Genomic DNA, 72089 nt, shown 5'->3' with positions numbered 1-72089 from the left:
GTAGCTCATATACTAACTTCTAAGTAACTTAAGGAACCTTTTGAGTTCAAAGATGTGGGGTGTAACATCTTTCCCCCTTGTAATATGGAGATGGGTACTCATAAATGCGCCTTCCATAATAATCACTATGTTCACATAGAAGCACTTCCATAGTATGTGGAAACGGTATTTTGTCAAGATGAAAAACTCTATAGGGGCAAGATTTGCATTGCAATTCAACCGTTGCAACTATATTGTGACCGTAGACAATGTACTTAAAGTTGGCAGTTTGATGACCCAATAGCTTGTTCCCCAAATTGGAATATTTTGCAATTTTTTGTTCTATCTTAGGAACAAAAATGGCTAATGTATTGATGAACATGTTCCACCTCTTATAAAACTTTTCTCCATATCTCCGATTTATTTCATCAAAAAGAGCAATAATGTGATATTCTCTTTCATCAAGAAACATTGCATTAATCAACTCAGCAATGTTTGATGTCATAATTTTGTACCAATAACAATAACAATCAAAATTGTTAATTAAATTAAAATTACTAAAATATATTATACAAAGCAGCATTTCAGCAATTGTCGTATTTGTTTCATAATTATAGCAATTGTTTAATGCATCTGATGTAGCTGTTGCTGTAATTATTACAAATTCAATAGTTTCAGTAGTTTACCTATTTCTCAAAAATATTGCTCTGCACCATCTTTGATATCCAACATGTTCCAAATGTGCGGCGGCCCCCGAAATCATGTCCCTTATTTGATTAAGCGATCATTGAATTCATCTACGCTATACACTTTTGCCGCTTTATAAAAGTAGTAGAAGACTTTTTCATTGTGAAAGTTATTACGGATGTTTTCTCCAAGGTGCCTCATGCAACAACGAGACAAAGGAAACACAATTTCGACCGTCTTTTTAATACTGGAAAGTTTGTTAGAAATTATGCACAATTCAAGGATATCATCTCCAAATCTGCTCATTTCCTCAAAAAAGTATTGATAGGATGCATCACACTCAGTGTCCGCTACACAAAATATCACCAAAAAAATATGATCCTCTACATCTTGCGCTAAGACAGACAATAACACTGCTCTATACTTACTTACTATTCAAGAATTACCCATCCACAGTGATGACTTTTCAAAAATGTTGAAAACCACAAATTGAAGCTCCATAAGCAATCAAAAAAATATTTGAACCAACCATTTTCATCAAGCTTCAAATAAGTCTTACTTTCTGGATTTAACATTGTAAGCTTATAATGGTAAGCATCAAGCACTGCATAACTGTGCTCATATTTCCACCTTACCAAAGCCTTTGCAATCTCAGTTCCCCTCCAAACCTTCTAATAACTAACCTTGTAGCCCAATTCAGTACGGATTGAATTCTGAATATCCTTTGTAGAAGGACCTTTACCTTTGGGAAACCTATCCTTGAAGTATTAACCAATGTATCTTTATGTGGCATGTGGGTTATCACTCGTGAGATGTTGCAAACCTCATGTATGCATTTTTTAATACTTTCTAGTACAAAATCTAACAGAACATTCAAGATTTAAAGAACTCAGCGACCACTTACATTCGGGATGTGCATATTTGATACAATACACGATATGCGAGTTGATCACCTTTTTCATTCTAATTTGTTTTTCACAAAAGCAATTTTCAAGACAATGTCTAGCTCTTGCGTATTCTGGAATGACATACTGACGTAAAAACCAGTTTTATCAAATTAATCATGATTGGATGACAGTGCAGTTCTCAGTATATTATGGTCAAATTTAGGAGCACGAGCAGGAGTAGGAATACGAATAGAACGAGTATGTTCATCAATACTTTCTTTTTCTTGAAGATCATTTAACATTTCTTGATCTTGACGGTTCTCAATCAATGTTTCACGCACATATACCCTTAGAATGGTTCTACCTTCATACTCTAAATAAGTATGCAAACTAGATTGATTTTTTATCCTAAAAGGAGCTACCTTTTTTATCCTAAAAGGAGCTACCTTTTCCCCTTCACCACTACAATGCATGTAAGTGATAACAAGATCTTTCAACTCATAATTTAGATCACAACAGGAAATGATTTTGTTTGCAAAATCATCATACGTGATATCTTGATCCACAATCATTGCCATCTTCTCTATCATTTCTTTATTTTTCCAATGCCAAATATAAAGATTGTTGGACTCAACCCATTCCCCAATGCAATCCATTCTGATATATATCTTGTTCTCCATTGATAGAGTTAAATATAGGTACCTATATTATGATTCAAAAAATTTGGTTATAATTTTATTCTGATTCTATCTGCAGTTTATTCATCAATTGCTGAAAAATCTCAGAAATTATTGTATCTGTTTCAATAATTATTGCATCAATTACTAAATACATATAACAATTGTTGAATTTTAGCAAAGTTGAAAAAGTTTCAGCAATTACTGAAAAGTTTCAGAAATTGCTACATTAATTGCTGCAGCATCTTAACCATCTAAAATAATTGTTGCCTAGCATATTTCATTTTGCAATATTTGTTTCAGTACTTGATGCAGCAATTGCTGAAATATATTCAGCAACTTCTGCAGCACCTACAACAACAATTATTGAATGTGTTTTAGCAACTGATTAAAAATATAAGTAGCAAAAAATGCACTAACTGCTAAAATAGATGAATCAATTTTTGTAACATATACAATAGTTATATTTGTTTCATCATTTACTACATTGAATTCAGTTGCCGATGAAGCAGTTGCTGAAATATATCCAATAGTTGCTGAAATTAATTTAGTAGTGATCAAAAAAATCAAATAACTAAAGAAACAAAACAACAATATTTACTTCCTAAACTATTCGAAAAGCACCTTTAAGGCAACGCCCAATGCCACACCAACGCAATTTAATTCCAAATCGAAGAAATTTTAATATTTGTTTTTTTTGCGTAATACCTCTCTTTGCTATCGCTCATGACTTCTTTCTTGTACGATATCGGTCATTGGCCAAACTTAGGATATTCCCTACATTTTTCATCATTCGTATTTTCTCCTCTTCTCTCCCAAATTTAGGCTTTTAGCTTATATTACAGTCTTTATCACATAAGGAGACATGATGGTATGTCATTTGGAAGGAAAATTGTAATAACCCTCCATATCATTTTTGAATTTAAGAATTCATTCCATCATTTAGAGCATTCCTGTAGAAATCCCAAGTCATTTATAACTAGCTAGCACTGACTATTCAGTCGCCTGGTCATTTGTTTGGTTTTAGGCCCGTTTTCCTATTTTGGATCTTTTATAACTTGCTTAGTTAACTTCGGTCATAACTTCAGAAAAATGACCTCAAAATGAAATTATGACAGTTTCATCAGCTACAAAATGGCCAAATAAGGCTACTAGCATGGTCGGCGCGAGTACCGAGGCAATCTTGGCCGTGTTCGCGAAGGTCCATGAATTTGGCCTTGGCTTCGTTCGCGGAGGCTTAAGTACACTGCCTCCATGATTGTAGGCCTCTAGCCTTGTTCGTAATGTCAAGTTACTTGACCTCCGCGTTCGTAGTGCACTATATTCGTGCCAATGATCTGGTCTTTTAATAAAGACCAAGGACGATTTTCGGCTCATTCTCCAAACTTTAAGCATCGATATTTCCTCCATTTCAAGCTAAAATTAGGTAATTCAAAGGTTCAAATTTAAGATATTTTCATAGGGAATCTATGGTGAGCTTGAAAACACAAGGGGAAGCTTCATGTGGGGTAAGAATTCTTAACTAGCCACAGGTTTAGTTATTTTTGGAGTGATGATTTGTTGAACTTTGGAGAATTGTAACTTGGTCAATTTAACCCCATTTTTAGTAATTTTTGAGGCTAGATTGTGGGGGAGGGGGGTTTGTTAGGATCATTGTGGTATATTTGATTTGGGTCTTTATAGTGTCGTTAGTGAGAAGTATCCGCGTAAAGAAGTTTCCATTTTCATCTTTTAGTAAGAATTTTGTGAAATTTTGTTGCATGCTCATGTTACGTAGTTTCATCTTCGGCAGATGTTTAGAACCTATTTTTAGGGTCAATTCTAAAATTCCAAACGCGGGTCCCGTATTTCCCAATTTAGACCCCAAAATTTGTCTATCTCTGAATTTGATAATTTTTGCATCATAACGACTATATTAACGTTTTGATTCTATTATTTATGGCGTGGAAGCATTTGGAGGCCGCTTGGAAGGGAAAAGTTCAATTTTCGTGAGTTGGAGCTGTCTTGATTGGCTTACAGGTAGGCTACAAATTTTCCCTCATGAGACTGAGCATGTTTAGGCAATTGTTTATTTATTTGCATAAGTTTGGAGGGTTTTGGATGTCGAGCATGCTAAATTCCTAGAATCCGTGTCCTAGGCATTACTTCATGTAATTTTTGGACCATTTAAGCATGAATTTGTGGTTGTTCCTCTCCTGTAATGAATATTGTGCTTGTGGTTATACGTTGGGAAGCATGTTTGGCCTTAGTCTAGGCTTAAACTAGTGTTGCCTTAGACTTGCATAATTTTAGTATCGTTTGGCCTAAGAACTTCTCCGATGATGTTTCGTACGATTAGCTCCCTGTATACTAATATAGAAGACTTGAGTCAGAAAATTTGGGCCTTAGCTAGGCAGTAACTCAGCTTGTGACCTTAACTCCATAATGCCATATTCTCCTATCGGTCCTATATATCTCGATTCTTGATTTTTGGATGTTTTCTTGGTGATTCGAGTTATATTTGGTTCTGGCTAGATCAATGCATTGATGACACTCAGTTTGGGGGTACTCCCCATGACACACGGTTTGTCACTGTTTCTAATTCAGTTTGATCCCTTAGTTATAGATACCTGATCAAAGTCTGTGGCCTAGATTACTTGTTCTCGACTCCTTAGCTACAGATACCCAGTTAAAGTTTGTGATTCAGCTTACCTGTGTCCAGGCTTCCTAGCTACAGATACCCAGTTAAAGTTTGCAATCTAGCTTACTCGTGCTCGACCTTTGGTTACAGTTACCCAGTTAAATTATGTGTTTTAGCCTACACATGCATTTGCTCCAGTTACTCGGTTATAGTCTGTGGTCCAGGTTGTAGGTGGTTAAATTCCTGATTCCCTGATGATTTTTTGATTAAGTCTTCATCTACTCTTAGCTGTGATTTGAGGTGTTAGATTTGGAAATGGTTCAGTTCAAGTCCGAGAAATAGTGATATTATTGAAATCTTTTTGGTGTCGCTTTTTTCCTTCAGCTATTCTTGCGTTTGTCGAGTTTAAGGAGGGTCCATGCAGGTGGTTACTCTTTATTTGTGCACAAGCATACCCATCGGGTTTGTGGAAGCCCAACGGAATTAGTTAGATTCTTTCTCTTTGTTTGCTAGTATGCTTGTGTACAAACCAATACTTACTTCTTATCCTTTCTTTGATTGTGTTCTTTTACTCGCATTTCAGTTTTCTTTTTCTTAGCTTGTTCAGTTGGCCAATCATGCCTATTGAGTACCTGTTATTTTGGTACTCATTCTTAATTCTGCATCTGTTTTCGTGATGCAAGTCCGAGTACAAGCTATCGGCATTGATTCGAGCCAGCTGCACTTGTGATCGGAGGCGAGGGTGAGGATACTGCATTCTGGAATTACCCTTCTCTTTTTGTACATATATTCTTCCTTTCTTTTGCTTTTTGAGATAGCTCTGTTTCCATGGTCTATTTTTGGGACTTGTACTCTTTTATTAGCAACTCTATACATGTGACTTTTAGGTTTTGGGAGGGATTCTTTTTGTTTGTATATATATTTAGTTGCTTCTGCCCGTTCGTTGTATGCTCCTATCAGTACTTTATTGTTTTAGATTAGATTGCTGGTCTTCTACCCTGACATCCCATTACTTGCAGTTTTGGGAGATAGGTCGACTTGCCTACTAATGGGTAATAGTAGGCACCATCATGACCTGAGAAAATGGTTCATGACAAAAATTTGGATAGAGTGGCTATTCAAAAAGGGCCTCAGTTCTATTTCAAGTCGTATGAAATATAGAATTTCTCCTTGAAATACAATTTGGGGCAACGTGTAGACAACATGTATACACAAGAATGAATCAAATCTTTTCCGTACAAGGCATTTCAATCTAACAAATTCACAAGCTATACTAAAAACAATTTAATCAAATAATTGTTGAAAACTACAACAAGGATGTCCTCACTTGTAAGTCATAAATACAAATAAAAAAATGTACAAATCATGACAAGATATTGCCCTTCAATTTATTTTCCCATTTGGAATCAATTGAAAATTTTACCTTTGCTAATCACAAAATTATTTGGTGGTTCCTCTTGTAACAAGTGCAACAAAAGACTCAATTAAACACTAAAACATAGTATTTCCCATAAGAAAGTGGCCTCACAATCTATAATTGGAAAACACCAACCCGATTCGACATAAAAGACTCAAGAAGACAAATGGAAATAAAAATAAAATATTTTGCTCCTTTAGAAAGAACAGCGGTATAGAAAATAACTCTTGGATTTTATTCGACCCACAAATATTTATCGAGATAATTTTGAATCATGCACCATAAAATTATTATCACGACCCAACCCCGTGGGCCGCGACTGGGGTCCGACCTAGACCCCCGTATATATATTTGTCAACTGTAGTCAAATTGAACTATGAGCAAAGCGATACTACTAACAAAAAACCCCAATGAGTTAAAACTTTTTCGTGTACGTGTGGCCTCTTTCATTCATAGCGTATCATGAAAGAGAATGCAAGCCGACAAGACTTCCATAACGTAAAAACATTTACAACGTGCCGTATAGGCACAGCTGAAATAAACTCATGAACAACCCACACGTACATGTCTACAGACCTCTAAGAATAGGAACGACAACATATGGTGGGACAGGGCCCCCGCCGTACCCCTATGTAACCAAATATATACATCGGTGGTTTGGTATCAAAATTTGGCTCCGAATTAATGGAGCTTCTTCTAAATTTGTTGAGTGGAATCCTGAGCTGGTGGACTCCCAAAATCTGCATTGTACCTGCGGGCATGAAAAGCAGCCCCCCCGAAGAAAGGGGGTCAGTACGATATATGTACTGAGTATATCAGCATAACATAACTGAGATAACAACTGAACCAAGGATGCAGGAAACCAAGTATATCATTTAATAGGGTACTGTACCTGCACCTTACAAAATAAAGTCATGTATACCACTATCACATACCGTATCTGGCCCGCTCGGGGACTTGGTGTTACAAATTTATCTTTATGTCATCATAAGCGTAAATATACCATAACCGGCCCATTAATGAGACTAGGTCTGCAATCATGTCGTCTTATCATTGCATTCACATAGCATACCCGGCCCTTGGTGGGGCTCGGTCATACCCGGCCCTTTTTGGGACTCGGTGAATATTTATAATACCTTATATCATACCCGTTCCCTTTTTGGGACTTCGGTCATACCCGGCCCTCTATGGGACTCGGTAAGGATATGTAAACCATATGCACAAGCAGAGTAGTGAGTAACCATATGGAAGCTAGATCATTACCTCAGAGATCGTATCATGTTTAACTTATAGCTGAGATATGCCAAAAGAAGAAAGAGAATAAGCTCTATATAGTCTGTACTTTCCTTCAGGTGATCTTCATATACATATTTCGTACCCGGCCCTTCATGGGGCTCGTTGAACCACTATGGAATCGTAATCTCATTTTTGTATCAAATACATCTCACTGGGAATGAAAGATACCTTCCCATACATTATATTCTGACACATAGAAGCCCTACTAGGCAATACTTAATCTTCACAGAAACTCTAATATTGAAAGTGGATAGGGGTTATGAGGCATACTCGGAATTCTGGGAATGGAATTATCCCCGCACTTCATATACAATTTACTTAAGGCTAAACATTGCCAAAAGGAAAGAAAGATAGCTGTACGAACTTATACCAAAACATGCCAAGAGAAAGCTTTACATACCTTGTCTGAGTTATTCCTTATCTTGTTCGCCTCGTCATCCTTTGAACCTATCCAATATAAAGGTAATATGAATATCAACCCTTCTTAACTTTCCAGCATCTTAGGTTACACCTTAGCATCAATAGAATCTATTTCCTTAGTCGTTTCCTCGACTAGTTCTTTAGTTTGTTAAGGCATTAACGAAAATTGGGCAGCACCTCCCCTATAATGTACCCTATCTGAATTTCCAATTAGGTCCCTAAGACCTACAGCCAACCAACAACAAAAACCTGCAGCAATTCATACCAACAATATACAACATAAACTCCAAACGACTTATTCAAGAATACGGTATCACAATAGGGCGTCTAGCCTTTATTTTGTAACGCCTTTAACTGTACGAAATGAGGGGTCGTGTGGCTTCAACCAGAAGCATCAACAACCCTTTTAGAATGTATTTAGTCCCTGCAACAATACATTACACTCCTGCAGAAACAACTGACAAGAACGACACTTTATTTCGACGACAATTTACTTCTAGCGACTCCAATTTAGTTTAGTTCGGATGTCAACCATATTTATCATATTTTCACATTTCCAGCCACCTACACAATGTATAATACCCTCTATAACTACACAATAAACTCCAATTTAAAATTAAAGTCCTCACCTTACGTTAAACTTGTCCAACTCGCTAAAACTATCCAAAACGTGAAATCTGCACAGCCCACTGTCTTATATTGTCGCTTAATTTCGGAGGGTTAATTGAGGGAAACAGGATTTGTGGCCTCAATGAAAGTTATATACATGTGTATCAAGGTCGCAAAATTTTTGTAATTAACCCTACAGCAATTTTGTACGAAAAGATATGCCCAAAATACTTACAGCTGTCCGTGTAGGATTTTCGAAGCAAAACCTGGGCAGCAGCTCCCCCATGCTTCACCACCAATTTTCTAGCAGAGAAAAGAAAAACTCGGTTGTAGAGTCTAAAGTAAAGTTGTATCCATATGAAATATCTTTCCAAAACATCTTGAATCACTCAAAAAGAAGCCTTACACAAGGAGTTATACTCATATTACCAACTCAGTGTTTCTCCAAACAATGGCTGCCTTTGCTTTCTTCTCCACGTTTTTCTCTCTATTTTGTTCAAGTTTTTGGCTAAAAAATGACTTAGTAGTCATCCATAAATAGATATATATCTTTTTGGAGAGTGACACATGTCATCCCCTAAGGGTGACACGTATCACACCCTTAGGCAGCCACCTCAATCATGCAACCAATCCATGGTTGCCACGTGGCAGGTGGGGGTCCACCCCATGGTGTTCACCTGCTGCCACGTGTGACTTTCATGTGATGCCATGTGTACCTATCACGTGCTGCCATGTGTCAACTAGGTGAGTCACCTACTTGCTTCAAGTAGGTGCGTCGTTTCCTTATTTCTCTTCCGTGGATTCGTAATTTCGTCGCACTTTAAGAGCCTATGTATTCCTTGATACTTAGTCTCAACACGCACTAGAGTAGCTTAAGTACGTAAGACCTCCAATTTGGTAGTTTATGCTAGTCAATCGAGTCCCACGACTCATTTCTCGGCCTCCAACTCCTTTCGAATTTTTATAACCCTATTTCCAATCTTCCTTATTATGAAGCATTTCGTTCTCCTTTCCTTGGAGTTATTTGATAGCATTATTAACTATCCGACTCACATAACGACTTTTAAGAAACTTAAGAGCCTTCCCAGAAACTTGAGAAGCTTAGGAAGCATTCTAAGGTACCAAAGTATGGGGTGTAACATCCTTCCCCCCTTTAGAACATTCGTCCCCGAATGTTAACTAGCCTCATAAGGTCTTACGAGTGCTTCAGGATTCTTCTGTACTGGCCGCCGTTGATAGGCCTTGTCTTAATACCTTTTCATCATACTATACTTTCAATTCATAGCTGTCTTCTTAACACTTCATATCCATCATAATTCTTTATCCCTCGTATTCTTGTCTTAGACATATCATTACTTCCTTCAACCATAACTTGTCATAGTTTATCCCTATGTATCAATTCAGGCGTTGCCTTACTATATCGTTTTATCCTTATCTATCAGTCCTCTCTGAGTCATTCTCTTTGGCTTATAGCTTTTTTCCAACTTCGTTCGACTATATCCGTATCGACCTCCTAATTTCTATTGCAATCACTTCAGTAATTAACTTATTCCTCGAGGTCAGCCATACTTGTTTAGTCAAATTTCCTCAATTTTGCTTTAATAACGGTCTTGTCTTTTCCTTTTTTTTGTAGGAAAATTTGGGCAGAGTTTCCTCTGTATTTCTTACTACCTCAACACCTGCACGCAGAAAATGCCAACAATGCCTCACAGGGCCAACATATAAATATTTGTATCGTATTATATCGCAGCCACACAGGGCACACATATATATTCATACATTTCAGATCGCAGCCACACAGGGCGCCCACAATTAACAATATGGAAATGGACTTACCTATTATGTCCACTCGAGCTGCACCCGTTACACTTTCCTGTTTACCTTTCCTTTCACTTTTCAATTATATATGTCAATCGTATTGCAATGCCTTACCTAACATAGGTCCTTCGTGCCTTTGCTTACCTGCGTGCTTTGTAACTTTCAATATCGTCAGTTACTTTCTTCTATCGGCATTGTCCTCCTGCTAAAATAGCATGTTAGTATAAAGAATTTCATTTCCTATGGCTCGGCTCTATCCCACGATCTTAGATATGAAATAAAGTAACATACTAAATGTCTTGTAGCCTCTTGTCTATAGATGTGGTGCGCAACACACCGATAAACAAGACTCTATTAGACACGGTCTGTAGACACTCCAAGGACGAACTGCTCTGATACCACTTCTGTCACGACCCAAACTCATGGGCCGCGACTGGGGTCCGACCTGGACCCCCGTATACATATTTGTCAACTGTAGTCAAATTGAAATATGAGCAAAGCGATACTACTCACAAAAACCCCAATGAGTTAAAACTTTTTCGTGTACGTGTGGCCTCTTTCATTCATATCGTATCATGAAAGAGAATGCAAGCCGACAAGACTGTCATAACGTAAAAACATTTACAAGGTGCCGTATAGGCACAACTGAAATAAACTCTTGAACAACCCACACATACATGTCTAAAAACCTCTAAGAATAGGAACGACAACATATGGTGGGACAGGGCCCCCGCCGTACCCCTGTGTAATCAAATATATACATCAGTGATTTGGTACCAGAACTTGGCTGCGAATTAATTGAGCTTCTTCTAAACTTGTTGAGTGGAATCCTGAGCTGGTGGACTCCCAAAATCTGTATTGTACCTGCGGGCATGAAATGCAGCCCCCCGAAGAAAGGGGGGTCAGTACGATATATGTACTGAGTATATCAGCATAACATAACTGAGATAACGACTGAACCAAGGATGCAGGAAACCAAGTATAACATTTAATAGGGTACTGTACCTGCACCTTACAAAATAAAGTCATGTATACCACTATCACATACCGTATCTGGCCCGCTCGGGGACTTGGTGTTACAAATTTATCTTTATGTGATCATAAGCGTAAATATACCATAACCGGCCCATTAATGAGACTCGGTCTGCAATCATGTCGTCTTATCATTGCATTCACATAGCATACCCGACCCTTGGTGGGGCTCGGTCATACCCGGCCCTTTTTGGGACTCGGTGAATATTTATAATACCTTATATCATACCCGTTCCCTTTTTGGGACTTCGGTCATACCCGGCCCTCTATGGGACTCGGTAAGGATATGTAAACCATATGCACAAGCAGAGTAGTGAGTAACCATATGGAAGCTAGATCATTACCTCAGAGATCGTATCATGTTTAACTTATAGCTGAGATATGCCAAAAGAAGAAAGAGAATAAGCTCTATATAGTCTGTACTTTCCTTCAGGTGATCTTTATATACATATTTCGTACCCGGCCCTTCATGAGTCTCGGTGAACCACTATGGAATCGTAATCTCATTTTCGTATCAAATACATCTCACTGGGAATGAAAGATAGCTTCTCATACATTATATTCTGACACATAGAAGCCCTATTAGGAAATAGTTAATCTTTACAGAAACTCTAATACTGAACAATGGATAGGGGTTATGAGGCGTACTCAGAATTCTGGGAATGGAATTATCCCCGCACTTCATTTACAATTTACTTAAGGCTAAACATTGCCAAAAGGAAAGAAAGATAGCTGTACGAACTTATACCAAAACATGCCAAGACAAAGCTTTACATACTTTATCTGAGTTATTCCTTATCCTGTTCGCCTCGTCGTCCTTTGAACCTATCCAACATAAAGGTAATATGAATATCAACCCTTCTTAACTTTCCAGCATCTTAGGTTACACCTTAGCATCAATAGAATCTATTACCTTAGTCGTTTCCTCGACTAGTTCTTTAGTTTGTTAAGGCATTAACGAAAATTGGGCAGCACCTCCCCTATAATGTGCCCTATCCGAATTTCTAATTAGGTCCCTAAGACCTACAGCCAACCAACAACAAAAACCTGCAGCAATTCATACCAACAATATACAACATAAACTCCAAACGACTTATTCAAGAATACGGTATCACAATAGGGCGTCTAGCCTTTATTTTGTAACGCCTTTAACTGTACGAAATGAGGGGTCGTGTGGCTTCAACCAGAAGCATCAACAACCCTTTTAGAATGTATTTAGTCCCTGCAACAATACATTACACTCCTGCAGAAACAACTGACAAGAACGACATTTTATTTCGACGACAATTTACTTCTAGCGACTCCAATTTAGTTTAGTTCGGATGTCAACCATATTTATCATATTTTCACATTTCCAGCCACCTACACAATGTATAATACCCTCTATAACTACACCATAAACTCCAATTTAAAATTAAAGTCCTCACCTTACGTTAAACTTGTCCAACTCGCTAAAACTATCCAAAACGTGAAATCTGCACAGCCCACTGTCTTATATTGTCGCTTAATTTCGGAGGGTTAATTGAGGGAAACAGGATTTGTGGCCTCAATGAAAGTTATATACATGTGTATCAAGGTCGCAAAATTTTTGTAATTAACCCTACAGCAATTTTGTACGAAAAGATATGCCCAAAATACTCACAGCTGTCCGTGTAGGATTTCTGAAGCAAAACCTGGGCAGCAGCTCCCCAATGCTTCACCACCAATTTTCTAGCAGAGAAAAGAAAAACTGGGTTGTAGAGTCTAAATTAAAGTTGTATCCATATGAAATATCTTTCCAAAACATCTTGAATCACTCAAAAAGAAGCCTTACACAAGGAGTTATACTCATATTACCAATTCAGTGTTTCTCCAAACAATGGTTGCCTTTGCTTTCTTCTCCACGTTTTTCTCTCTATTTTGTTCAAGTTTTTGTCTAAAAAATGACTTAGTAGTCATCCATAAATAGATATATATCTTTTTGGAGAGTGACACATGTCATCCCCTAAGGGTGACACGTATCACACCCTTAGGCAGCCACCTCAATCATGCAACCAATCCATGGTTGCCACGTGGCAGGTGGGGGTCCACCCCATGGTGTTCACCTGCTGCCACGTGTGACTTTCATGTGATGCCATGTGTACATATCACGTGCTGCCATGTGTCAACTAGGTGAGTCACCTACTTGATTCAAGTAGGTGCGTCGTTTCCTTATTTCTCTTCCGTGGATTCATAATTTCGTCGCACTTTAAGAGCTTATGTCTTCCTTGCTACTTAGTCTCAACACGCAATCGAGTAGATTAAGTACGTAAGACCTCCAATTTGGTAGTTTATGCTAGTCAATCGAGTCCCACGACTCATTTCTTGGCCTCCAACTCCTTTCGAATTTTTATAACCCTATTTTCAATCTTACTTATTATGAAGCATTTCGGTCTCCTTTCCTTGGAGTTATTTGATAGCATTATTAACTATCCGACTCACATAACGACTTTTAAGAAACTTAAGAGCCTTCCCAGAAACATGAGAAGCTTAGGAAGTATTCTAAGGTACCAAAGTACGGGGTGTAACAATTATTGGAGAAAAAGGCCTTAAAGGAACTAAGCGAGAATATCAACCATGGATAGTAAGACAATAGGAAAATATGGAATCAATCCGGATAATGGATAAAAAACAACTAGATTATGCCTCACAAGGTATATTTTTCTTTGGGAATAGTCACAAAATAGTCAAATCACCCAACATATTATCGCAAGAATTAGCAAACTACAAATCATGTGTTCGTCCCCCAAAAGTAGAGGTAGCATCGCCCTCAATGCTTTGGAATAAAGTAAGAAAAGGAAGACACTTATTAGTTTACCCTTCTTCTTCATCATCGCTTGCGCTTGATGCCATTTCTTTACTTTTGTCATCCTCATGCTGCTCGATCGGCGTTCTAGACTCACCTGCACCTCCTTACTGGTGTGCTGCAATCAATTATTCCTCCATAGATTGGTGCACCTCAGTTGTTTCTTCATCAATTCCCTCTTCAGTAATCTCATACTTCTCATCAATGCATCTATTGGTCCAAGGGTGTTTTTCGGAGCCTTCATGACCTTAGCCAGCATAGCCATCTTAGTATCATCCATTGGGGATATTTTGTTCAAAGAATTCATATCAAATTTCTATGAGGTCACTGCTCCTTTTACCACATCGACCCGCTTGCACAATTTGTCTACACTATTTTTTATTTGCCTCATTGCCTTTTCTGCATCCATGAGCATGTTAGGGAGGGACTTTTGCAAGCCTTTTCAATTGGCGGTTGTTGGAATATGTTATTTCAATCAATGTGTGGTAGGCACTATGATTAGATAAAGGTTGTAATGAGGCTCCTCTTTGTTTCTTCCTTCTCTCATGGTTTCTCTCCCTGATTCCACCGTGTTTGATGCTTCTAGAGTTGACTGAAGGAGGGCTTTGTCTCCCAATACTTTCACCTTACTCGTTTTGACATTTGGTGCCTTGTCATCTCTCCTATGGTCAACATAAATCACCACTATATCACGAGAAACCACATCAAAGGAGAAGAAACACATATGGGCATGAACACACAATTTGCTAATTAGCACAGGAAAGGCCATAAAGAGTGTCTTTTAACGTGAATTTCTCTTTATCTGCGTTGCAACCATTTTCACATACTCCAAATGCACTCCAGTCATTAAACAAGCAACGAGCATGAAAGCTTCACTATGAACTCTTTGGTCATTCTTAGAAGGCATGAGACCTGCACATACAAATTTTAGCCATAGTTTAGCTTCGAATTTCAATTCTTAGTTAGCTATCTAATGTCCCTTTATGTCCCATATAGGCTGGCCTACTACGACAGTATCGGCAACCCATTTGAGTTGACTTCCCATAGTTTCTTTTTGTATCTTTTTCTCCCAAAAGAGTGAGTTGACTTCCTATTGTTTCTTTCTGAAACTACTCTACCGGCCCATAAAGGCCCATCGATTGCTGCCTTGGCTGATATAATGCATAAAATTTCATAACCAATTCGAGGAAGTAGTCTCCTTGGCACAAGCAAAGAGCATCCAATTTCTATTGATGAATTACTACACATTTTGGGAAATTCATCTCCTAGTCCTAAAAGATTAAATCCCTTTTCTTCACTAATAGGTCAGTTTCCCTTGAACTTATCATTATATTATTTCATCCCTCTGACACAAAACTTTTGTTTTAGATCATTCACTTGTACAACAAGCGCCTTGTCTTTAGCTTTAGCTGAGGGATCTACCTTCTTTGTGTATCTAGCTGATTGGCTTCTTTAAACAGACATTTTCTATAACAAGGCATGTTAGGAAATAAATATCCCCCAGGAATTGGTGGACTCTTAATTTTAGAAGAATTACAATAGAAAAAAAGATACGGAAAGAAAAATAAGGAAGTGTAAAAATAATTAATCAGTTACAGGTCAAAATATAGGTCGGTGTTGGACCGCTGTTTTGCAGATGCAAGATTCCAAGCCATCATTGTAATCACCGCCTTTTATTAAAAAACCTGCAACAATTTAGGTGATCCGACATTTTGCCAATGGAGACCTGCGTTTCACAAATAAAACACCAGTCACCAACTTGGGAACATGGATTTCTCATAAGACCGTTGTTTCACCTCCAAAATACAGGGCTACTGTTGTGAAGCGCATGTGCTTTATAGTCATCTCTTCTAACATAAAATGGCCCATTTCAATTGAACTCCTTTAAAAATCAAGTCCAATTAGTACTCAGACTTCCCTCAAAAGATTCACACGAAAAGTTTCTTCACATTTTGATGATTTCCCTTAAGAAGGGTGTTAGCATGGCATCATTGGGTATCAAAAATCACTCAAGCAAGTGATATAGGAATTATATGCACAAAATAAGAACATTCATTCACAATTTCATCCCCACCAACAAGTATAATTCACACAAATTAATCCACAAATACAAGGCATTGCTACTCTTTCACAACATTTTGTTCACGACTTAAAGATTCACATAATAACAATTCTTCCATTAGGAATAATGTCACCTATTCTATCATAAAATAATTTCATGCACTATGTAAAGACAATGTGTTACAGAAAATTCACTCAAAACTTTGATTTTAATCAAATACGACAAATTTCCCATGCTTAACATTACACCTAGATAAAAGAGCTTCAGATCTATACATTTCAAACACTAAAAACCCTTTTCACACACAAAATTTTCAAGTTCTAGAAAGTAGGTTTTCAAGCATGAAATTCTTACCAAACTCACAATATCAATCTGAAAATAGTAAATGTAGAGTAACATACTAGATTTGTAGAAGTCATGGATGAAAAGCAATAGCTTTAATGGAAGTATTCCTTAATCTTGAACTCAAGAACTTCTTCAAAATAGATTTTTTGGATTTTGGGGTATATGGGTTTTGATGTGGAGTAGAAGAGGTTGTTGTTTAGTGGAAGGAGATGGAGAGAGTTAGTAATTGATGGAAAGGGTGAGATGTTTTAGATAGAGGAAATGGAGTTTGAAAGAGAATGAATAAGGAAGAAGATGAAGGATTTTAGGTTTATGGGTTTTGGAAAACAAATTGGTCAAATCTGATCTTGTAGTAGTTCAAAGGTCAAAAGTAGACCTTTTTCTCACACTTACCCACTTGTGTGAGATTGATGAGACATAAGAAGTAACTGACAAGAATCCGATCAAAATGCAGAAAACTACTTTGTATATGCCAGTGCACTGATTTGCATTAGTGCTTCAACTAGTGTTGTACAATTTTTAACCGGCAACTCGCCGGTCAAGTGCAAATTCCTAATTTTCTTCCTAGTGATCCAGAGGAAATTGGTGTTTGACTAGAGACGTACTATGTTTGAATGGCGTCACGCCTATTTGACGTTAAAAATTAAACGTCGCGGCATAATGCAGGTACATCACCACCACTATATGTCGGGTCAAATTTCTTCCTCTTTTGGATTTTCTACCTTCTCATCCACTGATTATTTCACCTATACTACTTGTACTCATCAAGTGCCCTGATAGGCACACCCACCTTGAACTTGATTGATTCATCACCAATTCAAAATTATAGTTCTCCAAGCTCCACATTCACTAGTTCTCTTCCTATAGCAAGGAATGGTTGGCCTAAGATGTTAGGACCCTCTATGTGAACTTCATAATCCAACACAACAAAATCCCCCGATAAAATGAACTTATCAACTTTGACTAGAACATTAAATATGATACCAATCAGTCTCTTCATAGAATGATCTACCATAAATAACCTCATTGGAGTACGATACCTACAGGTCTCTTGATAGAATGATCTACCATCAATAGCCTCATTGGGGTGGGTTTGGTGTTCCCAAGACCCAAGCTCATAAAGATCAATAAGGGCATCAAATTGAACCTTTTCCCCAAATTACACAAGGCTTTATCAAATTTGTATACCCGTATAGTGCACAAAATAGTGAAAGCTTCCAGATCTTCTTCCTTTATGGACAATGTACTTGACATTACTGCATTTCATAATTGAGACACTTCAACAAATCCCACATTCACCACTTTTTTTTGCAATAACTCTTTAATGAACTTTAAATACCCTGGCATCTACAATAAAGCATCAATCAAAGGAATATTCATGGATAACATGCTCAGATGATCTACAAATTTTTAGAAGTGTTCATCTTCCTTCTTCTTGATCTCTCTTTGAGTGTATGGAGGAAGAAACATAGGCTCATCGCCCTTAGTGGATTTATCCATTATTTTTCTTTCATCATCAATCAATATTGATGAGGATTAACCCTCTATTTTTCATCCACACAAACCTTTCCCTTATTCGACAATTTTTCATCATCTTTCATTTAGATGGTTGCACTTGGCTTCATCCCATTATTTTATTTTCATATACTACCTTCTGTTGCGCAACCTTCTCCCTTTCAAGCACCTTATTACTCCTTCTCACTATTGCTATACAATGGCCACCATGATTTGGATTTGGGAGGTGTCACTTGGGATTGAGCCCTTAGCTATTGGATTTATTTAAGATAAAAAAATGGTTCATTTGAGTTTCTAAATCTTAATTGAAGCGGAGTGAGAGCACATGGTTTGAGCCAAATTTTAAATGTTTCTTTTGGGATGCTTGACTCCATTATCCGTAGCCTCAACCCTCTTAAGGGCACAATTAAGCATCTTGTCAATTTTACAACCAGTTGGGTTACTCATACTTGCTTGTCCATGGAGGGAATCATATTTGTAGGGAGGTACATATGGAATTGAACTGCGGTGGTTGTACCTATCATCTCCTCTAACTCATTCTTACTCATGCTATTAGATATCATGGTCTCTCCAACCTTGATTATCATCCCTTGGATGCCAAGGACCTTGATTGGTTTCTTTGTACCCTAGGTGAGAACCCGATCCTTGGTTCACCAAGAACTTCACATCTTCATCAAAGATAGCATAAGTTATTTTTTCTTAATTCAAAGTTGAAGTGTGTACCCCTATGGCATTTACATTCTTTGTTCTAGCACTTATCACATTCTTTGATAGGAGGTCAATGCTTGTCATCTTTACCATTTTTTCATCATGCTCCTCCTTGTTTCATCGCATTTCATTGCTTATCGTTGATGTAGATGTCAATCCAGCACTCAATTTCCCTCTATATTAGATTTTCCATACTATATTGATCCGTTCTATTTGATTCAAGGAAGCGGACTCTTGAAGATAAGTAGGATTCAAGAATGAACCTCCTGCCAAGTTATTTACAACCACTTAGTTGGCTTCATCCAATGAACGATAGAAAATTTGAAGCAACACTTGATCAGATAAACCATGACTTAGGCATTCAGTCACTTTCTTCTTGAACCATAGCCTTACTTCATGTATAGCTTCGCCTGACATTCACTCAAAATTATTAACTTCATCCCTCAATTTCAATATTCGCAAGGATGGTGTAAAAAGTCTTTTGAGGAAAACATTCTCCAACTCATACCAAGTAGTGATTGACCTTTGGTCCAACTCCGCAAGGCATGTGGTGGATTCACTGGTGACTAAAACTAGGAATAATCATAGCCGAATTGAGTCTTGGCTAATATTGGGTATCTTGAATAGAAGACACACTTTTATGAAATTTCATAGTTCTTTTTTGCATCCTCAACCTCTAGGCCTCCAAATAAGCCATTCATTTGTAAAAGATAGTGCATTGGACAAGTGATTAAAACACCTCATTCCCTACCTTTGTAGGTAAGAGAATTACTCTGACAACACCTAACTCCACGACTACGTTATTCACGGTAAACTCATTTGCAAAGCCTGCATCACCTACACTTTCTTTATCAACCGCTTTCTCCATGTTTCCCTTTTTGTTGGCAAGCTACAAAAAAAATAACACGTAACAAGAAAGCAAATTTCACACAAGTTTGAATATAAAAATGAATTAAAGAATATCTTTAACCATTCCCCGACAATGCGCAATATTTGACGAGTGCTCAACTATGTCTCATATTTCAGAGGATAGACAGTCATTTGCAAAAATAATATCCAACTTATCAGGTCGGGGTCGAATTTTAAGGACTGGCAAATGGGACTCTTCTTCGATTGATTCCATAATTCAAGAAAATTAACAATTATAGCTCTTCAACAAGCATATATATATGGGGTTGTTTATCTAACAACTACAATTTATCACTATTAAGTATTGAAAAAAGAGATTTATATCAACTTTGTATACCAAGATTGGAAAGGACTAGGGTGTGTGCATAGCAATTGGGGTTTCGACTCGAATTGGATAAGATTAACTTCAAAACAATAGATTGGTACATGGATATTGTTTGGTCTAGGCTATTCCTTGATATTCTCCTGAACTATCAAGCGTATGTCCCTATATTTCTTCCGAACACCAAGACCCTTGCAAACAAAATATCAAACATTGCTTGAGTAGATAGACTTTCTCTAGCTCACATTATTAAATTATAAATTACTCGAATTATTTCATACCTGGCTAAAACACATAGAGTAATTTCAACAACTCCTCACTATTGAGTCTTACCCAACTCCTTTTGTGTTTCCAAGCCATAATGGCTAAGAGATCTCAATCGATGTCTGCAACCTCTAATTTTTTGAATTTAAACTTCAAGACAATAATAGATCAATGTAGTACAATCAATTTTAAAGAATATTAATCAAAACATCTTCGGGGTTTTATACCCTCATCAAGCACACACACCCCTAGCTATAGACTTACCTACACATAAAATAGGAAAGAAAGACAGTACCATAAACAAAATCTTCATTCCAAGCTAAAATGATAACAAAATCTAAATCCAAGCTTTGGAGAATAAAATGTTGAAGGTTTCTTTGTTACTAAGCTAATAGTTCTATACTATCGAGATGAAGGTTCTATCTCTCTAAAAACTTCTCTATACCTTTTAAAATTAGTAAATGGATAATGAGAATAATGGTAAATAATTGCACAAATACCTATTTTGGTCCTTGGAAATTTTCAAAAGAAGCATTAATTTCCATAATTGTGATTTTGGTCCATCAGCTTTTATATTGAGAATTTCATTGGACCCTCAAACCGCTGATCTACCAATGTAAGATGCTAGTCACTGCCTCACTTCAACCTTCACTGCTTTCAGGAGCTTCTACGCTGAAACCGAACAACCAATCATCTTTTGGAGTGCACCAATTGTAGCGGGTAGTAATACAACTTACTCCAGTCAAGCCAACATTTAGCCGGTAAGATGCTTGTAGCTGTGAGGTGTGAGTTTCTTTGCCGGTGCGCTTTAGTGGTTTTTAGCTTCAAATCCTCTGAATTTGCTTTTTCTAAGGAATTCATGTGCATTAGAGAACTATGTTCTAAAACCCCTTCAATTAGCATTAAATCATGGAAATAATTCAAGAATTTGAGTGTTTTGATTGGTAAAATACCAACTAATCATCCCACAGTCAGAGTGTTACACCCCACACTCTTGAGCTCGGAATATCTCTTAAGTTCCTTAGACATTATCATGTGAGTCGGATAAGCTACGACACTATCAAACGACTTTAAGGAAAGGAGAATGTGATATCCCATAGTAGAGAAGGTTGGAAATAAAGTCATAAGAATCCAGAAGGAATTAGAGGCCAAGTAATGAGTCGTAGGACTCGATTTACCTACGTAAGCTACTAACTTAGAAGTCTTACATACTCAAGCTATTTGAGTACATACCAAGCTTACGTAGCATGGATTACATAGGCTCTTAAAATAGGACAAGATTACGAACCCATGAGGAAGAGGAGAGGATGACACGTGGCAGCCAATGGAGGAGAGACACGTGGCAGCACCTTAAGAAAGAAGGTGATGCACCTACTTAGGGTCAAGTAGGTGATGTAGAAGCTTTGGGGTGGAACCCACTGCCATGTGGAAGCCCCTAATAGGTTACATAGATGCGGTGGTCCAATCACGGCTGGACACGTGTCACCGTAAGGGGATGACACATTTCACCTCCAAGGCAGCCCCTATATATACATGTTATATGAATCTTAAGGTCATTTCTATCCAGAAAACTTCAGCAGCAACAAAAAAAAAGAACCCTAAGTCTAGAGAGAAAAAGAGGACGGCTTGGAAAAGAAAATAGGTAAGTCCCAATTTCGTTCCGTATATTAATTATTCAGCGTATATATTGATGATATGAAGGTATTATAAGTATAAAATCATATCTTGGTGCAGCCAAAATGGACAGCAAACACTCCACGCAACTTCTAGCACGCTAAAGAGGTTTCCGAAGTGCAATTTTGGCTAGTTTTGGCCAATTTCGGGTAAGGTAAGGTTTCTCCTTTAAATTTGGACTTTATGGGGGTTTTTTTGTCGAAGTAAGGCGTTGTGCATTTGGAGGCGGTTTCTGGTTGTGGGTGTGTGTTGCAGGGCCTAAATGTGTTCTAAAATAGGTGGGGGAGCTTGTGGTTGCAGCCACACGACCCCCGCTTCATACGGTTAAAGGTTTTGCAAAACGGAAACTAGAAACCTTATTTTGGTATCGTGGTTTTGAGCGAGTCATTTGGAGTTTATGCAGTATAAGATTGATGTAAATTGCATATATATATGCTGAAGGTTATTTTTGTTGGTTGGCTGTAGCAATTAGGAGTATAATTGAATATTCGGATAGGGCATATTATAGGGGAGATGCTGCCCAATTTTTGTTAACGCCTTAACTAGCTAAAGGACTAGTTGAGAAGACGAGCGAGGAAATGAGTTCTATGAATACTCGTATGTAACTTAAGATGCAGGAAAGCCGAGGATTGTTGATGCTTAGATTTCTTTCATGTTAAATAGGTTCCAGAGACGATGAGGCGAACGTGTTAAGAGTAACCCGTAAGAGGTATGTAAAGCTAACATTTCCTTCTTTTGGCATGTTTTGGCATACGTGTGTAAGGCTTATACTTTCTTTTAGCATGTCTTTGGCATAAGTATGTATATCTTGTTCCTTCTTTTAGCATGATTTGACATAAGTATATAAAACTAATCTCCCTTTATGGCTTGGTTTTTACGAAACAAGTATATGACTTTCATATGATTCCAAAGAAGTTCCTATACTTAAAGCCACTAGGATGGCCAATTTTTCGACTTCCAAAAGATATTTTGTTATGCCTTGATACGTGTATATGATTCTCAGAAGTTCTATTTTGATATAACTCATAGTGACTTTCAAAAGGTACTCGATATGACTCTTGTCTCGATTTTAAATGAAAGCTCATTTTTATTATTCCGTCGAGTCTCAGATATGATTTAAATTGCATATATTTTCTCACTACTCTATTCGTGGATGCTTCAATGCTTCCTTCACTGAGCCCGAGCAAGGTTTTGTTATCATGCGTACTTCTCTGCATTGTTCACCATGCCCCTATGTGAGGAGACAGGTACGACCTGTACATGGGAATTGTGGAGTTATGATATGCCATGTACACATATAATATGATATGATCTGATATGACCATCTGATATGATATGATCTCTTACGGAGATATTCTCTACTCTGGATTTATGATGTGCTGTGGCGCAAGTGACGGGGCAACGACCATGATTTGTTCACCGAGTCCCATAATGGGGCCGGATATGGCATATGTTTTTCTGCATACCTTATCTGTGGTTATGATAAGCATTTTGATATTTCTGGATACTTTGCTCATTTTTGCACATTCTTCTATAGTAATGACTTTACTTATCACAGTCCATGCTTTATATACTCAGTACATACATCGTACTGACCCCCCTTTGTTTGGGGGTCTGCGTTTCATGCCCGTAGGTATAGATATTCATATTAGAGATCTTCCAGCTTAGGGTTTCCACTCAGCGATGTTGGAAGTGCTCCGTTGTTCTAGAGTCTAACTTTTGATACTAGTCATTTTATATATATATGTTTGTTTATTCAGGGGTACAGCGGGGGTCCTGTCCCGCCATATGTTACCATTATTATTCTTAGGAGTCTGTAGATATGTGTACGTGGGTAATTTGTGAGTTTTGTGCGGTTATGGTTGTACGCTGAGTCGTAAATATTATTGTTTTATGGCAGCCTTGTCGGCTTGCTTTCCCTTTCATAACATGACGCAAATGAAAGAGGCTACATGTGTATGAAATTTTTATCACCCGCTGGGGTTCATATGTATAGTTCTTATATCTGATAAATACGTATACGGGGGTCCAGGTCGGACCCCAGTCGCGGCCCACGGGGTTGGGTCGTAACAGAAGTGGTATCAGAGCATTTCATCCTTGGAGTGACTACAGACCGTGTCTAGTAGAGTCTTGTCTATCGGTGTGTTGTACACCACATCTATAGACAGGAGGCTATAGGACATTTAAGATGTTACTTTCTTTCAGATCTAAGATCATGCGATAGAGCCGAGTTATAGGGAATAAAATTCATCATACTAACCTGTGATTTCAACAGGAGGACAACATCGATAGAAGAAGTGAATGACGATGTTGGTAGTTATAAGGCACACAGGTAAGCAAAGGCACGAAGGACCTATATCAGGTAAGGTGTTGCAATACGATTGACTTATAAAGTTGAAAAATAAAGGAAAAGTATACAAGAAAGTGCAATAGGTGCAGTTTGTGTGGACATACAAGGTAAGTCCATTTTCATACTGCTAATTGTGGGCGCGCTGTGTGGCTGCGATATAAGATGATATGACTATATATGTGTGGCCTGTGTGGCTTCTATATGATATGATCTGAATATATATACATGCATGCCATGTGAGGCACTGTTGGCATTTTCTGCGTGCAAGTGTGGAGATAGTAAGAAATACAGAAGAAACTCTGCCCCAATTCTCCTAGAAATAAGAAGAGAATGAGATACAAGGCTATAGTATGTCTTGAAAGGTTGTGCCCACAACAATAATGAGATTTGATTATAATACGAGTATGGCTGACCTCAAGAAATGAATTAATGGTTGAATTGATGGCAATACCAACTAGGGGGTCGGTACTAGTATGGTAGGACAAAGTTGGAAAAGACTTATGATCCAAAGAAGATAATTTAGAGAAGACTGACATAGCTGGATAAAACGATATATTAAGGCACCGATGGAATTGATACACAGGGATAAACTGTGACGAGTTATGGTTAAAAGAAGTAATAGTATGATTAAGACAAGAGTACAAGGGAAAAGAATTATGACGGATATAAAGTAGTAATAAGACAGTTTGTGAGACATTAAGGATAAGACTAACTAAGAAGGGTAAGTAGCCCATAGTAAGGAAATAACTAAAAAGTATGGTGTGGTCCATGTGAATGGAATGTAAAGATAGGTGTGAACGGAAAAACAAGCTATAGATCAAATAAGGAAGATTTATCAAGTTCTATAAGGAAATTTTTGAATAAAAGGTATGTGACGACGAAAAGGATAGATAGTGCAAGGAAATAAAGAGTAATATGGAATCTCTTGCACACAACCAAAAATGGATATGAACGGGAGGAATAATAGAGACGTTCTAATAGAGGCACTCGAGATAGATATGATTAATTAAGTATGAGTATGGAACAAAAAGGGAAATAGACAGTTACGAACTGAAGGTATAGTACGATGAAAAGGTGATAAGACAAGGCCACTACTACAATGAAGTTTCTATGGTTTTAAGAAAGATTAGAAGTGAGCCTTAAAAACAAGAAAAAGATTAAAGCTCGGAGGCATAAAGAAGTATTGTGTATACGTGACTCCACCTTGATGATTAGTGAGGTCCTGCAAGGAGAGGGAATGTCGATTTGCAGAACAACAGCTGCATTACGAGGTTATTAGAAGAATAAGTGGTCCACTAGAATAAGGCTAGTATAATGACGGATCTTGGGACACGAATCATCAAAGTATAAGTGCTCCCGAGTTGAGAATTTGAACCGATTATGAGCACGAGTTAATCACTGATAGGGATGATTTCACAGAAAATGTAGATATGGTGCAGAACGTTAAATATGTTGGAGTAGAATCATTCGCGTGTGAATAGATGAAAATAAATGGAGGATGACATGGGTACACTCTAAAAGGGGGAGAATGGACAAGAGAAGTACAAGCATAAGAGAAAATCAACGGACGCTATCGTATGTAAATGGGAACGCTTAAACTTCAAACGATACCCCATAAGGGATGGACGCGATCATACCCGCACTAATGCACCGGATCCCGTCAAAAATTCGAAGTTAAGCGTGCTTAGGTGAGAGTAGCACTATGATGGGTAACCTCCTGGGAAGTGAGAAAGGAAATGAAACAAGTAAGACAAAAAGAGATTGTAAGTGTGTGTTACTACAATAACACATATAGAACAGAGTAAGCCAAGAGCAGAAAAGATTATGACTAAATTAGAATACACCTCGTGCAAATGGCACAAGAATAATTATGCAGCCTACGAGTATTGGCATCTTAACAGTAAGATTAAATGATTATTCGATAAAAAGAAGTCAGTAATAGCAATATGATTGCCATATTCTGAATCGTTTAAAGAAAAGTATAAGATGGTTCGAGGCAGAACTATTAAGACACAATTGGTATTAAGGACAAAAGCCATAGTGGAGCCCTGACCTTGACTGAAGAAGGTAAGGGACTAATATAGCGACGCTAAGGCATTTTCTAAATTGCTCTAAGTACCTACACACGTTGTGTAAGGATTACAATATAATGCATGGTAATAAAACTGGAAAGAAGATTTCAGTAAAGGCACAGTGGAATATACCTTGAGTATTACAAGTTGGCATAAAAGAAATTGTGAAATAGCTTGAACAAGATCGAGTATCAAAAGTCGAATGACCAATTATAGGAGATAGAAATTCTGACTTGGAAATGGATAGGCCTAGATATGATCCACTAAATTATCGATAAAGTGAAGCTTATTCAGGGACAAGCTATCAATTAGCAGCCTAGAGTCGGCAAAAAGGGGATACATTGGTCCTTCTCAGGTCATTCGTAGGATAGATAAAGCTGCCTATGAGTTGGACCTACCGTTCGATTTGAAGCAATACATTCAGTTTTCACAGATCAATGCTCTGCGAATATATAAGCGACCCTCCTAGAATATTCTTTGTGGGTGAGGGCCACATGAAAGGAAAGTTATCCTACGAGGCGCAACCTATCGCCAACTTGGATTGGCAGAGTAAAAGGTTGCGAACTAAGGATGTAGCTTCTGTCAAGGTAGTGTGGCAGAATAAGAATCATGAAGAAATGACCTAGGAAGCGAAAGAGGACATGAAATACAGGTATCCATAACTATACCCAATGTCTACAGATAACCCGCACTCCTGGAACTCGTATATTAGTTACTTGGATGAAAATGTCTGCTATCGCAATAGAAAGGAATCTCCCTACAGTTTGTAAAAAGTCTTAAGGGAAGTTTTATTCAACATTCGGGGACGAATGTTCAAAAGGGGGAAAGATGTTACACCCCAAACTCCCGAGCTCGAAATGTCTCTTAAGTTCCTTAGACATTATCATGTGAGTCGGATACGCTACGACACTATCAAACGACTTTAAGGAAAGGAGAATGTGATAACCCATAGTAGAGAAGGTTGGAAATAAAGTCATAAGAATCTGAAAGGAATTGGAGGTCAAGTAATAAGTCGTAGGACTCGATTTACCTACATAAGCTACTAACTTAGAAGTCTTACATACTCAAGCTATTTGAGTACATACCAAGCTTACGTAGCACGGATTACATATGCTCTTAAAATAGGACAAGATTACGAACCCACGAGGAAGAGAGGATGACACATGGAAGCCAATGGAGGAGAGACACATGGGATAACCTTAAGCAAGCAGGTGATGCAGCAGCTTGGGGTGGACCCCACAGCCACGTGGCAGCCCCTAATAGGTTGCATAGATGCGGTGGTCCAATCACGGCTGGAGATGTGTCACCTCCAAGTCAGCCTATATATATACATGGTATATGACTCTTAAGGTCATTTCTATGCAGAAAACTTCAGCAGCAACAAAAGAACAAGAACCCTAAGTCTAGAGAGAAAAAGAGGATGGCTTGGAGAAAAAAATAGGTAAGTCCCAATTTTGTTCCATAAATTAATTATCCAGAGTATACCATGATGATATGGAGGTATTATTAGTATAAAATCTTGTCTTGGTGCAGCCAAAACGGATAGCAAACAGTCCATGCAACTTCCAGCACGCTCAAGAGGTTTTCGAAGCGCAATTTTGGCTAGTTTTGGCCAATTTCGGGCAAGGTAAGGTTTATCCTTTAAATTTGGACTTTATGGGGTTTTTATGGAGGGTATTATATACCTTTTATACTTCTGTAAGTATAAAAAAGTCATGGATATGCTCAGCGAAACAAAACAATCTAAATTGAAGTCATCGTAGTTAAATTGTAGTCGAAGTAAGGCGTTGTGCGTTTGGAGGAAGATGCTGGTTGTGTGGTGTGTGTTTCAGGGCCTAAACTTGTTCTAAAAGAGGTGGGGGAGATTCTGGTTGCAATCACAAGACCCCCTCTTCATACGGTTAAAGGTTTTGCAAAACGGAAACTAGAAACCTTATTTTGATATCGTGGTTTCGAGCGAGTCATTTGGAGTTTATGTAGTATAAGATTGATGTAAATTGCATATATATATGCTGAAGGTTATTTTTGTTGGTTGGCTGTAGCAATTAGGAGTATAATTGAATATTCGGATAGGGCATATTATAGGGGAGATGCTGTCCAATTTTTGTTAACGCCTTATCTAGCTAAAGGACTAGTTGAGAAGACGAGCGAGGAAATGAGTTCTATGAATACTCGTATGTAACTTAAGATGCTGTAAAGACGAGGATTGTTGATGCTTAGATTTCTTTCATGTTAAATAGGTTCCAGAGACGATGAGGCGAACGTGTTAAGAGTAACCCGTAAGAGGTATGTAAAGCTAACATTTCCTTCTTTTGGCATGTTTTGGCATACGTGCGTAAGGCTTATACTTTCTTTTAGCATGTCTTTGGCATAAGTATATATATCTTGTTCCTTCTTTTAGCATGATTTGACATAAGTATATAAAACTAATCTCCCTTTATGGCTTGGTTTTTACGAAACAAGTATATGACTTTCATATGATTCCAAAGAAGTTCCTATACTTAAAGCCACTAGGATGGCCAATTTTGCGACTTCCAAAAGATATTTTGTTATGCCTTGATACGTGTATATGATTCTCAGAAGTTCTATTTTGATATAACTCATAGTGACTTTCAAAAGGTACTCAATATGACTCTTGTCTCGATTTTAAACGAAAGCTCATTTTTATTATTCCGTCGAGTCTCAGATATGATCACTACTCCATTCATGGATGCCTCAATGCTTCCTTCACCAAGCCTGGGCTAGGTTTTGTTATCATGCTTACTTCTCTACATTGTTCGCTGTGCCCCGACGTGAGGGGGCAGGTACAACCTGTACATGGGAATTGTGGAGTTATGATGTGCCATGTACACATATGATCTGATATTATCTGATATGACCATCTGATATGATATGATTTGTTACAGAGATATTCCCTACTCTGGAGTTATGATGTGCTATGGCGCCAATGACAGGGCGGTGACCACGATTTGTTCACCGAGTCCCAAAACGGGGCAAGATATGGCATATATTATTTTGCATACCTTATATGTGGTTATGATAAGCATTTTGATATTTCTGGATACTTTGCTCATTTTTGCACGTTCTGCTATAGTAATGACTTTACTTATCACAGTCCATGCTTTATATATTCAGTACATACATCGTACTGACCCCCCTTTTTTTGGGGGTCTGTATTTCATGCCCGTAGGTACAGATATTCATATTAGAGATCTGCCAGCTTAGGGTTTCCACTATAAAGTTTGCCCACCAAGGAGGAGAGAGTCTGTTTTTTATGCGTGGGTTCAAATATTATTTGAGGATCGAGACAGATCCTATCGCTTCAGTAGGGTAATCATTTTAAGATGTTGTAGATCATGTCCGCACTATAGAGCATATTCTTCATAAGGCCTTTAGGTAACGACAAGAGGTCTCACTACTAGGGCAGCTACAACTGGTACCGGTTTAGGCATATGAACTCCTATGATAGGTCTGGCGCATAGTTTTAGTAGGGTCTGTCTAGTCAGCCTATTCAGGTGGCAATACCTACTTTAGAGGGTAGCTAGTAGTGTATGTCTGGTCCTAGTATTGGCCAAAGTTGAGGAGATCAAATCTGGAGTTTATAGGTTGTGGTAGTCGATTTTAGGCGGGTCGTTCCTCCCAAGGTTTCTATGATAGTGGTGAGATAGACCATTGGTCTTGATATTGCCTACATAATAGGATAGTTCCTCCATCTCCTACTATAGCCAAGTTAGTTTCAGTAGTAATCCTTCCAGCTAGAGGTGGTGGTCAGTATTAGGATTATTGGGGCAATCGATAGGGTGCTAGAGGTAGTGCAAGGGTAGGCAGTTCAGGAAGCAGATCAAATGCATTGGGAAGAGGTTACCAGGGCTATCTCTATGTTGCCCCAATGAGGGCAGAGGCTGAGGCATCTGACAATGTCATTATAGGTATACTTCTTTTATTCCACCAGCCTGCCATAGTTTTATTTGATCCAAGCTCCATATTTTTGTATGTATCTATTTATTATGTTCCATGATTAGGTATGATTTCAGAGTCCTTAGCGGAGTTGGTTAAGTTTTTCACCCTAGTGGCTGAATTCTTAGTAGTGGATCAGGTATTTGTATCTTTCTTATTGACTATCAAATATTATGATACTAGAGTTGATTTCATTTTGCTAGATATGGTTGATTTTGATGTAATTCTAGGCATGGATTGGTTATCTCCCTACCATGCAGTCTTAGATTACTATGCTAAGACTGTTACCTTAACCATGCATTGCAATCCTTAGGTATTGTGGCAGAATGCTTATTATCTCACTCTAATGGGGATTATCTCTTTTATATAGGCTCAGTGGTTGGTTGGTTCTGGGTTTTAGCATATTTAGACTATGTGCGAGATGTTAGTCGGAAAGGCCCTTCAGTTGAGTCAGTCCTATATAGTCCGCGTGTTTGAATATATATTTCTTATAGACCTACCCAGCCTACCCCAGAGCAGGATACTGATTTTTCTATAGACTTGGAGCCAAACAAACACCCTATTTCTATTCTGCCTTATTAGATGGAACCCGTAGAGATCAAAGTTCCTAGTGTTTAGATTGAGGACCTCTTAGGTAAGGGGTTTATTCGACCTAGTATATCGCCTTAGGGTGTCCCACTCCTATTTGTGAAGAAGGATGGTTTTATATGGATGTGTGTCGACTACAAGTAGTTGAACAAGGTGATGGTAAAGAGCTATTACCTCATGCGTCATATTAATAACCTATTTGATTAGGCTCAAGGTACTATAGTGTTTTCTAAGATTGAATTCAGATTCAGTTACAATCAACTAAGGATTAGGGCAGCAGACATACCTAACACTATATTTAGGACTTGATACAGAAACTATGAGTTCCTAGTGATGTCTTTTGGGTTAACTAATGCCCCTGCCACCCTCATGGACTTGATGACCCATGTGGTTAGGACATACCTTGACTCTATTGTCATAGTCTTCATTGATAACATTTTGGTATACTAGCGGAGCCGAAGTGAGTATGAGAAACTTTTGAGATTAGTGTTCTAGACTTCGAGAGGTCAGCGACTTTATGTCAAGTTCTCAAAGTGTGATTTTTTGCTTGATTACATAGCATTATTAGGGAAAGTGGTGTACAATTATGGAATCATGGTAGATCCGACAAAGATTGAGGCTATTTGAGATAGGGCTAGGTCCAGCTCTATTTTTTAGAATCATAGCTTTGTCCAACTAGGGTGTTACTATTGCTGATTTATTAAAGGATTCTCTACTAATGCATTGACATTGACTCAGTTAAGTTGCCAGGACATTCCATTTGAGTGCTTTGATGAGTGTGACTTAAACTTTTGGAAGCTTAAGGAGCTACTTACCACCACTCCTATATTAAGTATTTTAGGTAAGGGTGAGGGCTTCACTGTATATTATGACTCATAAAGAATTTGTTTGGGTTGTATATTGATGCAACATGGTCGGGTTATAGCATCTATGTTGAGGCAACTTAAGTTCCATGAGCGCAAATACCCCTCTTCTGCCTAGGAGTTAGCATCTGTAGTTTTACGCTTAAGATTTGGAGGCACTACATGCATATAGTACATTATGAGATCTACACTGATCATAGGAGACTTTAGTAGATAATGAGTCAGTCGCATTATAATTTGAGGCAGCACCATTGAATTGGGCTCCTGAAGGATTATGACATCTTTATTCTCTACCATCCAGTCAAGGCGAATATAGTAGAGGATTCCTTGAGTCAGAATGCACTGAGTATGGGCAGCTAGACTTTTTTTTTTATTATGGAGCGACCTTTGATTTTTGACATCCAATCCTTATCCAACAGGATGATTTGACTTGATATTTCAGATTCCAGCCATGTGGTAACTTATGTAGGAGTTCAGTCCTCTTTATTAGATCAGATTTGTGGTCAAAAGTTCGAGGATGAGGAGTTGTTATCCCTTTAAGATTGAGTTTTGAGATGACGCCTGCCATTTTACCTTAGATCTAGATGTGTTTTTGAGGTTTGATGGTCATCTATATGTTTTGAGAATTAGGGGTGTGATCTAGTTGATCCTTAGCGAGGCCCATGATTTCAAATACAATATTCATCTGGGCACCACTAAGATGTATCGTGAAGTGAGGCAGTATTATTGATGGAGCAATATGAGGAGAGACATTGTAGTCTAAATGTCTCATTATTTGAGTTGTCAGTAGGGTGAAGGCTAAGCATTTGAGACCTGGTGGAGAGTTTCACAGATTACCAATTCAGGAGTAGAAATGGGAGCATATCACCAGGAACTTCATTGGGGGGTTGCCTTGCACTTTCATAGATGTTGATAGTATTTGGGTCATCGTTGATTGATTGACCAAGTTATCACACTTACTTATGGTTCATAGCTCCTACAGCATGAGAGGTTGGTCCATATGTACATTCGGGAAGTGGTTCATCTTCATTGTGTGCCTGTTTCTATCATTTCAGACTGGGTCTCATAGTTTACATACAGTTTTTGGAGAACTTTTTAGGAGGAGTTGGGCACTCGTGATGATATTAGTATAACTTTTGACCTGCATATTGATGGTCAGTTGGAGCTCACTATCTAGCTTCTTGAGGATATGTTGCGGACATGTGTTATGATTTTGCAGGCTAGTGGCACCAGTTTTGCCTTTGGAAGAGTTTGCGTATAATGATAGCTACCACTCTAGTATTAAGATAGTCCCATTTGAGGCCCTATATGGTAGGCTTTTTCATTCTCATGTTGGTTAGTTTGAGTGTTTAGAGCTTAGGTTGTGCGGTATTAACTTGATTAAGGAGGCATTAGATCATATGAGGCTAATTAAGAATAGGATCAGGATAGCTCATAGTAGACACTAGAGTTATGCAAATGGTAGGCGTCGACCATTAAGATTTGTTGTTGGTGATTGAGTGTTTCTTCGAGTATCGGCCATGAAAGGAATGATGAGATTTTAGAGGCGGGGAATCCTTAGCCCCAGGCATATTGGGCCTTTTGAGATTTTGAGGACAGTTGGTGATGTTGCTTATGAGTTAGCCTTTCCTCCAGAATTCTCAATTATTCATCAATTTTTCCATGTTTTGATATTACGCTGATATATTCTAGATGAGTCTCATGTGCTCTAATATCATGTGGTTGAGTTGGATGATCATCCGACCTTTCTTGATGAGCCAACTATCATCTAAGACTGAGATGTAAGACAGTTGCGATCCAGAGACATTCTCGTGGTTAAGGTCCATTAGAGGTATCTTGCAGTCGAGGAGGCTACCTGGGAGATGGAGAAAGAGATGCAAATGTTGTTCCCTGCTTATTCAATACTTTAGGTACTTTTTGACTCTTACTTTTGCAAATGAAAGTTCTTTTAGTAGTGGATATTGTAATGACCCTCCAGGTTATTTTTATGTGAATGCATTCATTTTATCATTTAGAGTCTTCCTATAGCGACCCAAATGACTTGATGGCACTGACTTTTTGGTAGCCTAGTTGTATGCTTGGATTTTATGCCCATTTTCCTATTTTGGAGCTTTTAAAGATTAAAAGGTTTATTTTATTCAAAATATCAGCTAAATAAACTTAGAACCGAATTCGAACGGTTTCATCAGCTCTAAAATAGCCAAATTAGACTTTCATCATTGCCATCATGAGTATCGAGGCTTTTACTGTGAGTTTAGACTAGTAGGCATTTTAGCCTTGGAAATTTAGCCTAAGTTTGACTTTATTCAATATTTGTGGAAAACACGATTGGATGATTGAATTGAAAACCCTTTCTTCTGCCCTCGCCACTTCTTTCGCTGACCCTATCCACCTCCTTTGCGGAATACCAGAAAAAGAGATGAATTAGCGGATCATAGGGCTAAGTCGAAGCATGCCTGAACCTTCTTCGTCGGAGACTGAGTTAATATACAATCCCACTTTGGAGACTTCCCTTCGGGATAGGTAGGATATGGTGCCACAAATTGTAGTCTACTCGGCATGCGTCGATTCTTTGCTGGAGAAGCCTAGATCACTAGTTTTGGACTATCGAGAAACCCCCCTCTGCCCGCATCCCTGGAACTTGCTTTGCTTTTTTGCTTTAAAGACCCCGCCTGCTTCACACCTTCTATGATAGGGGAAATACTTCCGCACGAGTACTAATTTGATTAGCATAAATGAGCCTCTTCTGAGCCCTTGAGATTTTACATATCAGCTTCAGAAGATTCAATTGGATCATTCTTGGCACAGAAGAATGAGGAAGCAAAGGTAGAGTGTGCTCTGGAACTCCAACACTTGGGTTGAACAAAAAAGGCTCAATCTTTCACTATTCAGGAGTAAGGGAAAGCAAATGCGATCTAAGCAAGACGCCCTGGAATTCCATTCTGTAGGGAAGGAGGACCTACTGAATAAGTCTCCAATCAATCGTAGGCGGGTGAGAAAATGGATTTGCCTCTTTCATTTAGTGTTCATTGTCGAATCGGACGCTTAACCCCCGCCCCCAACTACGGGGGAAGTCACACTTGAACTTCCTGCCTTGACCTAGGCCTCACATCGATCGTTCTGTCCACTGAACTCATCAATCAACCTTGACCTTGACTCTCACTACGTACTCCAACTCTATCTATTAATGAAGACGCTTTATCTAATGAAGCAGGAAGAAGACTAGGAAAGCAATCGAACAGACAAGGCTCTGTAAGAGAAGAGCTAACTGGAGTACGCCTGGAACGACGAACGAGGAGTATGAGAAGAGAGTTTCGAAGGTCAGATCGGGTTGGCTGGTAAAGCTTGTGTTCCAGGTCAATAAAGACTACAAACTAGTACTGCTAACAAGAAGCTAACAAAGCGAGGCTGCTAAAGAAGAGCTTGTTCCGGTTCCGGATACGAGAATAAGAAGAACGGAAGTACAAGAGGACAAGAAGGAGAAGAGGCGAGTACAGTTTCACTTCAGTTTCACTTGCTTGGTAACCTCTTTCCCGGTCAGAGATAGGAAAGAATCCAAAGCTTGCAAGGATGTTAGGCTTCGAACGCTGTTAGGACAGAGAAATTGGAAAGCTAGGACGAAATAGCCTACCTTGAATACAGAATCAATTACCAGACGGACTGGCTGGCCCACTTGTACGTAATAAAATCGAAATCAAGGCAAATTCCCCTGATGGGAGTGAACATAGGGATTCCCCGACGAACGAATGCAATAGATGGAAGGCTTACGGATGTAGTACTGGACGGCTTTACCTACGACATTTCCTACTCCTACTTTTTATACAAAGAGAATGGGCAGCCTGGAAAACTTGGAATGATTACAGAATGCTTACCGCCTTCGATTCGGTCTATTCTAAGTGGTCCATTGGGTAAGCAGCGGAGGGAAGAGGTCTATACCCATTGCCGTAGCTAAAAGGGTTCCCTTTCTTACTTGATTGAGACTGAGAGTCAGGGCATCAGAGGTCTTAGGAATCCCATCCCTAACGAGCTAGAAGTGGAACAAGCGCTCTTAGCCTTTTGCTTGAGAGTAGGACTTGTGAAGTCAAAGACTTCAACCTGCTGCTTGACTGCTCGACTTGGCTATTGAAGAAGCTCTTTGCCTTTAGGCACCAGGAGTAGGCAAAAAAAGACGGGCTTTCCTCCAACTGGCACGATTGAAATAGACGGCTAGGAAGGTACGAAGTGACTCGACTCTAAAGGAGAGGAAGGAGGCCATTGGATGAGGTTACTTCGTTCCTCAACTTTTTGAATTTCATTCTCCCGGGAATTCGGGTTGCAACCAAAAACGAAACTTGGTAGCACTCTAATCAGCTGTGATTCCTCTTGTTGAAAAGAAAGATGCATCTCTTTTTTCTTCAAAAGCTGCCGTGCATTTCTTTTTTATAGGTATACTTGGGCCTTCACTGACCATGTGAGGACTTTTTAGGAAAAAGATGTCCGGCCTACAAAAAGAACTAAAGACTATCTGATGAAAAGCTTTCTCATAGTCAAAATAGCTGATGAAAGAAAGAGAGCAGAAGTATGACCTTTTCAGGAAGAATATAAATAAAGCAAGATTTCGACCAGGCACGTATCGAAGGAGCAAAGGAGGAGGTAGCAATAGCATTAGCAGGAGCAGCAGGAAGCGAACGAAAGTGAGCTTGTTCTCGAATCAGCGCACTAGGAATCGAAGATTGAAGATGATTTCCGACAAGCGCACATTCATAGGCTGTTAGCAGGATAAGGCGAGAAAGATATTGAATGAGTTTAAAGAGCATTTATCTAAGCTAAGCCCAGTTAATCCTACTATCTTCAGGAGCTAAGCCTGGCCTCTTACAAGTCTCAATTGAGGCAGAAAAAAGACGGATTCTTAACCCGATGGGGGATCTTGCTACATAGCTTCATATCTAATCAGCTGATATACTGATGCAGGAAAATTCTTCTAAAGAAGACGTGTTGAGCTTTCTTTCCTTCGCTAACCCCCATAGTTGAATAAGAAAGTTCCGTCTCCAGTTCAGGGGAAGGACAAAGGAAAGATTCAGCGAAGGATAAGGTGGAATGAGATCCTCCGGTTTAGCTCCTTTAGTTAAGGCGCCCAACAATTGAGTTCCGTAGCTTAGGTAAGCATCCGCGAGAGGTCTTGTGGTGCATCCATCTAGAACAGCCCTCAAAACGATCCAAAACAAGAATGATTACGTTCAAGCAGAGATCTCACCAGCGGTAGAGGCGGGGAAGACCTATACTATTGATTTCCCGATACCGAGACTCTACTCTAGACAGCCATAGTCTCTAGATAGCCCTAGCCAAGGTTCCGATTCTGATAGAGTAGCCTTGCCTTCCCCACAGAGGAGATAGACTGGTCTATAAAAGGTACCTTCTGGAACTAGAAGAAGGAATGTAGGAGCTAGTCTTCAAAGCTATCCGGCATATGGGAAGCCGTGCTCATTGGCCTGTGGCGGGGGGTAATAATTATTCTATATTGCTGGGGTAAATAGCCCTTTTCCCAACCCGAACTTGGTTTATCTGATGCTTGGCTGAAGCTTACTTGCAAGCACAGCATCTGTCTCTTAGTCCTCTTTGGACAACCTTTAATCAGAGAAAGAAAACGTATATTCTATCAATCTTAGAGAGAATCTCTATTCTACACGGAAAAAGCGTATTCAACACAGACAGGCTCAGGGAAAACATCCTATACTTGGGATAAGTGAGCACAAGAGTTTGTAATGAATGCTTTTATTAGTACTTGAAATAAGCTTTATTCCTCCTGGCCAATTCACCACTTCTCACTTACTTACTACTTACTCATTAAATACCGGCTTGAACAAGGAAAGCGGTCCCTTACCTTCTCTATTTCCTTCCCTGTGATTGACTGCTTTTTCTTCCTTTTTCCATACTTCAGGAGGAAGAGATCGCCGGGTTCAACTTCCACTGGTGATGGCGATTCCTTCTTGAAAACAGTATATTCAGTTGAATCTGAATATTCTAATAATAAGATCGAATCAATTCCTATTCGAAAAGAGGATTTCATCATACCTGGCTTTCCTAACCTTACAACTGGCACTGAGACTTTCCTTTTTCAAGCTGGAAATAGGGAACTCCTTTTTGGAACTGCCTTTGATCTTAGGCTCGCAGCTACTATAAAAGTAATTGTCGGAGTTTTCTCAATCGGAGAAGCCTAAATCTGTGTCAGAGATTTCCTTTGTCCGGAATGAGCTTCTACATAGGTCCTTCCATAAAGGGGCTTTTCCAATCTGTCTAGCTTCGGTGTGTTCTTTGCTTAATTAAAGGGCATCCCCCTTCTACTCCGGTCGTCCGGGTGGTCAGGGGAACTGTCAAGTGTAAAAGCTTTAAGAGATAGGAGGGAAGTGATAGATTAGTTCATGCTCAAATACAGGCGGAGTTAGCAAAGGAAGAGGTACAACATAAGCAAGTAAGCGGGTCACAAGGAAGTCGGATTCCAATCACAGTGAGTCACGCCGCTTTCAAGCCAGTAGTAATCCTGTCCCAGTTTATGTCTCTGCTTTCGAAACTGTCTTTCCTGTCTTTGAACGAATCAGCTCTTAGGACAAAGTTCGGAATCGTAGAAGGAAGACAAGACTCTATCCCTTGCCTGGCCAGTGAAGAAGGCATCTCGGAAGAGGAAAGTAGATTGGGGCTGGACCGAATAGTGCGTTGCAATTCCCATTTCATTGCCTCTATCTCATAGTACGGAGTAGAAGATAGGGTGTTAGTTGTTTCATGGTTCCCAACGGGACGTAGCTAACCCTTCTAAGATAACCAAGCGAAAAAAAGCGTATTCTAACCATGGGACAATCAATAATAAAACAGTGAGACCCAACCTGGAACAAGAACCAAACCTGACAGCGAGAGGAGAGGAGAGACCATTTTCATGAGAGAGGGACGAGCAAGTGACAGATTGGGAAAAAAAACAGGTAGGCCTTCTGAGCGGTCATTTAGGGGCCTTGTTAGCGACCCATCATTCTTCCCTAAGCTGTCAGAGTCCGATCGAAGCGAGCAAGAGATAGAGGAATCCTCGCTCATAGATGTGAATTGAAAAAGCAAGCCCGAATTCTTTTTAATTAGGCTCTATAGTCTGGTCCCTGTCCCTGGTAAGGTCTGATTGTTATCCGTAAGTCTTGTTTTGACCGCGGGAAGGTGAACTTTGCAAAAGTGCTTATTTGGTTGGGAAGAATAGGACTTCTGACTCCAAGCCTACCCTACCCGAAATTTTCCGCTATTGATGTAGCCTCTTGTCGATACTACTAGTCTTCTCGCTACCTACTAGAAAAATCCCATCAAGATAGATTGAATCGACGACCTATACTTCAACTAAAGGCACAAGGGCGTAGCGAGCACAGAACAGAGGAAATGCACATGGGTCTCCTTGAAGAACGGAGTCTAGGGTAAAGAAAGAAAGGTAGAGTGGGCACACTTTTACTGTGCTTGGATTGGCATGGCTGTCCCCCTTTGCTGGTTGAGGCTCGGCCTTTGACTCCGCTTGCCTCTACTTTTCATGTCAAGCGTACAAGTCTAGTTTAGTGGGATTTACTTCTAAAGACAGGAATTCTTTTTCATCTCCCCTGTCAAAGTCGACGTCTTAACCTGACTTCCTGAGCTCAGTTGATTCTTGAAGCAGTAGCTCTGGATCGAGAGCTGGATGCTTACCTTATTATTATGAAATGAAAAGGAGAAAGAGCTTTTTTTATAGATGTTGAGGTGAGTAAGGGGGGGTTTGCTGGCTTGCTGGCTAGCTCGTGCAATCAAGGAAAAATCCCTTCGCCTTCTTTTTTCAAAATGAAAAAGTAAACTACCTTAGTAAGCTAGCTTTGGTTGCTAAGCAAGCCGGGCACTACGCTAGGACGTGGATCGATCATGACGAGAATGGACTTCTCCGTAATGTAATGTAAATGTAATAGAAGAGGCAGAGTCCAGTTCCCCTCCCTTCTCGACCAGACGAAGGAGATATGAATTCCATTTAGGCGGGTCAGGGCTTGGCTTGACCCTGTGTTCTCCCGGGTCGGGTCGGAGGCGAGAACTTGAAAGTGAATCATTCAGTGGTGGGGTGTTCATAGAACAGAAGGCCTCGCCCAAGGAGTGGCAGATTTGGATGGAGTCTCGCTCATAGAGGAAGAGTACGCGCGCTAGCGCGCTACGGCTTACGTAGTTGATCGGATCAGATAGCCCTTCCTTCGGGCAAGCAACCAAACCCGGCACATCCAATTCCATTCCGATCAACAACTTGGAGGTATGGCTGAGTGGCTTAAGGCATTGGTTTGCTAAATCGACATACAAGAAGATTGTATCATGGGTTCGAATCCCATTTCCTCCGGTACGGAAATGAAACGGGCGGGCGAAATTACGTGAGAGAAAGAACCTCTTGGTGGAGTCCAGTCCCCCGGAGGACAGAATAGCACTTCTTAGTGACTAGGAGCGGAGAGCCCGTTGCACCTTGTTTTTCTGGCCTATCTTCTTTCTATAAGCAAGCTCCCTCCGGCAGTCCCTGGACGGCTCTCGGTTCTTGAGCATGTTGGGGGATTAGGCGGCAGTTGAAAGAGCTGCTCGAAAGCTTGACGAAGAAGCGAAAAAAGCCTATCTATTCTATTTTCTTAGTTTAGTAAAGGGCTTTTCCCTTACTAGTCAAGTGGTAAGGTAGGGCGCTATTCGATGAAGAAAACAGACTTTAGGAAAGTGGTTCAGGTAGCTCAGCTGGTTAGAGCAAAGGACTGAAAATCCTTGTGTCAGTGGTTCGAATCCACTTCTAAGCAGGCGAAAGGTCCAAACCGTAGCCGGGAGCGAGCCGGATTTCGAAATGAAAGTGAAAGAGTAAGCAAAAAAATGTGAGCGCTCCTGCACTATACGGACGGCTTTTTGGCGGTAGGGTTGGGGTGGCTTGCTTGAGGCAGATTCAAAAAAAAGCGGTTGATTACTCGGATTGGTTCTCGCATCCCTGTGCCCAAAAGGATGGGCGAGTTCGGTTTGAGTGTTCATCGATCGGGTGGATCTATATGCTTCGGGGTGGTGAGACGAGGTGTAGCGCAGTCTGGTCAGCGCATCTGTTTTGGGTACAGAGGGCCATAGGTTCGAATCCTGTCACCTTGATGTGGATACGGTAGCCTTCTCCGTGGTCGGACAGTAAGGCAAAGAAAGAAAAGTCCAAAATTCTGACTTCCCTCTTTTCTTTATTTATTGATTTTTTCTCACTCTAGCTTATACTTCTAAATGGCTTTCTTCATAGTTGGAGGTTAGGATTCAGAGTCATAGGCATTCTTGTAGCTGTAAAAGGCGAGGCCACCCCCTTAAAATGCGGGTGGGGTTGACAGATGAGGGTTAGAGGGATCTGTCTTTTTTTCGACTGAGAAATATATAGAACCTATTAGATAGATTGAAATATTACCATCTTTTAGCGAGACTTTCATTGATTAAGGTCCTAAAAGGGGAAAGGGTTCCAAACCTATCTGACTAATAAGAAGAAAGGGGCGTTCAGCCACTTGACTGGTTGGAGAGGGGCGTTCAGCCACTTGACTGGTTGGAGAGGAGCGGCTGTGAAACGGCGATTCCCCCCTTTCCATTGAAGTAGGGAGGGCCTCCTTCCCCACCATTCCGGCCTATTATTGATAGGGATTTTACCGATGCTGAAGATAGCTTGCTTACCAAGCCGCCCACTTGAGAAGCTAGTCGCCAGGAAAGAAGCGAGGAGGAAGCGAAGCTGTCTACGAAGCTTTGCTTCTCCCCCTGTAGTCGTAATACTCGGCTTGTCGCTACTTTGATTCAAAAGGTAACCGACGGTTCCCGACTTTCTCCGCTTTCCGCAACCGTAACCACTTGTCATTCCGATTACTTCATCCATAAACCTTTTTTTCATTTCAAAATAGCGATACGCTCTAAAAAAGTAAAGGAGAAGCTTCCATTCTAGAAGCGGTAGCTTCCCGCCTCCCTCGGGGTGAGAAGTTCCCTTCCCTTTTCTAAAATGCCTGAGTGGTCTGCTCAGCAAACGTACAAAGTGGACCGCAGTTTGGCTGACCCTCTTCTTCCCATTCGGGTTGGGTTGACCCAGAAGTACAGTAAGAAGGAATGGAACCACTGGAGAGTCGTCTTTGCCCAAGTGTGAACTGCAGACGACTGACTTTGGAAGCGGAACACGAACCTATTTCCGCTATTCCGGGTTCTTATTGAGCGTAGCGAAATCAAGGTTGATGATAAAGTCAGCGAAGTTTCCATGGTGTTCTACCTTTGCGTAGTCTCGGTCCACAGTGGAAGGCTCCGCACCTGAGCCTCGTTAGACTCAGCTGAAGTGTAAGGTGTAAGTGAAGAAAATAGAAGAGATGAAGTCCGTCCCTTAGCCTAGTCTATATCCACAGCTGACGCAACTCCGTACCGACGCCTCACTACTACTTTCATTTTTCAATTAATTAACGGCTAAGCGATTTCATAACCTGAGCTTTCCTTAACCAGCTGACCTTACTTCGTAACCTTAGCCTCCCTTTCTTTAGAGTTTTCTAGTTCGACTAAGTGACTTCGTAACCTCAACCTGCTTTTTTGCTTACTGTAGCATAGGCCTTCGCCACTTCAAACGAAAGATATTCCCTCTTTTTTTTTGAATTCGAAAGAGCGGGGTCTTACTTATTCAGGGGGGATGAAAGACAAATAAAGGGATCAGGGGGCTTTATGATCGGAGAAAGAGAAGGGGCGTGGTTGGTGTGTCACTGGGTCGGTGGGGGAACCCAACCCGTAGGAAGGGGGGACGACCCGCCGAATTCACATCAGAAATCGCCAACATGAACACAAACGAAATCTTGAATTGCGTATAGAAAGAAAACGAACCACTTCTATTCTCGGAGCTGAGGTATATGAAGAATGGCTTTTTGGTCCCTTTCGTCCAGTGGTTAGGACATCGTCTTTTCATGTCGAAGACACGGGTTCGATTCCCGTAAGGGATAGGTACTCATTCCCGGCCGCTTTCAGTTAGTGTTCATTGCTGAGTGATCGCTCGCTATCTGGCTGGAAAAGATGGTCCGGAAGCTTCCTCTCTCCCAGCAAGCAAGACGAGATCACCACTTCTCTCAGTAATGGACTTCCTTTACTTCGTAACCTTAGCCTTAGATGTCCTTTCATAGATTCTCGAACCTCCGACAGACAGAATCTCCATGCATGCGTTCTTTCTCTCCTCCCCTCAGCCATACATCCCTTTTTTGCTTTTGGCCCTTTTTGTTAGGCATTGAACCCCACCCCACGGAGCGGTGCTGAGTGGTGTCCTCCCCTCCCTAATACCTAAACAGAGTTCCGTCTATGGAGCCTAAAGCTTAAACCATGGCAGTAAGCAGTAAGTTGGCCTAGTCTCTCGCCCAGCCTTCGCCTTCTTCAGTGGCCAAGTTGAAGCGTTCAACGTCGGCCTACCACCTTTTTTTTTCAAGGTTGAGCTTGTTCAATTGAAGCTAATGCTATGCTGCCCTTCCCTTGTTCAAGAGAAAGCGAGGACTTTCTTTTAGCTACCGGCCCAAACAAAAGAGATTAGCCTCTTGATCGATCGATTGATTGGATCGAAGTACGAAGGGGTTGATTGAAGTCTGAGATCAGCCCAAGACTAAGGCCGAGCAACTAGCTGCTGCAGGATTGGACGTCTATCTATCTCACCACGCTCCCCTACTCCTATAAAGGCCGGCGGAAGGAATGCTCTGCTCATCTTTCTTACGGCTCGTTACCGCAGCGCTCGTTCACCCCTTCTGCTTCTTCCATTCAAAAAAAAGGTAGTCTTTCCTTGGTAAATAGCGTCTTGAAGTGAAGCGAAGGCATTATTGAAGGAAAGAAATGGCGGGTCGGTCAATTGCATTAGGTAGGAGATGCAGGACCTGTCTTAACCGCAAGTGCATTCGCTATTCGATTCCATCCTAAATCCCACCAATTCCAAAGTGTGTATCTCTTCTTTACTTTTAAGTGACAAGGGGGGTGACAAAGGGTATACTTTCTTCTCTATGTCGCCGTCTCATCAATGAGCGTAGATTAATAGCCAAGCCTACCCCTTTGTGCTTGTCAATCTGTATCCCATTCTTCAGGTATAGTTTTCTTTGATCACAGATCGACAGGTGATCCGTCCTTTCTCCCCCTTTCGTCATAAGGCGTGGTCTGACTCTGAGAAAAGAAATTCCTGTGTTTAGGTCCCTACTAAGCAGAATTCGTAAACTATGCAAAGGCTCTTTGAAGACTTTTTCCAAAGTTTTTAGCAAAAAAAGCAAAAACAATTCTCAACGCCCTTACGAGGTAGTGATGAGTTAAACTACTCGTGTTGGCATGGAAGTCAGCCCGGTAAACTGATTCCATTCTGCTACTAGGGTTCCAAACCTTCCCCTGAGCTCTAGAATCTATAAATACCTTTTCAACTCAAGAAATGCTAAAGCTATTTAGAGTTGGTATTTCTAACTAAGTCGGAAGGAGGGCTTTGGGCAAAGAGCAACTCTCAAGTACTTTACTTCAGTCCCAGTACTGAAAGACGTGACTTCAGGAGTGGATTTCGGAAGGAAAGACTTCGTTTACTTCCTGCAAATTGCTTATGTAAGAACTAGTAGAAAGAAAGGGGCGTTCAGCCACTTGACTGTAAGGAAAGGAATTTGGAAAAAAAAAAAAGAAGTAATTTCGTATATAAAGATATGGGTTTCCGGGTTTAGATCGAAATGGAATCCCCGAAAACCAGGGCTGGAGTATTAGACTTGTTCTGCTTCGATAGAGGCACTGTAACCGTAAGTGGAATAACAATCATTCGGCCGATTGCTCTTATCCTTCCTTCGCTGACACAGAAGAGAGAGAGCACTCCCCAAGCCAAGGATGAGTGCCAAAGAGAAGATGCGCAAGCTAGTCTATCAGAAGGAGAAAGCGAGGGAGTGAGATTTTAGGTTTCATTAGGGTAGACTGAAGACCAAGCCAATCTCGAAACAAAAAAGAAAACTTATTGCAACTACGAACGTGAACAGATGCTTTCTCATTAGACTATTTTAACCGATTGTTTATGTCGACCCTACGCTACGATTCTTCTTCTCTTATGAAATTTCTAGTTAGATGAACACTGCTCTGCTGCATGACGGAGTGATCTTTCCCTCTTATGAAAGCCGGTATCTCACTTTCGAAAGAGAGTCTCGACGTGGCGGTGTACACCTAGCTCCATAGCTGGGCTAGTCACTGGCTAGAGGGCGACCGACCTACCGGACCGGAGGCAGCCGATAATGTTATGTAAAAAGGACCAAGGAGGATCCTATCCTAAAGGAGAAGGAGGAGGAGTAGGAGCTAGCTTTAGGGGCGGAATCGAAGCGAAGAAATTCGTTCATGCCACGACGATCTATATGGAAGGGCAGTTTTGTTGACGCATTCCTCTTGAGAATGATAATGTTCAATATCTTTCTCGCCTTATCCTGCTAACAGCCTATGAATGTGCGCTTGTCGGAAATCATCTTCAATCTTCGATTCCTAGTGCGCTGATTCGAGAACAAGCTCACTTTCGTTCGCTTCCTGCTGCTCCTGCTAATGCTATTGCTACCTCCTCCTTTGCTCCTTCGATACGTGCCTGGTCGAAATCTTGCTTTATTTATATTCTTCCTGAAAAGGTCATACTTCTGCTCTCTTTCTTTCATCAGCTATTTTGACTATGAGAAAGCTTTTCATCAGATAGTCTTTAGTTCTTTTTGTAGGCCGGACATCTTTTTCCTAAAAAGTCCTCACATGGTCAGTGAAGGCCCAAGTATACCTATAAAAAAGAAATGCACGGCAGCTTTTGAAGAAAAAAGAGATGCATCTTTCTTTTCAACAAGAGGAATCACAGCTGATTAGAGTGCTACCAAGTTTCGTTTTTGGTTGCAACCCGAATTCCCGGGAGAATGAAATTCAAAAAGTTGAGGAACGAAGTAACCTCATCCAATGGCCTCCTTCCTCTCCTTTAGAGTCGAGTCACTTCGTACCTTCCTAGCCGTCTATTTCAATCGTGCCAGTTGGAGGAAAGCCCGTCTTTTTTTGCCTACTCCTGGTGCCTAAAGGCAAAGAGCTTCTTCAATAGCCAAGTCGAGCAGTCAAGCAGCAGGTTGAAGTCTTTGACTTCACAAGTCCTACTCTCAAGCAAAAGGCTAAGAGCGCTTGTTCCACTTCTAGCTCGTTAGGGATGGGATTCCTAAGACCTCTGATGCCCTGACTCTCAGTCTCAATCAAGTAAGAAAGGGAACCCTTTTAGCTACGGCAATGGGTATAGACCTCTTCCCTCCGCTGCTTACCCAATGGACCACTTAGAATAGACCGAATCGAAGGCGGTAAGCATTCTGTAATCATTCCAAGTTTTCCAGGCTGCCCATTCTCTTTGTATAAAAAGTAGGAGTAGGAAATGTCGTAGGTAAAGCCGTCCAGTACTACATCCGTAAGCCTTCCATCTATTGCATTCGTTCGTCGGGGAATCCCTATGTTCACTCCCATCAGGGGAATTTGCCTTGATTTCGATTCTATTACGTACAAGTGGGCCAGCCAGTCCGTCTGGTAATTGATTCTGTATTCAAGGTAGGCTATTTCGTCCTAGCTTTCCAATTTCTCTGTCCTAACAGCGTTCGAAGCCTAACATCCTTGCAAGCTTTGGATTCTTTCCTATCTCTGACCGGGAAAGAGGTTACCAAGCAAGTGAAACTGAAGTGAAACTGTACTCGCCTCTTCTCCTTCTTGTCCTCTTGTACTTCCGTTCTTCTTATTCTCGTATCCGGAACCGGAACAAGCTCTTCTTTAGCAGCCTCGCTTTGTTAGCTTCTTGTTAGCAGTACTAGTTTGTAGTCTTTATTGACCTGGAACACAAGCTTTACCAGCCAACCCGATCTGACCTTCGAAACTCTCTTCTCATACTCCTCGTTCGTCGTTCCAGGCGTACTCCAGTTAGCTCTTCTCTTACAGAGCCTTGTCTGTTCGATTGCTTTCCTAGTCTTCTTCCTGCTTCATTAGATAAAGCGTCTTCATTAATAGATAGAGTTGGAGTACGTAGTGAGAGTCAAGGTCAAGGTTGATTGATGAGTTCAGTGGACAGAACGATCGATGTGAGGCCTAGGTCAAGGCAGGAAGTTCAAGTGTGACTTCCCCCGTAGTTGGGGGCGGGGGTTAAGCGTCCGATTCGACAATGAACACTAAATGAAAGAGGCAAATCCATTTTCTCACCCGCCTACGATTGATTGGAGACTTATTCAGTAGGTCCTCCTTCCCTACAGAATGGAATTCCAGGGCGTCTTGCTTAGATCGCATTTGCTTTCCCTTACTCCTGAATAGTGAAAGATTGAGCCTTTTTTGTTCAACCCAAGTGTTGGAGTTCCAGAGCACACTCTACCTTTGCTTCCTCATTCTTCTGTGCCAAGAATGATCCAATTGAATCTTCTGAAGCTGATATGTAAAATCTCAAGGGCTCAGAAGAGGCTCATTTATGCTAATCAAATTAGTACTCGTGCGGAAGTATTTCCCCTATCATAGAAGGTGTGAAGCAGGCGGGGTCTTTAAAGCAAAAAAGCAAAGCAAGTTCCAGGGATGCGGGCAGAGGGGGGTTTCTCGATAGTCCAAAACTAGTGATCTAGGCTTCTCCAGCAAAGAATCGACGCATGCCGAGTAGACTACAATTTGTGGCACCATATCCTACCTATCCCGAAGGGAAGTCTCCAAAGTGGGATTGTATATTAACTCAGTCTCCGACGAAGAAGGTTCAGGCATGCTTCGACTTAGCCCTATGATCCGCTAATTCATCTCTTTTTCTGGTATTCCGCAAAGGAGGTGGATAGGGTCAGCGAAAGAAGTGGCGAGGGCAGAAGAAAGGGTTTTCAATTCAAGATTCCCGCTCCTGAAAATGGGTATTAAACAAAGGACATAGTGGGTTAGGTAAAACCTATTTTGAGAGGAAAGATCTATCAAAGCAGAAAGTCCAAAGCCAAAGGTTTTTTTCAATGCGTATGCTTTAAAAGTCAGACTTGGAATAGATTATTTATCTGTACTTTATTAATGGGATAGGAATTCGTAGTGGGACGTTCTTTTCATAGATCCTTCGAGCGAGAAAGGTGCTGCGCCGGGGCCTCCTCAAGGTCATTCGGAACCACTTTAAGGCTGTTTATTGACCATAGCAACGCAATGTTCAGTGGTGGGGCAAAGCACTAGCGAGAAGCTTCCCTTGGGATTGTTTTCCCAGGCAATTTTCCTTTTTTGCGCTTATACGCTTTTCTCTGTCTTTGATGTCAAGCCCAGTCCCAGTGACCCATTGGATTGGATTTCTCCCTTGGGCGGACTCCATATGGGGATAACTTGTTACTTGTAAAGTCCAGGAATGAATGCTTATTAAGGAATCGGTAAGCTGATGTGCCATTACTGGGTTCCATCCTCTGGCAATTATCGACTCGGGAATGAACGAAGTCGCTTCACTTCAAAGTAGAGGTTTGTGGTAACGGTGGACTGACAGATCAGCTCCAAGGCCTGAGTGCCTAGGTTGCAGTGGTAAGAGTCGCTGCCGATGAGTTCCAGCTGCCAGAGTCTTCGATAAGAAAGAGGCGTCTGAGTAAACAGAAGTGAGATCTTCCTATTGATACTAGCACTAGTGGGACTGGCTCCCGGGGAAAGGGAATTACACTAGATCTTGGCAATGGCACTCCAACAAGCTCGGCAGGGAGAGAAAGAAGAGAAGGAGAAGAGGAAGTACGACGAAAAGGGTATGAAATAGGTTGCTTGTAGCGATTGCGATTGCTTATTTGGTTGGGATTACCAGCCTGACCAAAGAATAAGATAAAAAGAAGAGTTCCCGCCTACGGCTACATGCCCATTAAGAGCTATACCTGGAGTCGAGCTAACTGCATAGGCAGAGGGGAACTTTCCTAAAAAGCCTAATAGCAATTAACCGCATTGGAAACGACGAATCACACTCTGAAAGGAGGTTCCCTCCCAATAGATGTCAGGAGGGAGCAAGGCGTGATTGCTCTGTCATCCTCCGACCGCCCCCCTTTCCACCTCTAAGTAGTGGTGTTGGTGTGTCTCGTTGCAATCATTCCGGTCAATCCCTTTCCTGAACCATAGGTAAGGGATGACAGGAGATGGCCCCTATAGCAAAATAAACCAGCCCCTCATTTGAGAGAGTAAATAGAATAGTGTCGGGCTTACGACAGTCTGACTTTTGAACGACTAAGCAACTACTAAGCTCCCGCCCACCCCCAACCAATTAGGGTAAAGTGTTCATTCATACCTTCAACAGCACCGAGATATTGGCCCATGACCATGTTTACTTCATCTTCAAGAGCAAGCATCCTGGCTCTCAGGGCCTCAGGCAACCCTGGATCCTTTCCTACTTCCTTAGTGATTCCAAGAAGATGCTTCAACCCCGTTAAGTTTTAGCTGGCCATCACGGTCCAATAAAGATTTCCAATTTCGATTTGGAATTGTTGAGCAGTAGGTTAAAGATAACCTCCTTTGAAGTACCCTGTGTGGATCCGGGGGCTGCTTCTGCGCTGGCTTTGCTAGCTTGCATGACGGGCTGTAAGACGCTCAATCAATCGGGCGCTATCCCACCCTTCTTCCTTGATCTACACATTCACGCCCTTTAGAGTTAAGGAATGATGGTTAAGAGTTCTTGCTTTTGAGTTCCCACTCTGACTATTTAGAAGGCTATATAGAATAATACCTTAATGAATTGAAGCGGATAAAGCTCAGCATTTCTCTAATTTGAATCGAAAGTTGCTTTTTACTCCTCCGCCTTTGAAGGCTGGTTACATCCAATGTCTCCTACGAGGCTGCCTTAAAGTCCTCTTTGTCTAGGCAGAGGTATAGCCCTTTTTGAATACATTTGACTTGGTGCTCACTTGTAGGAAGATTCCCCGCTCTGAAGTCAAGTCTTTTTTGGAGCTCCTTCCAAAGAGGTTGGGATTAGACTTTCAATTGGATGTGTCCCGGTCAAATCGTTAACGACAGATCCCTGCAGACGTACTACTTTCAATCAAACCTTCTCTCCTTTACCTTCTTGATTGATAGATAGTGAGGCCTAGGACTTGCTTCCTTAGATTTGTTGAATTTACTCTGTCTTCACGAATTGGATTTGAACAAATATCTCTGGGCGACTTTCCTTTTAATCGATCGTGAGGGGGGTTTCCACTTTATTACTCAGGTAGAGTGAAATGGCTAGGCTCCCCTATCACCTTTCCTTTCGGTGATATACTTTGCCTTAGCACTTACGAAGTAGACGTCATTTATTGAGTTGAAGTGAAGTCTTTCCGTTCCCGATTCAATTACAGCTGTTCTCGCTAAAGCCCGATCTGATCCCGCTTGAGCGGCAGGGAGAAATCCTGATCTTCCAATTGCGTCAATACAATAAGATAGATGCCTGAATCGCTCCGTGGCTTTATACACCCCAAAAAAGAATGAATAGGCGCCCAGATGGAAAAATTACGATAGAAATAAAGCTTGGAAATGAAGGATGCGCTCGCGGAAACAATGAGATCATCAACATAAACTATAAGATAGACTTGAATGCCTGTCAATTGGTATTCTATATGATGTGATGTTGCTAGTTTCATCTGCTAGTAAGAGAAGCTGCGGTGAATGAATCCTTCTTAGCTAAGGAATGTTTGTTGGACACCCACCCATTGTCCAGTTCCGGCTAGCGCTCCTCGTTGCCTTTGTTTGCACGGTCTCATCACTTAGTGGTCTGGCATGCAGTTAAACAGGTTGACCCTGGAAACCGCTTTCTTAAGTATGCTGTACTAGGGGACAATGTAGGAGGACGCTCGTGTATATGAAGAAATTTTTTGTAATTGGGCTTTTTCTTTCCTATCAGAAATCTATGATTTCCCATCAAGGTTCAGCTGTGAATTCGCAAAGAGGTTCAGGGTTCGTAATTTGAGTAAGGATCTTTCACCTATCTAAATTCGGGCTCTTATGAACTCTCACCATCCCTATGGTACTATGGCTGTACAGCTACAGTACCCTATGAAGAGATTTTCCACTCTTTGTTTTGTAGAGTAGGGGGTTGTGGGTTACCGTGCTCTATCTAGAATCGACCATGTTAGAAGTCTTAAGGTAGAGAGGTTGATTGTGCTTCATGTCTCCCAAGAGCATATTGTTCTGAGTGAGGGTAATGTTTGCTATCGCCGCTTCCTCTTTTGCTTTCTTAGCGAAATGCTTGCTTCCGTTCACATCAAACATCGTTCTTTTCCCTTTTGCCCCTACCTTGGTGTTGACCCTAGGTTCGCTAGCTTCCTTTCCGGTCTCGTATGGGGAGTAAGTTAAGCCATTCCACTAAAATACTCTTTATTGATTGAGCTTTCTCAGTCTTGGTTTGAAAGCCTTGACAGTTCAGTTCGCGTAGTTCGTAGCCATCGTTAGAGGAAAGAACTTGTATTACAAGGATTCATTAACTGTAAATCTGGCAATTCCTACCAGGGTGGTGGGTCAGAGCGGATTCCCTTGCTTTAGGGCAGGAATAGCGGAATGGTTAGGGGGCTTGTCTTTAAGCAGCTGGCTTCCACGTAGCTACAGCTGCAGAGGATAGTCTCTAAAAGCTACAACCGTCTCTTCTTATTATTCTCCGAAAACATACCTAGGTTTTGGCAATCACTCTACTGACAGAGAACCTAAGAGCTACCAATAAGCCTTTAGGCAGGCAGCGGAAATGGTAAATGTCGTCTTCCTTTACAATGACTTCTTCCTTTCCTCTTCACCATACGCAATTCTAGCTCACCCTCGGATCAGGGGATACCTTAAGTCAGCAGCTCCCTTTGAAGATAGGGCATTTACATAAACTCCGAAACCGTACCCAGGGAGCTTACATCAGGAAACTCCCAAGCTTGCCGAGGAAGGAACAAAACAGAGAAAGACACCGTCCAACCGCTTTTTTATGTGCGCGTACCACTTTTGAGTATCTTTGCACTGCTAGCTCCCTTAGATCATTGGCTACCAGAAAGACTAGAACTCAGGAACATCAATATGGTTAGGGATCATTAAGGTACGGCCCTTAGCCTATTCCTTTCTGCCTTTTGAACGAATCTAGAACCTCAATTAGCAGATTCATTAGAAACCTTTCTTGGAAGACTCAATTCATTAGATAAGCCTAGTACATAATCACTGATAGGATCATTCCTGAAATTCACAAATAATTAATGGGCACTTTGAAGCAAGTTGATCCTAGAAGACTAACCTCGTAGCTCACTTAGATCAATCAGTTCAAGCATTGACAAACCCGCCTTCCTTCTGTGTTCAGGACGGAGACTCTTTCTGCCTTTGTCGAACTGCCTTGACGCCTTGGCAGGCTTTGACCTGCTTTCCTTCGCTTACCGGAGAGCGGATTCTTTATTACTGACTTTTCGCGGTTGATCGCACCTCGCACCTAAAGGAGTCGGTCCTTGTGAGGAGGAGGACTCTTCTCTTGCTGTCAAAAGTGCTTACTCATGGTCTATCGTGCAGTTGATGATATCATTCTGGACTAGTTTCCAGGCATACGCCAACCATACATACCGCTTTCTCGTTCAGGAATTTCTTAAGATTAAGGTTCGAAAGGACCAGGCGGCGATGAAGTATGAGTCTAAAACACTATATGCAGAGCTGCCTTAGCTCAATAGATCAACGAATCAGGAGATGACTTCTTAAACGTTCGCGAATGGAAAAGAGTTGCTTTAGGCACGGACCACAAACCCACGAACCTAATAGTTGGATCCATGAGGAGACAGGAGAAAGCCATTCATTCCGGTCATTGAGCCCGGATTGAGGATTGATTGATCTAAACCAAAGACTTGATTATATATAGGAGAAAGGCGTTCTCATACCCTGATACCGCTTTGTGGAAACCTAGAACAGAAGAAAGTCTCTTTAGGATGGCTCTGTCCTAGCTAGACCGAGTCACAACTACTTATTATAGAAGACTCAGGCACACTTCCCTATACTTCTCCTAAGTGACATCAAAATACTCTTTCAGCCGATTCGAAAGCAGCAATAGATGAGATTGAATCAGACAGAAGGTTCACCCCTCACCCTGGGGGATTGGGGAGTTGAGACTTCCTTGCTCTTAGGCCCGCTGTAAGGCCAATAAGATCAGGAAGAAGGAGATTGGATTCTTCCTTTTATCCGGACTGACTCTAATCGTGATTTTGACTCTATTATGATACCTCCCTCTGTCGCAATAGAAATCGAGAATGGAGGTGACTTCGCTACACTTGTTTATAGTTGGAAATTCCAACTCGAAGGCCCTAGTACTACTGACTTTGCACCAGATTAAATTGAAGCCTTTTTTCGGCATCCCTTCTCAGACGTCTTATTCCTTGCCTTAGTAATGTGCAATCAGCTACTTGGCACCTTCCCTTATTCTCCTTCCTTTCCTTTTAGATCTGAGGTAGTACTAATTAATGCTTGAATTGCTCCTATTAGAAATAGGGCTACTCTTGGGTACGAAAGAAGGATATTCCGAGCCTGGGCACATCCCTTTGATAGCTTTGTTTAGCCTCCTTTACTATGTCAATCCCTCCGTATTGGTTATGGCTGAAGCCGATCCTCTCCTTGGTACTTCACCTAGTGGCTAATCTCAAGTCTCTTCTCTCGACCGGATGGGCCTATGTCACTAGAACAGGTGAGGAAGACCTCCAATCACTGTACTGGCAATTCAAGATGAACTCCTTCCATGCCAACAATAATAGTACTAAACTTTCAAAAGAAGAGAGATGAGATCAAGCTTTGAAGTTGGTAGCTGAAAGAAAGCTGTTCGTGAAGGTCAGGCCAGAGCATAAGGAAGGAAGCTCACTCAGAAGCGAATTCCGACTACTATTTTAGAGTACCGAAGCTCAATGGCATTGATCACACCTACGGCCAGAAGAAAGAAAATACCTAGCGCCCCGGTCCCTCCATTGACTGACTGGCTTAGAGGGCATTCCGCACAATGACCAGTGCAATTCGCGCATCTGTCGGTAGAGGGTTCAGATAAAGTAAGTAGCTCGCAAAGAGGGAGTTCCCTGGCTGGTACCAATAGATAGAGCTACTAGTAAGATAAGCAAAGGCGGTTGAGAGTGGAAGGAGTTAACCTCTCAGCCTCAAGGTGAAAAAATATAGCAACTGACAAGGAGTAGCTGTATAGGTACCAGTTAGGGTGCCAATCTAGTATAGCACTGCTAACAGGACGGTCAGTCGATAGCGAAAGCAAAACTTCTCACATCTCTATGACTCTTTGTTCTCATGACCTCAAAATGATTGACTACATTCAATATAAAGGAGAAAAAAGGATTTATCCCCCTATTCAACTACCCATCCAAGAGCATTTGGCTTCAGAATACTTTCTTCTTTTTCTTTTTCTATGGACTGCATAAATCTTATCTTCCAGCCCAAAGGAGGATAATCTCTTTTGGCAGCTCAATCCTCACGGTAATAATTATGCCAATTCTGCCTAAAAATCTCTTCAGGTGATCAAGGGGGCTCCCTTTTTCAGTAGATGAGATTAGGATGAAAGGTATTATCTCAACGCTTCTTTTCTCTGGCTTGCTCTTTCAAATCCAATTTTGGCCTGCAGTAATGTAATCGGGATTTCATCTCCTAAATTCTTTTTTCTATGAAAGCAAGAGGTGGAAAGTTTTGTTCGAAATTCTGCCTTATTCCATGAGATCTAGAAGCACTTCTGCAACTTTCTCTCTTCCCTAGCGCTCTTTTTTTTTTACTTTTTTCAAAGGGCAATGAAGGCCTTCCTTATAAGTTCTCGCTCGATCGAAAGGATATAACACATACGAAACCTTAGCTTCGCTGACTTTATGAGGTCTAACCTTCGCCACGACATTAGTGGCTTAGCTCTTCGCGCTTCCCGCAGGCTTTTTTATAGAGAGAGAGTAAGGGGGGGGGCGGCACGGAAGATTGGTCCGCTCCGAAAAGCTGAGTTTTTCGGTTCGCCCCCCCTATGTGGTTGGCCTTCTTACCAGTCTGCCTCCTTTCTCTTGATGGAATATATCAATACCCGAGCTCCAGCTTTGCTTGCGTTCTTCACCGGCGCTCGCCAGATGTATCACTCATCCCGCTCCCCACGGAGCGGTAAGGAGTCTTCTTGTGTGTTATAATCTTTACGGGAATGAATCGCATATGTTGGTTGAGAATTGCTCGGGAATTCATTGATAATGACTTTGCCAGGTTCTAGGGAGGCTACTCTTCTTTTTTGTCGATCGAGCCGCTTTCCCTCATTCCACTCGTCCAGCCCTCTTCACGAACTTGTACAATCGATGCCACAAAGATAGCCAACTCTATTATCAAAGAAATAAGGAAAGGGGCGACAATTTGGCACCAGATATCCGGAGGTGTGGAAAGAGCAGCTGTGAGAAGCGGAAAAACCATCAAAAAACGACGATAGTTCGTGGAGGTTTCTACAGAAAGACCCCTTGGTTCTGGCAAACGGATCACAATTACAGGTACCTGGGAGCATACCGATGGAATGAACGAAATACGAACAGTTAACATAATATGGTCATAGATCTTAGGTTGTAACTTGATCATGAGCGAATTTGTTGATGTTGCACCCATGAAGTATGGAAAGTGCCAAACATTGGGAACTACCCGGGGAGGAGTTAGGAACAGGAACAAGGAGAAGCGAGAACCACTTAAATGGAGGAATCGATTGTATTTCGTCCTTTGTTCCCCATAGCAACTGGGGATCAAAAAGCACCAAATTTGATGACTTATTAAGGGAAAGACGAAGTAAGAGCATGCTATTGGAGACGTTGCAACATATGTCGGGAAGGCCTCCGTTGATTGTGTACGAACAAAATACGAATCCAAAGGCAGGGTAAGAAAGGGTTTAGCTAATGGAGATATTAACTCTTCCGGGAACCAGTAACGCGTAAACCATGTCAAACCAAGACCAATCAATATCCGAACGGAACGGATTCGAACTTCTCCTAGAATAGTTTCCGGTGCGAAATGAAATTCATAGGATATATATGAGTAATTCAAAGGAGAAATAGAAATATTTGATAGGATTCGATTCATTTTAGTAATGAACAAAACTAATAGGATTGATTATGTATCAGAACTGAATCACTACACGAATCAGAACTGAATCACTACACGAATCAGAACTTGAAACAATGAAAAAAGAATGTTATGGGGCTTCCCTGTCGAGAAGAAAAAGTTTTTCTCTTAGAGAGGCGTTTTCTTCGCTTAGAAAAGCCTTCCTTCTCTCAAGGGATTTCCATAACTCAACTAACTCTCGGCGATGGTGCATTTCCAATTGGGCTTGGTGCTTTAGTTTTAAAAAGCCCTGGAAATGCTCTGCCTGGGTCCTTTTGACTTCCGCATAGAATGGGGATTCTTCTCTGTCCCCACACAAGCTTTCCAAGACCTGGCATAGAGCCGGGTGATTGAATTCAAAGGGTTCAAGGTGTACCCTCAGTATGGAATCCAGGTCTTGTGGATCAATGAAGAATTGGGGATCCTCCCGACCATAATAAATTAGTTGATAGAGAGAGGAAATCTGGTCACGAGTGGAAAAACAAAACTCTGTTTCCAGGAAATTGCGCACCATGACCTCGTACTCCCTGGGTGAAAGTCCCTGGGTTTGTAGGCCTTGTCGTACGAATTCCACCCATTCAGGGTCCTTATCAGGTTGATTTATATAGTGGTCCAGGAGTAGGAGCTCGGATGGAACAATACCAAACAGGGAATGAAGTAGAATCCCATCAAAGACGTGATGATAGATCTTATATACAAAACTCAGTAAGAATAAAAGATATATAAGAAATTGTTGAATAGAAAGAGCCCGCCGTAACTTGGGCCTAGTTATATAATAGAAAGAAACTTTGACTTGCAAATCTAAAGGGAGGTAGAACCTCAGAAGAATGAGGAAAAGGCATGACCAGAAGAATTGTGTGAAATAAGTGAATTTATCCAGTTGAGGCATTGAAGATTGATTGAGACAAAGCGATTCCCTCAATATAGCTTAACTCCGTCAAGCCTGTACGAGTAGTGAAGAAGTCTAGATTTAGTTGGTTGTTGACCAACAGAAGGAGTAGGAGAAAAAAAGGCAGAATTTACGCAATTTAAAGAAAGAGATTCTGCTCTTTTATGGCACTTGCAACCCGCCGAAATGGAAGGCTTTGCACTGTCCCCAACTGACGAACCCCCTTTAGGTGCAAAGCGTAAGTTTTTGCACTAAGCGCTTCTCCCCTTGGGGAAAAGATGAGCCCCCGGATCTGGTTCCTCTTCGCAAGAAGAGACTCAACCGAGTAGCCCCGCTGCACAAGTGCAGCTTGAATATGTTTTTCAATCTGCACTTGCGTATCAACAAGGGTGGCTATCATTTCTTCCCTATAAGCTTTCCTTTGTATGAAATGAGGGCCCCCCTATCACTTAAAGGCAGCCTCCTAACCCGCGGAACCTGCTTGCCCGTTGGTTAGCTGCATCTGTTCTTTGAACATGGATGGCGGTACCGATTCTAAGTCGTTCTTGTGCTCTAAAAGACTTGCCTCATAAGAGAAAAAAATGACCTGCGGGAACTCACTCTCCTGCGCTAGTTAATCAGATGCCATCCGAGTCGCCACCAATCATGAATCATGATGGGGGGATTGGTCATCTTCTAGCTTACTCTGCTAGAACTACTATAACTTCCACGGCTGCTACTAAGCTAATAAGATCGAGGGGCCGTAGGCGGTGAAACAAAAATGTTCATTTTATTTGAGTTGTAATCAAGGAGCTAATAGTATATAGCACTCAGATGAGGCTTAGTGAAAAACTAAACTGATTCAAGTTAGCCCAACCAAAGGACTAATCCAGCTACAAATGAAAGAGTAAAGCGCATTATCTTCATTCCACTTCCAATTTAATGTGTTACGCACAGTGACATTTGCCAATCCTGTTCCTGTTAGGAATCAATTTGAGAAAAAATATACAGCCACGAGCTCTCTCTCTTTCTTATCCCGTCTCTTAAGGAAAAGCGCCTCGAGGATATCAATCATAATTCTAATAAATATAGTAGACAAAACCAACGATTAGCCCTGTCTCTTGCTGTTCTTCCATTCCCGACACCAAGCCAAGTCCGCGCTCTTTTTTAGTAGTCTTTGTAAATATCCTTTGGGATTTTGACCCTATCTCCACTTTCCTAACCCTCGGAGAATTCTATCTTTAGTCTAATGAAAACACATTAGGAAAATAGTAATTTTAGATCCCTTGTTCCCTTAGGATTAGGAAACCTATATCCATGACGAAACTTTCCTCTTCCACCGCTTGTCCCTCATCACGCAGGATGAACATCTGAACTTCTCGACCAGGCTCCAACAAACCTTTACCGCGACCATGACGAACACCTGGGGGCAAGAGAACATTCTTAGAATACAGATAGGCAGAAGACATTACGCTAGCCATAAACGCTTTCCTTCAATGACCGATGAACAGACGAACCAAGCGAGCTCAATGCAAAGAACTCGAGTGAGGGGATCTGGTTACTTTGTATAATATGTCTTACGAGTAGGCAATGCTAATGGAAGACGGAAGTCAGACAAGGCGATGACTATTGACATAGCCTATAGATTTGGGAATTCATATTGTGAAAGTACTTAACTTCAGATTCAATAAAGATCTGGAATAAGACACGAAAGGGCAATGCGGAATAGCTAGTCTAGAGCTAGAGAAAGATTTTGACTTTATCAATTAATATCCTACAGCTTGCATTCGTCTTGCACAACCGCCCCAGGAAAGTAATTATCATTAAGAGGGAGAACTTTGATATCTAACTACGACAGCTATGGGGCACGAAGGGTTTAAGAATAAGAACAAGTGACGGAGAAGTCGTTTACTGATTAGCTGCTTGAACGTGGAAAGATGTCGGCATATCTGCTCTTAGGTGAGTATCCGCTCTTGCTGGTGTTGTTGGAATAAGCGCTGCTATTGAAGACGGTCTTAGAGAAGGAGCTGCTAAAGCAACTGCCAAATAACTTTCCTGTTGATGCTACAACACCGCTCTTGCCGCGAAAAAAGCGTCTTAGCTTGCTTTTCTTTCAGAACAAATAGCTTGTTTTCAGGACAAATGAAAGAAGAGGTTGTAGATAGTCGTTACTTGGCTTACTTTACTGGGGATTGCATACCTGTCACTCGCTTTGCCTCACTGTGCTTTGAATAGCCCTACTTTCGAACCTCTCCTGGGGGCAATGATAAATCACCTAAGACCGCTAATGTTCCATCTAATTCAAGAACAAGCCCTTCTCAATGTCTTGCCTTTCGCATGTGTTTTCTTTTAAATTGGAATTCCAACCAAGTTCCCTTCCCAAAGCGGGAACAAGTTGGTGCGACCGATTAAAGAAGAAGGACAACTCGCAATGGTACTATGGCTAGTTGGAAAGCCTTTCAAGCCAATCTCTTGATTCACATGAATGTGAAACCGTTGCAACCGATCCTGCATACCAATCATCCGCCGCTTAAAGTAATGGCCAAGGTTTCTATGGATTCAGTCCTGTGGAAAAATAGTGTTGTGGGCAATTCAGTGTGTAGTGTCACCCCTGGGACACTAGCGAGTCCGTCCCTAAAAATTTGGTCCATGAAGCCAGAGTGCTGTCGCACTAAACGACTACCGTTCCTTAGATACTCCAAGCCACAATCTGTATTGTCCTTGAACCTAGACCATGGAAGGTTGGTTATAGTCCCATTCTATTAGTGGGATCCATAGCCCGCGGGTCTTTCCCAAGCCAGCAAAGAAGAAGGTAGTCTAGGACTACCCTAAGCCTAGAAGAGAAGTAGGCAGGACTTTCAGTTACAATGTCTAGGTTGGGCAAGCCGCCTTTCGCCTTTCTAAAGCCAATCGATTATCGGATTTCACCAAGCCAACTACCACTACCTGGGGATTTCTAGATCCGCTCTAAGATAGCATTAAGATTCCAAACTCCATGAAAGCAGGAGATTGATTAGCTATAGTCAAATCTCGTGACGGTGATCAAAGAGCATTAGCTACGATACTACAACCTCTGCTCCTGACCCCCAGATCGAAACGTTACGATTCACTCCGGTGCTGCTTGCTGGTGGAGGTTGGGAGTATCTCAACTATGAATAAGAAGTCGAAGAAGCCCTAGATCCGCCTCTTACTTACCTACCTTCCCAGACTAGCTAGTCAGGGCGAAGCATTCTTAGCATTAGTAGTTTTGGCACGATAGACTCATGAGATGTGACCTCATGATGGGTCGGTGGGAATGGCTCGTGATCGTGCATTCAATCAATTTCCCTTGGAAACGATGGTCAAGGTTTGCCGTAAATAAACAGATGAGTTCGATTCAAGCATCCGAACAAGAATACGGTTCAGATACCCCAAACAAGAAGCCACTTAGGATTTTTGCTTTTTCTATCCCGGAGGGCGGGTCTCGTGACAACGCCTTCCTCTGCGGTCTCTATTCGTAGGAATAGAATCGTCCAAGTAATTGCGTCTATCACTGAAGGCAGCCAAGAGTCACTCAGGGCTATTGTACTTGTACTACTCAGCTGTTATAGTCCATTAGAGTGTTTGAAATCCCTGAATCCTGACTCTGTACGGAGCAGTAGGCTTGAGTTATAGTCCGTATCCCGTACTACTTGTCTGGAGTAGGAAAGAGTGTGATCTCAGTTTCCTAGCAAGTCAAAGGGAGACCACGAGGGTCTTCCTTATGGTTCGCTATAGTCCATTAATAATTAATAGGTCTAATAATCCTTCTTGTCCGGTAAGCAAAAGCAAGCAAGGGAGCCTCTGGCTTCGTCCCTTCGTCTCGCCACAACACAAGCTGTGGTATAATCTGTCTATACCTCACTCGGTTCAGTAAGATAAAGATATGGTTTGATGTGTGAGGCCTCGCTTCACTAACAAAAGTCGCTTCCTCGTGAACTCCGTTAACTAGGCGCCCCTCTCCAAGTAGTCAGTCTGTTCTCTCGTGGAGAAAGCCTTACTCTCGTTTCGTTCGAACGTAGCCCGCAGGAGTCAAGGGGTTGTAGGGGCGACTTCCAGAGAGAATTACGGCGAGGGGAGATGAAGAGCATTCTTCCTTCGCGAATACCGACTTCACCAACCCCCAACCCGGCTAAATGGTTTGACGCCTGCATTTAAACTAACTCACCATATGTTAGTATGCTAGTGTGCGGCTGAGAAAGTATATAAAGTATATAGAGGGCAAAGGTTTTCAAAAAGCCATTCTCGGTGACGACATTGTTATCGCCGACGAAAAGGTTGCAAACGTGTATACGGCCCCCTGATAGGACTGCGACCTAACTATGACCTAACTATATCGGTCGAAAAGTAGCTAGTCTCTGACAAAGGTGCTCTTGAGTTCGCTAAGCCATTTATATGCGATGAAGGTGGAACGGATTTATCTCCAATCTCCTTTCGCCCGTTCACTCAGTACTCAGTAGCAGCTCCTGCACCTATTGATTTTGCACCTTCTAACATTTCGAGTTTCGAATTCTCCTCACGCTTTTTTCATCATCATCATGATTTTCTCTTCGAGAACACTCGCCTCGTCGATTCTTCCCCTCGTTCTTTTTATCTTAGATTACTTTCATTCTTTAAACAATTTAATAAAGTCAAAAAGTACATACATATACTAACTACATTATATACGATATTCTGAAAAAAAAGGATTATACACATACAGCGAGTCTTTAGCTAAAAAAAGAATGAGTGTGTCATATGTCGAGGTTCGAATATTCTAGTAGAAAGCGTGATAAAGCACCCTTCTTATAATACTTGAAAAAGAGTTGTGGCTTACTATGGGTGTGGCACTTGAAAAAGAAAAACCCAAGAGTGAGAGATCAATTCTCTCCTCAATGCCTTTCTTCAGCCTATTCAATCGGCTGGAGGGTAAGTCAATAACAGTGGTTCGACAACAGAGAACAGAACATCTCTGGAAAAAAGAAAATACCACAAGACATGCAACAATAAATATCACAAGACATGCAACAATAAATATCAAAAAGACAACAATTCTTTTTTAGCTTATGAATAGATTCAAAAATGATGATATGTCAATGCCAAAACAATCGTCTACTAAGTGGATAGAATTGTATTACAAGAATCTAGATCATAAACAAGGCGATGAGATTATTCAATTTTGGAAAAATTTGCACAGTCACCTCTATGAAAAGTGTAGGGAAGATATTCTAAATCGTCAAAATGATGATAGTAATCAACGAAAAAAATAGAAAGATGCTGTCTTCGCTTTATTGGAAGAAAAAAAGAATGATCCTCGTTTTCCAGACATCCCAGAAGAAGAGTTAAGGGAGCTCCAATTGGAAATTGAAAAAGAAACTATGGCTTTCAGCGAGGGAAATGTCTGGCGAGACACGTTTAACGTAGTAGAAGGTTTAATTGATAGGAATAGTTGTAGTGCGCGCGAATTCATCAAAAAGAAAGTGTTGGGGGAAGATTCAGAATTGTTAAATGCCTTTAGTCAATATACGCTTGAGTTTATAGCCGTTCATGTACTAAGTTTCTTATTTAGTCCGCTCGACGAGCGTGCGCGTGTTCGCGCATCCACCTTGATTGAACACCTAGAGTCAACAATACGGAGGCAGGCATTCCTCCTAAGAAGAAATGTTGGAGGAAAAAAAGGGGGGGATGCAGTTGATCAAAGAAATAAAGATCGTACGTTCCCTCTCGGAACCGCCCTACTCCAATTCATGGTTAGTAGAGATGTGATTAGTTTAGAGACAGATCAGGAAGATCTTCCACCACGTAGAAAAAAGAATAAAAAGGGTGATAAAGAGTGGTATGTACATAAAAAAACATATGTGCAATGCAAATTCGATCCAGCCAAGCTCCCAATGAAGCTGAACTTGCCTATGGTGTGCAAACCTCTTTCATGGAGGGGCATCGGCCGTCAAGTAAAAGACCTGTCCGATCTAGAAGGGGGTTACTTAAGCGGGCGTTATAGTGGTACCAGCTACAGCCTTCTTACGGGTGACATACATCATTTGTTGATTCAAATCAAAGATAGTGAGAGTCTGTGCAGAGTAATGAACACGCTTCAAAATCAGGCATTTGAAATCAACAGCGATGTCTTGGCATGTATTGAAAAAAGAGAGGCAGACTTTATTGATAACGGGCATCTCCTACCGGGTTATCTTTCTCATATGAATATAGCAAATCTATATAAAGAGGTTAGGGATTGTCATCTCGTTGATACAGATACTTTCCAAAAAATAGGGGGTATTAGCGAATTGATAAATCAGTTAACAAAACAGGTACAGCGCGCCCGTTATGAGCGGTGTATGCTCAAGCTTGCAAAGGCCTACAAGGGTTATAAAATATATTTGCCTGCCTTTCTCGACTTCAGGGGGAGAATCTACCGCTGCGGGCTCCTGCATTTCCACGAGCGTGATCTCTCAAGAAGTCTTATTAACTTTGCGTTTAGCAATCCTGAAATGCCCGCAGACTCGGACGAGGTTATGGAGGCCCTTTTATACCACTATAAGTCTTACCCCAGCCTGGAGGAAGCTGGAATATCCTTCAACGAAAGTCTGCGAGAGGCAGAAATGCAGGGTCGGGTTGATGCTATTCTGCTTGGTCGAGAGGCGCGGCACCCCTTTCAGTTCATTGCCGCGCAAAAGGCGCTGGTAAAAAAGAAAATAGAGGGGTTCCCAGTTACCAAAGACGCGTCCGCGAGTGCTTTCCAGATTATGAGCTACTTTTTGTTGGATGAAGATATGGCGAAGAGCACGAATCTCTTGCCTTCCAAAGATAAGAAAATCCAAGATATTTATACGAATATCCTCTCCGAAGTCAAAGAGTACATTGTAAGAGAACTTGGTAATAATAGTCTATCACTAATAGTGGTGCGGAAGATGGTGAAAAGTATTTTCATGCCAATGATTTATGGAAAAACACTCATGAGCACAAGCTCCGATATACATAAAAGCTTGTCGCAGCACATCAATTTTAAGGATAGTCACATACTAGCCTCACTTTGCTTTAAGTTCTGGAAGGAGAAATAAAAAGGCATGGACAGCCTAACCAGCTTGATCAGGAATATTGGGTGGTTCGCCGCCGCTAAGGGTGTACCTGTTTATTATGCTGTGCCCTACTTTCGTACATCACAAGATTATATGAAGAGTGATGTCGTCAAAATCACAGTTTATGATCGCAATCATAAAAGGAGACAAATAAGTCTCAGAGTTCATACCGATAATAGAGATCGTAGGAAGACAGAGGTCTCAACCTTCGTCAACTTCATCCATCAGAAGGATGCCTATATTGCGATGCTTGTAGTAGAGAAAATGCTGATAGAGGGAGGACCAATATATACAGTACACGACAACTTTCTAACTACACCTCACTATAGCAGGAAACTCCCTTCTCTTTATGCCGATGCCATTTTGGAATTGGGGCCGCCGCTAGCGATTATAAATGATATGATATACGCAAATTTTATTTGGAATGCCGAAGGCTCCTCGCCTGAGGGCTGGAGCCATGGTGGGGGTTCGGGGCGTGTAATACCTATCGGTGAGCTGGAGAATTACTTGGAAAATAATATGCCAGACGGTATTAGCAAAAAAATGGAGGCAACATGGAGACAAAGGATGAAGGCGCTACTTCTCTCATACGAGAGCTATGCTAGTAGTATATCCGGCGTATCACAGGATTATGTAGGTCATTTAGACATGTGGTTGAAATTCGGGGATAAGGTCCGGTTTTTTCCGGAAGGAATGAGAAAAAACGCGCTACACCCATGAAAGAAAATGAAGCAATAAACGATGGTAGTAGTAAGGGATTGGTAGCTCAGTACTTAGGTAGGGTCGAGAAAACAGAAATAGTAAATACTAAACACCCAACATTGATCCTGGCGAACATGACGTTCAAACCCCCCCCGCTTGGGAATGAAGTGCGCCTTCTCAGTCTGGCCGTCGTTCACATGTTGTATCTCTTTGCTTACCCCTCTTTACCATCATCAGGGTACGCAAAGTTCACGATTGGCTTTGACCTGGAGAATCCAGATGTAACCGTAACCGTGGGGCATGCTATTCGGCTGTATGGAGATGATGGTAAACTGCTCCCCATAAGTACAGTCTATGGGGATATAGTATCCACACTAAATGAGTTCGCTAAAAAGTACGAGGAGAGTAGTATCGTTAGGCTCACGCTACGAGTCTATACTGTTGAGAATAAAGTTGTAGGGGCAGCCCCCTCAGGGGAGGGGGTAGAGAAATTGCTAGAGGAGGTCATCCGTATGGACTTCCCACAAAATGAGTCAAAACCTATCCGTGCTGATGAGATCAGACATGGTAAGCGTAGCTACGCCCCCCCCCTATATGACGGCGGTCAAAAAGGGAAAAAGAGACGGTGAGCGAAAAGCTTTCGTTGTAGCTGATCTAGAGACATTAATAACCGGCGAGGAGAACACGCATAAGCCGTATGCAGCGGGTCTCATGCTTGTTCTCCCAAAGGAGCCTGTCAAGTACAATAGGGTGGAAACCTATTTCAGCGAGGACTACAACATAACAATAAACTCCTTTGATGAAAGGAGTAGTAAGGTGCTTGAGGACTTTGTGTCCAGAATTGAGCATATAGCTAAAGGTTTTAGGCCCGCCCTAACAATTTACTTCCATAACTTAGGAAGATTCGATGGGCTTTTCTTGCTAAAGCACCTGACGTCTAATTGGAAGGGTGAGGTAAGAACTATAATGCGAAACAACCGCATCTACGAGATCAGTGTCAAATCAGGGAAGAGAGTTCTATTCCGTTTCCGCGACTCGTTGAATATGTTAAGGGGTACGCTTGATTCACTTTCAAAGAATCTATGCCCTGAACTCGGGCATAAAGGGTTTGTTGATCATAAGAAAGTGACTCTCCAGAATCTGGAAAGTATGAGGGAGGAATTGATAGACTATTTGAGGAAGGACGTCCTTCTCCTTGGCGGTGTGATGCAAAAGGCGCAAAAGCGAATTTGGGATCAACTCGAGGTTGACATAGAGAAAAAGCTTAGCCTTAGCGCATTGGCGCTATACCTCTTTCGTCAGAAGTTCTACGAACCAGATAAATGGCCCATCTACATCCCAAACCCCAATGAGGACAGGTTTCTGAGAGAAGGTTACTACGGTGGTCATGTGGATACGTATATACCAGTAGGTGAGAAGCTACACTACTATGATGTAAACTCGCTTTATCCTTTTGTAATGAAGGAAAACATCATGCCCACTGGGCGGCCTGTCTGGCATGGGGATTTGCGTGAGCGGGACATAGATAGCCTCTTTGGCTTTATCCGGGCATATGTGATCTGCCCGAGGACGAAGAATTTCAAAAGGCCCTTTCTCCCCTATCGAATGGAAGATAGGACTCTGGTCTTCCCGACAGGGAAGTTTGTAGGGGTATACTTTAGCGAGGAACTCAAGTATGCCAAAAAAATAGGCTACACTGTAGTCCCAATGAGTGGATACCTCTTTGAGAAGGGTGAGGGAAGCCCATTTAAAGACTTTGTTAGCTCTCTCTCGGAGAAGAGGAAAGAGGCGAAGAAAGAAGGGAATGTAGCGATGGACTACGTCTACAAGATACTAATGAATTCTCTCTACGGTCGATTTGGTATAAACCCTGAAAGCACTACTACCGAGATCTGCGACGATGCTCGCCTCAGGGTTTTGGTTCAAACGTGTGAGAAGTTCATATACAGTGAGCCCCTTAGACAAAATCTAAACCTCGTTGCTTACATTAAGAATACAAACCCGACCTCGGGGGAATGGCGCTACAAGAAGAACGCGGCGGTCCAGTTATCGGCAGCAATAACTGCTTACGCTAGGATATACCTTTATCCCTATATCTCAAGAGAGGATGCTTACTACACGGACACAGACTCCGTTGTGGTTAAGCATCCTCTCCCATGCGATGTTCTTTCTCCTTTTGAGATAGGGAAATTGAAGCTAGAAGACGAAATAGAGAAGGGTATCTTTTTAGCGCCCAAAGTCTATTGGTACCAACCAAAAAAGGAGTCAACCTGTCTAAACTTCTCTACAAAAGTCTTCCCCTCGCTGCTGGTCTTTAAACTTGCAACTGCTATCTAAGTCTAAGACAAGAGATTTTTCTTACTCTTAAGTTTGATCTTTCGCTAGGAGCCTTAGCAAGAATGGTTGGAACCGGTCTGACCTATGAGACTACTCGAAAGGAGGCTTCCTACCAGCACTAGAGTGGGATAAGTAAACCTTGCCTTAGGTCAATCCCTTCCCCTACTCGGGCAAGCAACAGACCTTTTTTAACAACCTCTTATGATTGATTCACTTCCTCCAGCATTGGCTTCCTTCTTACCTATGATATCCCCAAGAGCTAATTCGATAGCAGTTGCATCGGAGCTAGCTTGGAAAGAGAGGAGGCATCCTTATCTGAGCCGATCGTTAGCCTATTTCTTCTTCTCGAGTGAAGTAGCTTACTCTTGCTCTGTGCGCTAGGGAGTCAGACTATGCGACGTTCTCATTTATGTTTGCGCTGTGTGAGTTCTAGCTAGGAAGCAAGCGCCGCAAAGGGTTGACAGGGCAGCTCGGCTGGTAAAAAAGGAGATGGTACCGAAGCGGGAGGCTCGTAGACGCTACTAGTGCAATGACTAGTCTAATCTCTTTTCTCTACGTGAACTTTTTCTTATGTAAACCCGGTGTGTTATCTAAGTCTTTTAACTAGTAAGAAAATGACTGACTACAAGACCAGGTATACCAATTTGGAGAAAACCTGCTTGGCGGGTAAGGCGGAAATTGAGGCATTACATGCTGTCTTACCCAGTACATTTAATAGCTTCCATGGACCTACAAAAAAAGTATTTGTTCGAGAAACCCGCCTTAACGTAACGGGAAGGACCGCAAGATGGTTACTGCTTCTGTCTGAATTCGACATCACGTATGTAACCAAAAAGGAAGGGCGATAGCAGAACACCTTGCACCCTATCAAGGAGGAACATGAGTTTAAGGATTGCTTCCCAGACGAGGAAATAGCTGTCACAGAAGAGGAGCGGAAAGCCACTTGACTGTAAGGAGAGGAGGGCATGGAAATTTGACTTTGATGGCACGACTAATCAAAATGGGTACGGAGTAGGGGCATTGCTGATTGCACCTGATGAATCGCACACCCCCATTGCCATTAAGCGGAACTTTTAAGGAACTAAGAATACCACAGAAGATGAAGCATGTATCCATGGATTAAAGACTGCCTTGACCCTGGGAATATAAGAAATCGAAGTATTTAGGGATTCGACGCTTATCATCTGCCAAACGCAAAAGAAATGAAAAACCAAATATGAAAAACTTTTGACATACCATGCTTATCTTGAAAAGCTCACTGAGCAATTCAAGAAAATAAGTTTCTCTCCACTACCCAGAGAAAAAAGAAGTTCGCGGATGCATTGGCAACACTGGCCTCCATGATAAACATTCCTGAGGGAAAGTCCGCCCAATCATGATAGAACAAAGAAGCAGCCCGGTGTATTGCAACCTAATAGAAATTTTTGAGTTGACTCCCGGCATGTTCAATAGTGATCTTTTGGCCATTGAAAGGGCACCCAACGGTAAACCATGGTTTACTGACATCAGGGAATATATTGAACACCAAACGTATCCCAAACATGCAACGGAAAATGATAAGAAGACAATCAGGAGGTTGGCAATGCAATTCGTTGCGCGGGGATGGGATTCGCCAAGCTGGGGCAAATCTTTCCCCTATCTCTAAAGGGGGCCCTTGGGCCACTTGACTGTAAGGAAAGGGGTTCGACTCAATACTCTTGTGTGTATCCTTTGGCCACAAATCTAGCCTTCAACCCCTAAACGGCTCCATCAGCTTTTTGTTGACTTTATAGACCCACTTGTAGCCAATGGCTTCTTTCCCTAGAGGAAGAGAGACTCAATCCCAAGTAGCAAACCATTCTAGTGCTACGATCTCTTTTTGCATAGAGCTGCCAGCAGGGTTGAGATATGGCCTCTGCAAAGGTATCAGGTTAAAAAAGATGGATGAAATTGCAAAAAATACTCGTGGGAAGTAGACAGAGACTTAGTTGATACAAACCTATGAATAGGAAAACGAAGACGGGTGGATCTACGTACCCCGAGAATAGAAGCTAGAGAACCTAAGTCTGAAGAAGAGTCTTGGTTCGAAGTATAGGGAGAGAGGGAGACCACTGAATCAGTTGGCTCAGCTCTGAAAACTGAGTGACGAGAATCTGTCTTCACAAACCTGCGAAACTTCCCCTTAAGCTGATCACTCTGGTCACCCGGATCTTGCTGACTCTATTAAATCGGAGAATTCTGATGCTGTCTCACATAAACTCCTCAATAGTTCCACCCCTCCCCTCTAAGGGGAGACAAGGGAACATAATGGCCCACCATCACAGGGAATCTCAAAGCCCCGAGCTCCGTAGTAAGTTCGAAAAAGGTGACATGTCGAGAAAGGTGGAATCGTCGTGTAGAAGGATCATTAACACTTGTAGCCCTTTTGAGAGAGGGGTACCCCAACCTCACTCAAGAAAACACATAGAGTGAGATGTAGGGCTCAGTTTGTCTTGTGCAGGAGATGGAATTTTCACAAAGCACGTGCATCCGAATAGTCATCGGTTTGAATAGTCATCTCTTTGAAAGAGAGTAAAACGCCCAAAGATAACGTGTAGAGGAGATCGCTCACCAATAATAGGAGCCATCGTCTTCTTACTCAGATAAGCGGCCATCATTAAATTGGCTTTACTAGGGATCCTATAATAGGGAACTTTCATTCCCAGTAGAAGTCCTCGAGCAACTTTACTAATACTAATAAATAAGGGGAAGGCCCAACATTTTCTATTAGTATAAGGAAGGCGCTAGCTAGCGCCCAACCTATACAAGGGCTTTCCACCTCCATTTGGTCGTGCTGCTATGATGTAACGTGCAGTCGTCCCAAGGCAGCAGGATGTATGGTATAGGGCCCCCTATTTTATCTCCCTTAAAGTCCTTTATGGATTTCGAGTCGGGAATAGAGCTGTGGCTTATTCGGCGCTATATCACAATTCATTCTCGGGCATAGCTGTTCACGAAAGGTGGCATGGGACATCTGTCAGCGGCGGGAGTCTTACATCCGAGCGAGAGGTCAGACCAATCCCATTCATCCTGGTCTGATCCGAACAGATCTTGTTGAATGAATTGATCCATTGTTGTATGCCCTACTTCTTAGTCAATTTATTCCTACTCGGACCCGCCGTACTTCCTTTGACTACTCCTGAGATATAGTGGAAAGATTTTTTTATGGTGGAGAGTGGGGAGTGAAAAGACCAATGCAGCAGAGAAGGACTGCATGAATCGGAATCCACTTATTAAGACAGACGACCGAGAAAGAAAGGCTCCGCGTTCGAACATTGGTTGATCTTAGCTTAGCGTGCTAGCCGCTGCTTCATTTCGTATAGTGATAACGCTTTCTCTTTCTTAGCGCTCCGCCCCCCTTGTATAGTAAGGGCTACTTTGGTTGCGCGGCTTTCTCTTATAGGGTGACTTGACTCAGCTTGACCTACTTGACTCAGCGGTTAGAGTATCGCTTTCATACGGCGAGAGTCATTGGTTCAAATCCAATAGTAGGTAAAACCGACCGAAACCCCTGCTTTTGCCAGCATGACAGCAAGCACGGACTGGCAGCAAGGAGTCAATTGAATGATCAAGGCATCGGTTGCTTCCACCTGTGGCCTTCTTCGACCGCCTTGACACCTTAATATCAAGGAACCCCCCCTATTCCACAAGTAGGTGGAGACCTGGAGGGTCGGAAACCCCAACGGGAAACCTTTCACCGCGCCACACGATTCTTTCGCGAAGCGCTCTTTCCACTCCTGCCCCCGCAAGCAAAGAGGTTTCAAGATAGCAGGCGACCAAAAAGCTCCGAGCAAATCTTCTAGAGAGCGTACCCTTAGTTTCTACTCTTTCTCTATTCTAAAACGAAAAATAGAAAAAAGAAAAAGAAGCCAATTTTTTTTCTATGGACCCCTTCCACCAGATTACTTTACTGACTGTAATTCATTCAAAAAGAGTAAAGGAACTGCTTTCACAAAAGGGCTCTCAAAAGTGATCTGATACCTTCTTCCCTTGGTCTGGGAGGTAGGTTATGTAGGCGACAACTGTTCATAGGTTGCTCGATCAGGCCAAATAACCGATTAGTAGTATGCCTGAGATTGCCATAAGACCTTCTCCCTCTTGGAAACTGGCTAATCAAAAGGATTTTCCTTTTTTGAAATTTTCCGCTTTCTTGCCTTATTATGGGAGTACAATGTTTATGGATAGTATTAAGCATTGGTTAAAACTTTAACCTCACATCAGTGCCTAGGGCCTACTGAAGCGCTGCAGATCCTAGCAGAGTATCATGAATGAAGGCCTAAGTGATGCTCATCAGTGTCGGGACAGCGCCAAAAAAGGAATAGATAGGTGGTTCAGTATAGTTTTAAGTAAAAAAAAAAAAAGAGTTTGTTAATTATATACCATATTTTGATGGTTGAGTGACGAAGGAGAAGAGAGATAGCATCCCGACTGGCTAGCGATGAGGGGAAAAGAATCCCAATGTATGGTCCTAATTTAAACACGCCACCTACACGACTCACTACATAGGTTTAAGGAATGCAGGATAATATGGTTCCTCATCCCTCGATATAAAGAAGTTTAGAAGGCAAGAATGATAAGCATTCGGGCCTCTAAAGCAAGATTAAAGTGTCCTCTTGGATAAGAAGACCTAAAACACCAGTCAAGGGAAGAAGGTCGGTAACAAAAGGGAATCTTTCTTTTTCAGTTAAGTCTGCGCATGAATGATCCACTTGCCGCCGCTGACGTGACCATCTCCAAAAGATATGCCTCAATCTGTGGCAGATCAACTATAGGGGGAATGTGTTGGGAGACGACCTCCCGCCGCGGTAGTATGAGCTTTCCCTTTCCTTGATGTTACACAGGATGTGCAATGGGGGGTAGTACGAGGTGACTGATAGCATTACATTAGAAGAATAGAAAGAGATGTTAAAAAGAACGACCATGGAGACTTGGGGATCTAGAGCAGGTCTTTCTTGTATATCCCTCGTGTCGAGAGCTACTTCCTCGAATATCAACGCAGGGAGCCGCGAGGAGAGGAGCTGAAAGCCACTTGACTGGTTGGAGAGGGCCTTCTTCTTTTTCTTTATTTATTGAATTTTCTCATATTTTTCCTTCTATATCTTATATAGACTTTTAGCGTATAATAATTACCAATACGAGGACTATCGACTTCGCTTTCAACTTATAATAGAAGGGTCTCCTCTTCCTTCA

General features: G+C 41.4%; 3 protein-coding genes and 3 non-coding genes across 6 annotated transcripts; 5 read left to right on the top strand and 1 right to left on the bottom strand.

Moving 5' to 3' along the window:
• The first annotated feature begins 40604 nt into the window (after nt 1–40604).
• TRNAF-GAA (transfer RNA phenylalanine (anticodon GAA)) lies at nt 40605–40678 on the top strand. The gene has a single exon. It is a non-coding gene; the product is annotated as a tRNA-Phe (tRNA).
• A 259-nt stretch (nt 40679–40937) lies between these two features.
• TRNAP-UGG (transfer RNA proline (anticodon UGG)) lies at nt 40938–41012 on the top strand. Its single transcript has one exon. It is a non-coding gene; the product is annotated as a tRNA-Pro (tRNA).
• A 1766-nt stretch (nt 41013–42778) lies between these two features.
• On the top strand, nt 42779–42850 carry TRNAE-UUC (transfer RNA glutamic acid (anticodon UUC)). The gene has a single exon. It is a non-coding gene; the product is annotated as a tRNA-Glu (tRNA).
• A 9353-nt stretch (nt 42851–52203) lies between these two features.
• On the bottom strand, nt 52204–55877 carry LOC129884304 (uncharacterized tatC-like protein ymf16). Its single transcript, XM_055958624.1, has one exon. The coding sequence runs from the start codon at nt 55875–55877 to the stop codon at nt 55038–55040; it is 840 nt and encodes a 279-aa protein (XP_055814599.1). The 3' UTR covers nt 52204–55037.
• A 6264-nt stretch (nt 55878–62141) lies between these two features.
• Nucleotides 62142–63824, top strand: LOC129884303 (probable DNA-directed RNA polymerase). Its single transcript, XM_055958623.1, has one exon. The coding sequence runs from the start codon at nt 62142–62144 to the stop codon at nt 63822–63824; it is 1683 nt and encodes a 560-aa protein (XP_055814598.1).
• An 854-nt stretch (nt 63825–64678) lies between these two features.
• Nucleotides 64679–67406, top strand: LOC129884302 (DNA polymerase-like). Its single transcript, XM_055958621.1, has 3 exons — nt 64679–65111; nt 65194–66762; nt 67315–67406. Exons 1-3 carry the CDS (start codon nt 64679–64681, stop codon nt 67404–67406), a joined length of 2094 nt encoding a protein of 697 aa, XP_055814596.1.
• Nucleotides 67407–72089: the final 4683 nt, after the last annotated feature.

Source organism: Solanum dulcamara, chromosome 4 (assembly GCF_947179165.1).
Source record: "Solanum dulcamara chromosome 4, daSolDulc1.2, whole genome shotgun sequence".
In the NCBI taxonomy this organism is placed as follows: Eukaryota; Viridiplantae; Streptophyta; class Magnoliopsida; order Solanales; family Solanaceae; genus Solanum; species Solanum dulcamara.
The sequence above is the reverse complement of the archived record's forward strand: the minus strand, read 5'-3'. Positions and strand labels throughout refer to the sequence as shown.

What these genes read in the sequence shown, in the direction of transcription:
- LOC129884304 (XM_055958624.1), bottom strand. Translation starts at nt 55,877, where the DNA reads ATGAATCGAATCCTATCAAATATTTCTATTTCTCCTTTGAATTACTCA.
- LOC129884303 (XM_055958623.1), top strand. Translation starts at nt 62,142, where the DNA reads ATGGCTTTCAGCGAGGGAAATGTCTGGCGAGACACGTTTAACGTAGTA.
- LOC129884302 (XM_055958621.1), top strand. Translation starts at nt 64,679, where the DNA reads ATGACGTTCAAACCCCCCCCGCTTGGGAATGAAGTGCGCCTTCTCAGT. An exon ending in TGCTGATGAGATCAGACATG is followed by an intron (nt 65,112 to 65,193) that starts GTAAGCGTAGCT and finishes CTTTCGTTGTAG; the next exon opens with CTGATCTAGAGACATTAATA. An exon ending in AGAAGACGAAATAGAGAAGG is followed by an intron (nt 66,763 to 67,314) that starts GTATCTTTTTAG and finishes TGTGAGTTCTAG; the next exon opens with CTAGGAAGCAAGCGCCGCAA.